General features: G+C 36.3%; 7 protein-coding genes across 10 annotated transcripts; 4 read left to right on the top strand and 3 right to left on the bottom strand.

Moving 5' to 3' along the window:
* Positions 1 to 514: 514 nt before the first annotated feature.
* Positions 515 to 8,621, bottom strand: LOC113764091 (probable sodium/metabolite cotransporter BASS4, chloroplastic). 2 transcript variants are annotated; one of them, XM_027308147.1, is made up of 14 exons: positions 8,211 to 8,620; positions 8,027 to 8,120; positions 7,584 to 7,691; positions 7,349 to 7,416; positions 6,914 to 6,992; positions 6,482 to 6,540; positions 6,258 to 6,326; positions 5,343 to 5,456; positions 4,490 to 4,511; positions 2,841 to 2,908; positions 2,079 to 2,164; positions 1,322 to 1,451; positions 1,029 to 1,130; positions 515 to 931 (listed from the first exon to the last, which is right to left on the bottom strand). In XM_027308147.1, exons 1-14 carry the CDS (start codon positions 8,421 to 8,423, stop codon positions 857 to 859), a joined length of 1,287 nt encoding a protein of 428 aa, XP_027163948.1. In that variant the 5' UTR covers positions 8,424 to 8,620; the 3' UTR covers positions 515 to 856. The 2 variants fall into 2 exon arrangements, with proteins under 2 accessions (XP_027163948.1, XP_027163949.1); XM_027308148.1 differs by lacking the exons at positions 2,841 to 2,908; positions 4,490 to 4,511 and having other exon boundaries at positions 8,211 to 8,621.
* Positions 8,622 to 11,480: 2,859 nt separating this feature from the next.
* Positions 11,481 to 13,048, bottom strand: LOC113761066 (protein YIPF5 homolog). Its single transcript, XM_027303884.1, has one exon. It carries the CDS (start codon positions 12,906 to 12,908, stop codon positions 12,153 to 12,155), a length of 756 nt encoding a protein of 251 aa, XP_027159685.1. The 5' UTR covers positions 12,909 to 13,048; the 3' UTR covers positions 11,481 to 12,152.
* Positions 13,049 to 14,225: 1,177 nt separating this feature from the next.
* Positions 14,226 to 23,404, top strand: LOC113762011 (probable aspartyl aminopeptidase). Its single transcript, XM_027305240.1, has 11 exons — positions 14,226 to 14,638; positions 14,722 to 14,809; positions 15,712 to 15,847; positions 16,437 to 16,709; positions 17,671 to 17,818; positions 18,156 to 18,395; positions 19,082 to 19,214; positions 20,307 to 20,488; positions 21,350 to 21,462; positions 21,910 to 22,571; positions 22,767 to 23,404. The coding sequence occupies exons 1-10, from the start codon at positions 14,420 to 14,422 to the stop codon at positions 22,016 to 22,018; spliced, it is 1,641 nt and encodes a 546-aa protein (XP_027161041.1). The 5' UTR covers positions 14,226 to 14,419; the 3' UTR covers positions 22,019 to 22,571; positions 22,767 to 23,404.
* A 4,100-nt stretch (positions 23,405 to 27,504) lies between these two features.
* Positions 27,505 to 32,235, bottom strand: LOC113761290 (R3H domain-containing protein 2-like). Its single transcript, XM_027304213.1, has 5 exons — positions 31,678 to 32,235; positions 30,049 to 30,763; positions 29,275 to 29,641; positions 27,913 to 28,312; positions 27,505 to 27,793 (listed from the first exon to the last, which is right to left on the bottom strand). Exons 1-4 carry the CDS (start codon positions 31,967 to 31,969, stop codon positions 28,262 to 28,264), a joined length of 1,425 nt encoding a protein of 474 aa, XP_027160014.1. The 5' UTR covers positions 31,970 to 32,235; the 3' UTR covers positions 27,505 to 27,793; positions 27,913 to 28,261.
* A 198-nt stretch (positions 32,236 to 32,433) lies between these two features.
* Positions 32,434 to 35,876, top strand: LOC113762980 (nifU-like protein 4, mitochondrial). 2 transcript variants are annotated; one of them, XM_027306650.1, is made up of 4 exons: positions 32,434 to 32,713; positions 33,172 to 33,333; positions 34,669 to 35,151; positions 35,642 to 35,876. In XM_027306650.1, the coding sequence occupies exons 1-3, from the start codon at positions 32,512 to 32,514 to the stop codon at positions 35,130 to 35,132; spliced, it is 828 nt and encodes a 275-aa protein (XP_027162451.1). In that variant the 5' UTR covers positions 32,434 to 32,511; the 3' UTR covers positions 35,133 to 35,151; positions 35,642 to 35,876. The 2 variants fall into 2 exon arrangements, with proteins under 2 accessions (XP_027162451.1, XP_027162450.1); XM_027306649.1 differs by lacking the exon at positions 35,642 to 35,876 and having other exon boundaries at positions 34,669 to 35,308.
* Positions 35,877 to 38,290: 2,414 nt separating this feature from the next.
* LOC113762630 (tetracycline resistance protein, class A-like) lies at positions 38,291 to 44,429 on the top strand. 2 transcript variants are annotated; one of them, XM_027306167.1, is made up of 14 exons: positions 38,291 to 38,680; positions 39,976 to 40,087; positions 40,258 to 40,370; positions 40,458 to 40,580; positions 40,674 to 40,846; positions 41,013 to 41,088; positions 42,269 to 42,355; positions 42,936 to 43,016; positions 43,119 to 43,151; positions 43,348 to 43,401; positions 43,502 to 43,543; positions 43,638 to 43,716; positions 43,798 to 43,868; positions 43,985 to 44,429. In XM_027306167.1, the coding sequence occupies exons 1-14, from the start codon at positions 38,489 to 38,491 to the stop codon at positions 44,081 to 44,083; spliced, it is 1,335 nt and encodes a 444-aa protein (XP_027161968.1). In that variant the 5' UTR covers positions 38,291 to 38,488; the 3' UTR covers positions 44,084 to 44,429. The 2 variants fall into 2 exon arrangements, with proteins under 2 accessions (XP_027161968.1, XP_027161969.1); XM_027306168.1 differs by lacking the exon at positions 38,291 to 38,680 and adding an exon at positions 38,697 to 38,756.
* Positions 44,430 to 46,076: 1,647 nt separating this feature from the next.
* On the top strand, positions 46,077 to 52,673 carry LOC113755888 (hippocampus abundant transcript-like protein 1). Its single transcript, XM_027299755.1, has 14 exons — positions 46,077 to 46,262; positions 49,663 to 49,774; positions 49,905 to 50,017; positions 50,104 to 50,226; positions 50,310 to 50,482; positions 50,664 to 50,739; positions 50,859 to 50,945; positions 51,468 to 51,548; positions 51,642 to 51,674; positions 51,945 to 51,998; positions 52,100 to 52,141; positions 52,248 to 52,326; positions 52,410 to 52,480; positions 52,575 to 52,673. Exons 1-14 carry the CDS (start codon positions 46,077 to 46,079, stop codon positions 52,671 to 52,673), a joined length of 1,329 nt encoding a protein of 442 aa, XP_027155556.1.
* The last annotated feature ends 17,240 nt before the right edge of the window (positions 52,674 to 69,913 follow it).

Raw genomic sequence — 69,913 nt, forward strand, 5'->3', positions numbered from 1 at the left:
TGGTTTGTACTTGGTACTGGGTGGTTGTGATGAGTTTCCCTCGTTTTTGAATGAGTTATTAATTTGGACTCTTTGCCTGCCATATATTTTCCTTTGCACAATTGATGAAAAACGTGTCGACGAAAAAGTTCCTCCCCTGCCTGCCTTCGCCTTAGTGGTAAAAGCAATTTGATTGTGTGATGTCACCTTCACCCTTTTTTCTCCCCTACAGCGGTAGATGATTACGTGTATTTTCTTTTTCAAGGGTTTTGGGTAGACGAAATTTAGGCATATGTTATTCATATTCCATTTTTTATTATTTATATTCCCCATAATTTGTTTTATCATTCAATTTAATAAATGAAAACTATATGAATAGAATAATAATGAGAGTTTGACTAACAAAAATGGAAGTACAAATAAAATATTTCCGAAAATTTATTGTGCCTGTATACGTGGAGATAATTTGTCGGGAAGCCAAATGCATTTACCTTACTCCATTCGATTTGACGAAAGAGAGAGATTTTTTTCCCCTTAAGAATAATCGATACAAGTGCCTCCTCTTTATTAGTTGGATAACTTCTTAACTAGTAGTACAATGAAAAAAAATAAATTAATTAATAACTACAAAGATGGATTCATATAGTTACATCATCAGACTGTAACTTCTGCATTGACTAGTTAAAGGCCATCCCAAGAAGAGGTGCCAATAAATCAGATTAGACCACAATGCTGTGGCCGGAGAAGAATGGGAGTTTTTCTTGCTAAACACAAAATCTGGGTCCATTGTACGATGCATCTGTGACAATTAATGTGATGCCCTTTTGCATGTCTGCAGCTTCGATTACACCCTTAATGCCTTTTCTTTATTGGGTTCTCAGGCAGCCTTGGCAGAGTCAAACGCGTGCTCTTTTTGAAGCCAGAAGCTCACTAAAAAGGAGTCGACAACAATCTACATATGGATGATGCTTCATCTCAGGTGACATAGGCATAAAAACAATAATATACATATATAACATATATACACATGAAAGAGCCACGTGTATGACCTGGTTCAGATGGGCTGCAACACAGGGCAGAACCAGCAAACCGGATTCGCCAAAAGCACCACCGAGCTGCTCTACAACGGCTACCATCACAGGCAAGGTTTTCTGCAAAACCACACAACAGGGTGAAATTGAATCAACTGTACTGCCATGTATTCTATGCACATTGTGTCCACAGTTGCATCCAGCCACCCCATAAGAATTGTACTGTAATCGAATTTTCTACATCTTTAGCTCTGCTAGTGTAATGCTTGACCTAAGAGTAAATATGCAGCATTAGTAGTCAAGCGCGTCACCTGACTTGCAACGAGTAGAAGAGCAGAGGTATTTTCTTTCTTTGCAAAAGCTGACTTGCTGCCACCACAAATTGTTGAGAGGATATGGATAGCAAGACCATTAAACACTAGCAGGAGAGCATGCAGAAGCCTACAATATAGAAGTTCAGTCACCTCAATAGGTAATTCGTAATCAAAGCCCAGTGAGCTACATGTTCCTCTAAGTATTACCATTAAAAGGTCCTTAAAACCTATCTAATTGGCTAGAAATTGATCTCATTGGCATAATTCAGACTAGAGGCAAGCTTAGTACTAATTGAGCCACATTGTATCATAAATATAATTGGACAATTATGAGCTGAATAACCTCGTTTTGAGCAGTTCCAATTGTTATCGAATTTTGGATTGACAAGCAAGAATTATAAACCCCTTAACCAAGTAGTCAATGCACAAAGCTTGTTGACTATAACAGTACAGAAGAAGTGATACTTGTTCAAAGGGTGCCTGTCCATCAACAGATTGAATTAAGGTATTGTGATCCAAAGACTGGTTGAACATATAAGAAGGTAAATAAGATGTGTTTAGATGATTCGTTAATGTATCTAAAATGAGAGAGAGAGATGGCACAAATTTGTCCCTAGGGAATCACAGCTAAGGTCGGTGATGTGTAGAAATTCGTTGCCACCATCCAAAATTAACCAATATATGAGAAATCAACTGTCAGCACCAACAAACTAAAGAAAAACAAATGAGGAAATTTTTAAAAGGAATATCATACACTCCCATCCAAACAGCTAGAAAAAATACTGCTGGTTTGACCATTAAAAGCAGTGTTCTTGATCTGCTAACTTGTATCCAAGGGACCTGAATAAAATGCAAACATTAGAGAAAAAACACCATTTTACTTGAGAGAAAGAAAATCCACCAAAGCCATCTTTCATAATTCAGTTAACACATCTACTTCTGAAAATTGCCTTGACCATTATCCATTATATCAATTAATTTAAAAACAGGGGAAGTCGGTCAGGGGTCTAAACGATTAAGAAAAATTGAAAAGCTCAAATTTTACAGACACACAGCACAAGCTGAAGAAATATGCAATGTAACTATGAAAGTTAGACCATGACCCATTTAAATTAGCTAAAAAGAGAAAGACCATGTTTTAAGAGTGGCACTCTTATAACAAAAAAGAAATCTACTAGAAAATAATATGATTGACACAGCAATTAACATTTAATGCCTGCAAGGGACCCCTAATTTCCTTCTTCATGGTAAAAGCTGCAAAAAATCTACACCTATTATGAGAAAAAATCTGGACTCCACCCACTTATTTTGAAGAGCAATAATTACTTAATAATGAAGCAAACTTGATCTTCACACCCCAATACCTCAAGGCTCAAATTCTATTCAGGCCATATAAGCTACAGAATATATTCCAAGATAGAAAAAATTGCACATTCATGCTTTTTATACACTAGCGCTATCTAATGCAAGCCCAGAAGCAACTCATTCAAAAAGTAAGTACTGATTCTGGTCTTACTAGACTGAGAAAAACTGCACTCATCACAGACAAAAGTTTACGATTTTGATCAGCAAAATTTGCCACACCTGCAATATGACAAAAGAAACCTTCATTAACAGATGAATATGGTATCCAACTGAAGCATATTTATCTTCACACATCACAAGAAGCATAATCCAGTAAGCAGCCCTAATGTCAGCTTCCAGATGATGTGAAAAACCAATGGCATGGAATTCATTACTGTAAATGATGGGCAACGAATTTCATTAGATGAGTCAACTGGAGTTTGTGCCAGATGTAGTACATTGACGTTGGAGACAAGTCTAATCCGCTTTATCTTTAAGTCATGACATCTAGTTGAAATTACACTGCCAAAAACATTTTGCCTAAACGCATACCTTAACGAAATAGATTATTAATTGTGAAACCCCTCAGTATAAGAAAATGCCTACTTTTTCCAGAGCATGTTTTTTAACATTATAAATAACATATAATCAAATGTATTCCCTCTGTCCCAAAAATTGGGACATTTTTTGGGGAGGCAGCACTTTTTGTGTACAGTAAAATTGTGGGCTGCCCGTTTCGAAATCTTCTGGTCTTACCCGTGTTTGAATACGGACACCAGCCAACTAAAGACAAAAAGTCATAGGCCTTGTGAAAGTGTGCACGTGTTGTGATGGGCCATATGCAATTGTTTATTGTTAATTGATAGAAACTTGTCATTATTAGTGAAGGGTATAAAAGGAAAGTAGCATTGAGAGTTGTTTGAATTTTGCAATGAGACTTATTTTGGGACAGCAAAAAGGTGGAAACATGAGATTAACAATGGGTAGGGGGGAGTAAAAGACACCAGGAACTTAGAAGCTCATTAATAATTTGATTTCCATTATTGATGGAGAAACAAGTTTTCCAACTATAAAACCAGAGAGAGGAAATTTGCCAGGCAGCCACATGTAGGAATATTGACACGAAAGGGATTTTTTTAAAATTCTAATAGACAGGTTTAGATAGTGTACAATGTCACATTTTATACTACACAATTCCTATAGTACAGCCCACAGCAATTACTAAATGCTGAAGGATATATTATGCCAGACCACAGCAAGAAATAACAAATTTATCCACCTTGATACAGTGTCAGATTGTCCACCTTAAATCCAGAGAGAAAAGGCACTGTTGTTTTGAAATATTTACGGGCTAATACAATTGGGTTTGTCCGGGTGGAAGAGTTGGACTCATCCTTTGCTTTAAGTAAAGATATGGAAACTCTGCAGAATCCTGATGGTGTTCCATCTCAAATGGAACTCAACTGTTTTTGCAACTAGATTAATTGGTTTTCCTTATAGTCACAAAAGATGTGTAAGGGACTAAATGCCTGGTGATAACACCTTTGAACTTCAATTTATACTTCTCAAAGAATCTCAAAAGTCTAACGCCTTTAAACTTCAATTTATAATTCTCATAGAATCTCAAAACTCTAAACCCAGGGCACCATTCATTTGTGTCACTCAAGCACAACATGCTTGCCAAGGCCAAACATAAACTCAATTTTCTACTGAAGCACCGCTATGTCCACCCCCTTCCCCCCCCCCCCCCCCTCTTTCCAAAAAAAAAACCCCCAAAAAAAAGATTTTCTTGTATTTAAGAAGTTTTACAAGAATACTCACCTTTACATGACTCTCGAAGGGCCTGTTGAATGAGAAAAATCAATAAATCATTCCTGAAAAAAGATTTAAACACCAAAAAGTAATAGCCGCAACACTAAGACCACACACATTAAATAATTCCAGTGCAGGACCTACATAATAAACTATAAAAATGCGAAAAAAAGGGTCAATTCTGAAGCAACCTGATGCCATTTGTATATGTCTAACAATTGACAATTCAACAGTAGCAAGTATCTAACAATCACAAAAGCCAAAGCCCAAAAGTAGAGGAGGGGGGAAAATAAATCTCACCCACTGGCTTGAATATTTGTGAGGAAAGATATTCTCTCCTCCCCCAACCCCTTCCAACCTCCTCCCCTCAAAGTAAGCCTCAAGTTATTTTATTTTTCTTAAAATGCATGAATATTAAGTGGCTGTTCAAGACGTTATCAAAATCCTACCACCGAGCTAGTTGTGACGATTCATCAGGCATAGAGAAGCACAAAAGCAAGATCACATAATCCGTCTTCTCTGAAAGGAAAAACAAGTGGTTTCCAAACATAATAGATAGCTGAATCTCACAAACATAATACGAAAGGAGCTTCATAATACACCTGTTAGACTATAAGCGCGTAGCAAAATCCTTCATGATCTCTCATGTTCAACCTTATATCAGAAAATAATCGATTCCAGTGGATCAACCAAGCTAAAAAATTATGCTAATATTTCAAAGTAAAATCCATGTCCAACTCCTCCAAAGGAAGAATGTATCAATCCCAAATTGAAGGAAAAATACTTCTGCAGAAATAGTATCACACGGGTATCTCTTGCTAAACATGAATCCATGCTGTGCAGTATCTGAAGATTTATTTACCTTTCCTAAAATGAGAGGAACAAGAAGTGTGAGAATCAGGCTTCTGAACAACTGCTCAGTCGGAACAGATACACCGACTCCAGAAGCTATGAATTTTGAGATGGAAAACGGAATCTGAAATATAATAAGCTAGAGTCGGTACATTTTAAGCTGATAAAACATAAGCATAGAACAAAGTTTATCCACAAGAAATCAAAACATACACGAAACGGTTCAGATGCACTACAAAGTGATGGCTCTTGTGAAAGACTACCCAGTATGTGAAAATTCATAATTTTGATAAAATTATAGCTTTTTATTTAAGAAATATGGAGACATAGCAAATTATAACAAAGTGAGAGACTCGGAAAATGTTGAAAGTCTCAAGAACATGAAAACTGTTAAAAGAAATTTATAAAAAAAATAATTTGTATAAGTGTCTACATTGAAACAGGAAACAACAAAAACCTGATGTTTCAACTTTTTGTCATTTTAATCAATGATGGAACATTATAAATAATTATATAGCTAAAATATACTCTACGTGTATTTTCTGTTAGCCTCTTTTAAATGCCAATGAAACCATGTAAAACCACAAGACAGAGGGATATAAGTAGAGCTGACTACATTTCCCTTGTGAATACAACATAGTTTTGTGCCATGGTGGCTTTTTGTTCATACTGCCACCATGAGTGAGAATACTCAAAGAGGGGAAGAGAAAACATCAAAATTGATTAAATATCAAGCTAGAAGATAATTATCTATGACTTATTAAGTCAACAAACTTCAAAAGGCATAATGTAGCTAAATTTCAGAAAAAAATTAGGATATACCTTGAAAATCAGTGACAATACCAATAAAATTCAAGATGATACTACTCTTTAAACATAAAGGAAAATTGTTTCAGGATCCCATGATCACAATGATAAAACTTACAATTAAAATTCCTAAAAGATTTGATATAACTGTCATTGCAAGAGCAAGGGCAGAATTCCCACCAGCCAGCTGCATTTAGCAATATAAACCTGAAGTCAGATTTTGCAAACATATTTTTATTTTTCTCTTCCTTTATTTATTTATTTATTTATTTGGGTTCCTTTATTATCCTGTATAATTACTAAGAGCAGACTGTACAAGGAGACTGATGACATTCAACACACCCGAGTCAGTGCTATTCCACTTGATAATGTTGTTGGCATACAGCAAAATATGGCCAGTCCTAAAAAAAAAAAAGAGAATAGTCATATTTTTACCAAAGAAATAACAGAACAGTTAAACAGAAAGGGATTTAATTTAAGATGCTTATAGCACGCCAATTAAATAAAAAAACTCAGTAGGTAGTACTGCTACCAATGGGAGAACAAGAAAAACAATTCAAGAGCATTACTTTTTTCTACTATAGCTATAGGTAACTGGGAATAAGGGACAAAAGACCAAGAAAATCAAGTTCACTTTACAGGACACAACTAAGGATTTAGGTGAAGAACTTTCATTTTGTCAACATACAAGAGATGTAAAGAAGCACATTGTGAATAACGACAAAAAACTGTGGAAGGAAAATAGAATCCTAAAAGCAAGGCAACTTATCAAACCTGTAACAAATTCCTGTGGTTGGAGCTTAAGTAGTAATATAACCTTTGAAAAAAATGGAGTGAAAAACAAAATTGAAGCCTGCAATGGGAAAAATTAAAAAAGGGAGTTCAATCCCATAGAAATACAAATGTTGAACAGAATTTGATCTGCCATATGAACCTTAAAACTGTGACATAAGAAGAGAACAGATCCAAAATAAGTGGATTAATAAGTAGTAACGTGAATCTTATTAATCGAGAAGAAGCAAAAGAAAAGAGCAATATATAAGTTCCAAATTCCTCCACATATAATGGATTGTTTCTTTTCCATTTCGGCAAGTTAACATCCTGTTCCCCGATAGAAATACAAGATGAAAGAATAAAGACAAATTGAATTATTTAAGAGAAATGAACCTACAAAAACAAAAAATGGCTCATAAGTATTCAGGGTCATACAAGCCCAAATAGTCCAACTTGCCAAGCTTCAGCAGCGGCACCAATTTCATCAGAACGCAGTGTCAATCCTGTTTTGGAAAAAACATAAGGAAATACATATTTTGAAGTTTTATAACGCAATGACCAGTGGGACTAGCAGAGCATTCAACCCCACTGGGCTGGGGGTTTTCATCCTGCTCTCTCCAGTTCCCCTTAGTCAAAAGAACATAAAAAGCGATAAACAAGCACAAAGTACCTGAAATTACAAATATCCCAAAACTGCTAAACCTTGATAGATATAGTCTATCAGCAATACAACCAGGTGTAGGATTTGCAAGTCCTAATGCTACTCCACCGATAAGAGCTGCAAATTACAAGAAAAACAGATATATTAGCTCCTCATTTTTTGAGCAACAAGTCAAGTAAGTAGATCATTTTTTGTCCAACTAGTAAATGCTGAACTAAAAATGGCAATGTTATCAAACACAGAATTGTTCGATCAGCCAATTAAGAAGAGTATTACTGAAACAACTTGGACTCACATGCAAGATGTCATTATCTGTTACAGATAAAAGCATCATAAGAACTAGAGGTGTGCAATTAGCAATTTTCATTTCAGAGAAGGGAAAATCATAAGCATTACCATATTCGCACCAGGCAAAGTCAATTACAAGCATAAAACTTAGTTCATAAACTTGCCTAATGGAAGAAAATTATTGGACGCGAATTTCAACAATGATTTTGTCCAATTGCCAGCTTTCACTTGTGGAAGTTGCTCTTTACTTCCATCTCCCTAAATCAAATTCAACAATTTACTCATTTTTTGTTATATAATGCAGAGGAAAAAGTACACATTACAAGAATTAGATAGTCGAAAGTAAACCTGATGGGAGAGACTACTACTACTTGCTCTGATAGATTTGCTTGAAATGGGGAGGTGGATAAAGTGAACATCACACGAATTGCCACCTCCACTTAAACTCCGGCTGCCAGAGGGTGAGAAGGAAGTAATCGGGGATTGCACGCGCCGACGATGGCCAGGTGGAGATGTGATGGCCGGCGATTTGAGGCTTAGAGTTTGAAGTGTTCCCGCCATCACGATTGAACGCAAACAACGGCACAGCAATTCCAGGTGAAATGGAATTGAGAGGGAGAGTATAAGAAGAAGCGGCGGACCTGGGTGTCAGTGGTTCCGACAGTGAGCCAGCGCGACAGCCAAGCGTTTTTTCGTTTGCGTATGTGAGAGAGATTATCCTGACCCACCCGATTGATATCTAAGCAGGTTCAGTCGAGTAGAGTCGGGTCTGTCCTCAACTACTAAACACAGAGTTGGACCAAGCAAGTCCCTATTTTCAATTGACTTTAGCCTTTAGGATGAAAATGACTTTGGACTAGAGTATCCAGCGAGCCATCTTCGATGAAATTTTTATGCACATCGAGTCTCCTCTCTCTCTCTCTCACATAAATTAGGTTATAGAAATTCTATCGTTGTAATAAAAAAAAAAAAAATTAGAGTATCCAGCGAGTCCCTTTTTATTTTTTCTTCGCATTCATCTTATCGAAAGGAAAATCAACTTTGGACCAAGCAGGTTTTTGTAGAAAATGACTTTACGATGAAAATGACTTTGGACCAAAACATGATGGCAATTTTTCACAAACTCGTTTTGTGAGATTCTGCTATCTATTTAATGTTTGGAAACCACTTTTTCCTTTCACAGGAGACGGAGTATGTGATCTTGCTTTTGTGCTACTTTATGCCTGATGAACCGTCACAGCTAGCTCGGCGGTACGATTTTGATAAGGTATTGAACAGCCGCTTAATATTCATGCTTTTTAAGAAAAACAGAGAATAATCTAAGACTTACTTTGAGTTGACAGCAGGAGGTTGGAGTGGGCTGGGGGGAGGAGAGAAATATCTTTCCTCACAAATATTCAAGGCAGTGGGTTTACTTGTGGGTGAGAATTATTTCCTTCTCTACTCCTCTCTTCTCCTGGGCTTTGACTCCTGTGATGGTAATTTTTCACTAAATTCAGTTCATACAAATTATTGTTCTCAACACTTGCAACTGACAAATTTCCACCCCCATTTGAGACAAAACCATTTTGTGTTGAGTCATCACTTGGGTTGGGGTGACGGCATTGGTCTAAAAGGAGTACCCTTGAGCAAATTAGACATCGCCTTTCAGAAACCATAACCAGGAGTTTCCTCGAAATACAACACGCGTAAATAGCAGTAACGCGGAAATTTGCTTCAGTATGACCTCGCTAGCGTATGCATATGCATATGATCATAAGTTCCGAGCTATGAAGTTTTCCAGTTGTATGCGTCATTATGTAATAATAGAACTCAGCACAAGATCCCGTTGCCAACGTAAATCCAGGTGAACAAACCCAGAGGGAAAAAAAATGCGCTCTTACTTTTAGAGAAAGAATCAAGTTCCTCTGCCTTCAAGAGAGTACCAAATCCACACCAGCAAAAAGAATTTAAGCACCAAAGGATAAATTAAAATTAGAGATTAACCGAATCCATCCAGAATATATGCAACACCAACACAATTTGTGCGCCTGTCAAAGCATAAGATTAACATTGTGATTCATAATACATGCAACACCATTACAACATGCACGCATGTCAAAGCATGAAAATAAGAGCATTCGTTACACTCGAGACAGAAAAGATGAAACCCACATGTTAATGCAACTCCACAACTTCAGATGCAAAGCATACAGAAGTCACTAGTTTGGCACTCAAGAAGTAAAGATAGAGACCACAGGAATTAAGAGCGCTAGTTTATGAATACGTAGGTAGCGGCCGTTCTAACTCAAATTAGATGGAAAAGAAGTAACAAAGTAGATGGAGGGAGAAGCATATCAAGGTAATTATTTCCTCACTGAAAACTTTCTAATCATGTTACTTATGACAACCTCCTTGCAGTAACTCCAGAGTGAAATGCTTAAAGTTGCTAACTGTCAAAGATCAACTCCAAGGTGCAAATATAAGAACTCTTTGTATATGACCTTAAACTGTTTCTGAATATCCTCCCAGTAGTTTACACAGCAAAGCATATCTAAAAAACCCCAAGTACTGGTTCCAAAAGTGAAGGAGAGGAAACCAAGAATGCTGATGTTTCTTCACACTACGCTAATCTTATGGCCATATAGTTTTTCTTAGAAATCCAATTAAACTATCAACATTTGTCAACCTGGAAGATAACTCATGAAGATTGGCACATTAAGATATTTCCATCCAATAAAAGAAAGGCAAACCTAAACATAAAACGTACCAAGGATGTGCAAGCAGGAAGCAAGGCATAACCATCAGTCTATTACTGATACTAATCATGTAATATCTAGACAGAAATCTACACCACAATCTGATACAGAACAGGAGGCAGAAGATTTAAGCCTTAAAATTTAGCACCGGATGTGAATGAGAAACATAAAAGCAAACTTCCGGTCAAAAAATTCAGAGAGTCAAAATTCAAAAACAAGAAAGTCCCACGAAAGCAACTTGGGTTGTTCATCAGACATTTCCTAGGACAGTCCTTAACCATCAAGCATTTGAAGCAATATACATACATGCAGATAGTAATTGGAAAAAAAGAGCATGAGAAGCAGGAGTGTGGCAAATTATTTCTTCTCCTTTTGAGGCACCTAATCCTAGAAAACTTCTTCATCCATTAGCCACAATCCCAAATTTTTTTTTTTTTTCAAAAGGATGATGGTGGAAACTGTCTACTCAGATTGAACAGAGATTCCCAAAATATACGACTTCAAAGAACAACTAAACAATAGCATTTCCCAGCAGAAGAAGAGAATTGTATTTACTCTAGACAATAGAACTACTGTCTATTCAGTATAATATCTGTCCATTCAGTAAACAACCAAGGTCTACCTAAATAGTGAAGAAAAGAACATCATGATAATAGCTTTGTCCAGCGCCAGACAAAAATTGAAACTGTCTTAAAGAAAATAAATAAAACAAATTCACTTAGACGTTTTTATGCATTCTTCCAAGCATGCCAAAACTCCCTCTTAGTATTTCTAGTTTTCAAGAGAGTACAGCAGTCAACTGTTGCTTTGGAAAATAAAAATGGGAATGATGAAAAGGAAAGAAAACCCCATAAAGAAAGGAACAATGGCTAAGCATCAGTAATGAATAAGTTCTCAGCATTTTATTCATCTAATCAAAGTTCAACACTTAAAATGGCTGATTATTTTAAAGAAGAAAAGAGAAGCAGAACCAGTGGTGTGTTGTCAAATGCATACTATATTCATCAAAGCCACTTGCTTTTCCTTTCTTCTTCTTGCTGGTACTGATCACCATCACGATAACCAATCTTTAATTGAAGCATCCATAGAACTGAAATATACAGCTTTATAAGCACATACCTAGGTTAGACAATATCCGAGGGAACAAAAAGAAACATAATCACTGTCTAAAATCCATCGTCCTTTGAAAATCATTAAGCCCCGCAAGCTATGAGCATCCATGTCAAGTATCCATTACCACATCAGAATCACCAAATTATAACTAGAAATAGGTACATTTGGAACAAAACCTCAGGAATCTGAAGAAACACTTCTAAAAGCGCAGCATTCTATAATATTTCCAACAGAAAAGAACAGTGCCCTTAACACTTCATATCAACCATCCACTACTCTATTCACCAGTCTACCCTCTTTATGTAAAGAACTCAGGTTTCTAAAAACATAAAGCAACCAAAAAATACCCCCGTACCTAAATGTTAACCAATCAGTAACAAAAAACTAATCTACAAGTAACACTAAACACGCCATCTGAGTTACAATTCATTTGAGCACTTCAAAACATCACCAGCAGAGAAAATAGAGCGTAAATCAAGAAACAAGCGTACGCAATCAATCCCCGATGCTCGTCCCCGTAAGAAGCCAGCTCCACCAGCAACCTAGTGCAAACCCTGGTCGACCATATAACAAAAAACCCAGATATTACCATAATCAACATCCCGCCCTGGGGCACAAACAGTGAAATTGCCGATGAAATCACAATCGGCAACATACAATATCCAATCAGGCTAAGACACCTGTACAAATCCAGATTCCCGTTTCGCCCAGCGAGCATATTGAACACCACGTAAAGAAACAAAGCCGCCACTGTAACCCACCCCAATATGATCCCGAAGTGGAGCTTTCCAGCTAGCAACTGAAATAGCCCGAACGCCATAAGGAACAAAAACGGACCGGAGAGATCCGCGTCGTCGTGGAGATCGGCTCTTACCCGGAAAGGATTGAGGATTGAGATGGTTTTTTGATAAATTTGTTTAGTGTTGATGCCGAGTTCTTCAAGGAGAGGTGCCTCGTCTTCGAATCCCGTTCCACCGCCTCCGATGGTGGTGGGAGCGAATTGAGGGGTAGAGAAGGCAGTGGAAGACGGGGCAGAGGACACGTCGAAAGACATGAAAGGGATGTTAGGGTTTGCAGATCTCGGAGGCTGAAACGGAGCCGATGGACGACGTTGCTGGGGGCCGGGGCCTATCACAGTACCGGGGTTTCCCCCGGAGGGAAATACTACCGGTGGCACGTTGAAGTCCTTCGCCATGGATCGGAGATCTGTTGATTCTTTCCTTTTTCGTCTTTTTCCAAAAAAATTGGATAAACAGAACTGATTGGTGTTACAAAATTTTGTTGAATAAAGTTATGCCCGGTTACAGTAGTAGTATTTGGGGATACTCGTCATTCGAGCACACTGACCTTCTCCATTAAGTCTTGCTGACTTCTACCGTTTGTTCGTGGGGATGATAATTTCAACGTAATCCTCCCAAATTTCTAAAATATTCACATGCACCTTTTAGATTTTCTAATATTGAACTTTCCTCCCCTGTACTGTATGTGCTCATGTACATAACACAGAGTCACATACATTTAAAAGTTTAAAATACATAAATGCCCCGTTTGCCAAGTGAGTTTTTTGAGTGTTTGTATAAAATTTTACTGTAATTTACTGTAGAAGTTTTAAAAAAAATTTTGAAGTATGTAAATTTTTGAAAATTTTGAAGTGTATAGTTTAAAAACTTTGAGAAATTTTTTGAAATTACTGTAACTAAAATTTTTAAAAAACTTGTAGCAGACGAACTTGAAAAAAAACTTGCCTGCCAAAAAACTTTGATTTGTAACTTTTAACATAACAAGAGAATTACAATGCAATTTCCAATAGAGACACTTTTTTTTCACTCATTACTTGATTTCAACTCTTTCTTCTTATTTATTCCATTTCCAAATATTTTAAGATTCTTTAGCTTTTTTTTATCGGAGATTGAAAGTTAATCTTATAATCCAATTAAAATTGATACTTTTGTCATAGAAAAATCCTCCAATTGAACAAAATTATTTTTTCTTGACCAATCTGCTAACTTTTGTTGATACATAAGACTCGCTTCTTTTGTTGATTTTACATACTAGTGTGATAGCACTAATTGTTGCTCATGCAATAAATACTGTTGCTATTCATGAACCTCTCTCGAACTCTTATATATATACACACTCTTTTAGCTATTACTATTATATATATATGATTAATTTTTTTCTACATTGATAATAAAGCAAATTGCGCCAAATATCACTAAACTATATGCTTGTGCTAGTGTAGGGTACTAAATTATTTTCTTAACCCAAAATATCACTGAACTAATCAAAATGCATTTCCTATCATTTTTTACATGTATATTATAAATCTAACGTACTATAGATGTATATATATGTGTATATATATATATATATATATATATTGTCAACCTCTTTTGAATTTCTACATCCATGCATAGTCTTTATAAGCTTTAACTATCATAAACATGCGGTGTTATATATGGAAAACTTGTATCACGCACATGGCCAGTATGGATCATTAGTTTGTACCTTCAGCAGAAGAGTGGAAAAAGGAACCTGGGCTAATCTGTAATATTCAGAAAGATGGGAATTCGAATGTGGTTTCTCCTAAACTGTCTCCTTCCACATCATCCCTGTCGTTGAGAAGGTATGGTGGAGAAAACCGACGTTAGTCCCATAGCTGTGTAGCAGCCCCGGCGGAGGTAAACCAAACGACTCTTCCCCCTCATGCCGACTGCAGCCGCAATTGCTCGTTTCCAAGTCCAAGTTCTCCATCCATCCCCTTTCTTCAAACCATCAACCCTCTTCTCAAAATTCCCTCGCTCTTCTCTGCCAATTCCCTCCACACTCAAGCGCAGCAACACTCGCTTCCGTCGACTGTCCTCTCTCACTCCACCTCTCTGCTCCAGCTCCTCCCACTCATCCTCCGCCGGCGGCTCCCTCGAGGTCACTTTTACCTGCCGTATTCTTTCTGATCCTTCTATCATTTGTTCAATTATTTATGTTGATTTACTCAATCCCAATGGCAGAGTCATTCCAGTAGCGAATCGGGTGGGTCAATAGTTGGTGATTTATTGGATTATCTCAACGAGTCCTGGACTCAATTTCATGCCACTGGTATATTCAATAAGCAACCTATTAACGAGCCTCCTGCAATTTGCTTATATTTAGTTACAGCTCAAGTTTTCAAATTTATTTTTAGTTACATCGAAGTAATTAACGTGCGTAGCATTGACTAGTCTTCAGAGTTCGAATCTTTGGGGACTTATGTTGATATTTAGTGCTTTTTCTAAAAAGTAAAGCATCAATACTGAACAAGTTTACTTGAATAACGTGCTAGTATTGTGTCTGGATACATAGAAATTATCTTTAGATAGAGGCTCGGCATTAAGTAGCAATTTTTAGGTCGGAGGAAAAACCATAGAGAATTATACTAGACCTCAATGACAAGTCCAATTAGCCTAGAAAATGTTATATGGTGGGAGAAAGAATGAACGTTGGAGAATTAGGCCATTGGAACACTACTGAACGATGGTTTGGTAAATGCTATGGCCAGTGAGGTTAGAACATGCAACCAAATTATACTAAAAAAGAAGTGATGAATGACTAGGCTTTCTCTTTTGATACAAGAATGAGAATATTTTCTTGGTGGGAAGGTTGCTGCTAGAGCATAAAACAGCGGCACCTTCGCTTGCTGCTGTTCTGGTTTTCCTTTTTGCCCTCATTGATTGGTGCATTGCAGTTGGACAAATAGATTTTTATCTACCTATCTGCCAAACAAATGTTGATTCAAAACTATATGAAGGAAAAGTTCTAAGAAAATTTCCCTAAGTGAATACAGATGAGGAATTCATTGTGAAGTTCTTTACCACACAACTGACATGCTTTTGACTCTATACCTACAAAGCATAAGTAAGAGCACATCGAGATTTGAATTCTTACATATGCTATATGCAACATATGATAGAAGACAGTCTGAAGCAAAACTTGTTTTAACTTGCTATTTACCCTTTTGGCAGCTGAAGCAAAACGGCAACTACTTGCTGCTGGATTTCATCTTCTAAATGAGAATGATGAGTGGGACTTGAAGCCTGGTGGGCGCTACTTTTTTACCCGGAATATGTCCTCTTTGGTTGCATTTGCCATTGGGGAAAAGTGAGTGAAAATTTGCTACAATTTGATGTGATGTGACATTACATAATAAATTTAAATAGATTTCAATCTTTTTCTTTATTGCAATAAATTAGTGGATTTCAACTTGTAAATGACAATGTGGGACTTGAACTTTTTTAGCTGGATTATGTTCTCTCTGGTTGCATTTGGCATTGGGGAAAGATAGTGAACACTCGCTACAATTTGAGATGATCATGCATTACTTAATATTTAAGTAATTTTTTTAACTTTTTCTTTATCACAATGAATGTTTCATATGATAAATGGGATAGTTTTAACATTCGATAAAGTAAGGATAACCGGTAATTTTAGTATATGTTGCATTTATTCAAAAAAAGGAGGTATGATGCATAGAATCTACCGTTTTTTTAAAATTTCTTTCTAGATAGTACATTTTCCGTTTGCCTTATTTAGATCCAACTAGCCATATTTATTTCTTTCCAGTGCAAAGAAGTACCTTTACTCACTTATCAGTGGTTCTTCTAAAGATTTAAACCAGCAGGATATGGCCTTGAAAATCTTTGCTTCCATTTCTTCGCTCAACAACGCAGTTTATAAAAATATGTTGCAGGTATTCCAATGGGAACGGTTTTCATATAATTGCTGCTCACACTGACAGTCCATGTCTCAAACTGAAGCCAAATTCTGCCTCAAGCAAATCCGGCTATCTTATGGTTAATGTGCAAACTTATGGCAGTGGTCTATGGCATACTTGGTTTGATAGAGACCTAAGTGTTGCTGGAAGGGTCATCGTTAGAGCCGACAATGGCTGTTTTCTGCATAAGCTTGTTAAAATTAAAAGACCTATTCTACGAGTGCCTACATTAGCCATTCATCTTGACCGGTTTGTCATAGTTCATAAAACTGTTAATGGATATTTTTTGTACACATACACACACGGTCTCTCTGTCTCTCTCTCATTTTAAATGAATGTTTACAAAAGTTTACTTTGGTTTCTGGGGATTGAGTAGCTATTTGAAATGTTTATGTGCTTTGCATAGTTATAAGATTTAGAATCACTCATTAAGTCTGGGATTAATTGAAGTTTAATATTCACCTCAGTATCAAATCATGCTTTGTGTATTTTATTACCTTTGGATTAGAGTGCGGAATGTGGTTTTAATGAGCTTTGGCATGTAAAACTTCTCTCTTTGTTATAGCAATAACTTTGGCATTCATTACTGGCTTTTGAGGACGATATATTCTCTATATATTCTCTAACCTGTAATTTACATGAAACTTATGGATATTAGTGTTTTATAACATTTGATTATGTCACATACATGAATTTCATCCTGCAATAGGAAGCATCCATAATAGCTCATGTAAACTAGTAAAACAATAAATGGATAAATCTATCAAAAATAAGAAAGAAATTCTCATAATTTATTCTAGTGATATCTTACTCTTTTGGCAAAACCAGTGACTAATTTTAATTTTGCTGTTGTACAAAGCTCTTGGTTCAATTTCACAGGTAATGGGCAATTTCACAAATTAGTTGGTGCACATTCCATGATGCATTGTTGTGTGCTGTGTACTTCATGGAAAAAGAAACTAGTTCCATATGTCATGTATCATAAATGCAAAGTCTTAGCTTTTTTGTGGAGCCTCTGTCTTAATTGTTTTGTAGGCTAGCATAAATGTATCCAGTTGAAGTTTGTAGGGGCCTTTTTCATAGTTCACTGTCTCATCATATGACAATCATATTACAAAGTCTTAGTCCTTTTGTGATGTTTTGCTTGCTCATTTTGAAGCATTTTGCTCATATTTGGTTTATTATGTTTTTGGATTTTATGGTTCATTAGTACAGTGAACAAGGATGGGTTTAAGCCCAACCTTGAGACACATCTCATTCCACTATTGGCAAAAAAAGTGGATAATGCATCTGCTGAGACCAAAGATAAAATTAATATGTCATCTTCAAAAGATGCTCACCATCAACAGCTACTGCAGGTAACTCTTTGTTTGCTGGCTATATTGAATATTTGCTTGGCTACTTTCAGCAGCAAGAGGCGCCTACACTGTTTAAAAGACTTTTAGGAGAAACCCTGGATTATGAAAAAAATGAAATTCTGTTGCAAGTCTTTTATTGTAAAACCTCATTTTTTTCCCCAAATGCTTACTGTCATTAGAACCAGCATGCAAATTTCCTTCTTATAACTCTTAGGCTTCCTCTAATGCAAATAAAATGTCCTGATTTAGGAGAAGGATGACTTAAATTCTAGGTAAGTTTGTGGTGCTTGTGGATGTTAAATTTTTATTGTTTCTTTTACGTTTCTGTCATTTACAGATCTTGTCAGATGAGCTGGCCTGTAACATTGATGACATCATTAGTATTGAGTTGAATGTTTGTGATACTCAACCTAGCTGTCTTGGAGGTGTGAACAATGAGTTCATATTTTCTGGAAGACTGGATAATCTTGCTTCAAGCTTTTGTGCACTGCGAGCTCTTGTTGATTCTTGTGCGTCACCCAAAGATTTGTCAGATGAGCGTGCGATTCGTATGGTTGCTCTTTTTGATAATGAAGAGGTATTGCCTTGTGTAGCAATAATGGGAGATGTAATTTCCCGAGTTTGTTCTTATATTTGGCTACTCTGAGGCATTATTCTGAAAGTTGAATTACTATCTTTGAGCACATTTATCTTTTGTGCACTATATACACAATTCATATGCCCTAGACTCGCAGGTAGATTGCATGATCTCTTCTTCTTCAAGTCTATGGATTTGTCTATTATGTACACGTTTGAGACTCTAAGCTTCTTGCAGTGTTCATGAAATTGGGTCAGACTTTATAACAGTTTGCTGACTACATATTTGCTTTAACTCACCTAATTTCACGTGGTCGCTGCTGTCATTTCTGATGTCATCACCTAACCACAAACTATGATATTACTGGTTTAGCGCAGGATGATACATTTTCTGTTTATCTTTCCTGCCTAATTAGAGAAATGAGTGATTGACTGCAACTGGTGTTACTTGCAATTAATATGTGAATGTATTTGTTGTTACCCAATCCCAATTTTCCTGTTACTCAGTTGTTCCATTTTGTTAATTAATTATCATGTTGCTTGTGTAATGCTTCAGTGCAACTCGTCATGTGCACTTCACTTGATCTTTGAATTTCATGGAAGGGCCCACATGTACAAATTCTTCATCTTTTTCCAGCTATTTTTTAAGACAGTGGATTTTAATGTTGACTAGTTTGTGCTCTGTAGGTGGGCTCAGATTCATATCAGGGAGCTGGTGCACCAACTATGTTTGAAGCCATGAGACGAATAACTGATTGTTTAGATCTCCACTATGTTAGAGAAAGCAGTTTTGCACGTGCAATTCGCTGTTCCTTTTTGGGTACATTTCCATTCGGTTTAGCTTATGCCTGTTTTGCTGCAGATGTCTCTTTCTTCGGCATATAATCTGATTTTACTCGAATCTTTCAGATTAATTTCTTGAATCAAGCTTTGAGCCTCTTGCCAATCCATTTCTGGCCAAAAATGTTGAAGCATTTTAGAAATTAAGAGAATGACTAACTGCTTGATGTCCCTGTGCAGCATCATAAATAGATATATACACAATGCAATAGTGGTACTGTAGATGTAGCATCAGAGGACTATAGGTGTTACTGTTTCCCTTTGGAGCTTCTGAAGGGATGTCCATCTATTACTGTTTCACTGATATGGTGCAGTGTACCTGTACCTGTACCGTTAGTGTCCATTTGGTTCATGGGATGACATAGGATAGAATTATTGATCCCATGCTGTACCTTGTTTGGTTGCTTTCTTACACAGGAACCAATCTTCCCATTTAACCAAATTACTCCCTAGCTCATGGGATAAAATAACCCTGTTGACATTTCGAATTCATTTGGTAACTATTGAATCAATTTATGTTTAGCGGACATAATGTTGCAATTTCCATTGGATGTCCCATGAATAATCTATTACTAACCAAACTTCAGAAAACGTTAGTTGAGGTGAAAAATCCAAGGATGAGTTATCTCGGTAAAATTTATCCTGGTATGACTTGGCCAATTCATTCCATCCGCGAACAAATTGGGCCCTGACAGAATGGTATGCTTCATTGACTAGTGTGCTAGCATACAATTGGTGTTTAATGTGCATGCTTTAACTTTACTTCCTTGCTTAGGAAGGGATACATTTAGCAGCTTAAACATGGACTTTTTTTGGGGGTTCTTTTTGTCAAGTCTTGTGAAAAATTAAAAATTGTGTAGCATTTAAACTGAAAATTTTTGAAATTAAAAGTAGCTAGCCGTAATTGGTGACTTGAAGAATGCTGTCTCATTTACTTGTCTTTGAAAATTAAAAAGGTAACGAGGAAATATATAAGCATTTTAAAATCTTTGAAGCTTTTGATACAATCAAATTTTCTCCCTGTTGATAATTAAATTTCGAACTCAGACAAGCCTTCTGTCTTTTGTGCTAGTGTCTGCTGACATGGCTCATGGAGTTCATCCAAATTTTATGGACAAGCATGAAGAGCACCACCGTCCAGAACTGCAAAAGGGACTAGTTATCAAGCATAACGCCAACCAACGCTATGCTACAAGTGGAGTTACAGCATTTCTTTTTAAAGAAGTTGCAAAAATGAATAACCTTCCAACTCAGGTGAACGCGGTCATCAATACTGAAGGAAGATTATGAGTACACACTGAAGTTTCTGATTTACTTCTGCCTTTTCAAAATTTGTTCTTTTTGTGATGGTACAAATAAATTTCCACCCTGTATCTGTTTTGGTACTGGAACGCAATTACATGCTGGACTAAATAGATGATGTCTCACTCTTTGGACATCTGCAACGCTAGTTGTGGTACAAGAGATGCAGAAAATGAATGGAAATGTATATGGCTAACAGAATGAAAAGAAATAGAGTGTGACTTGTTGATTTTCTTGGAGTTTTTTCAGAAAAGGTGTTATGGAAGGGTGCCTTTTTCAAGTTGCTAAGATATGATAGATAGCTTCATTTGGCAGATTTAACAGATCCTACTTTGAATTACGGTCTTATTTTAACTTTTATTTGATGGCCTTTGCTCATCAGATACCACTTGTTTTGTTAATGAAATTACAGACAATGAAGTGTTTTAAGTTGCTCAAACAAAAGTAATCTATACACTAGTAGCCCACAAACTCTACATTCTTATGTAATTGTCTGAATCTTTTTCTAATGTGCAAAACATGTTGCCCCGCCTTGACCATTGATGCAACTATCCGTTTTTCTCATTTTTATTTACCAAACAGGCTTTCTTTTCCTTGTCATTTTCCTTCCACCCCTTGATTTTGTTTGTCCCTGCTGTATGGAAATTATACCTTATATGTATCGTGTGGACTTGTTGGATAATTTTGCTGCAAATTATTGTTTTATTTGTAAAATTTACTATGTGATTCCAGTGATCAACCTTCTTCATTTCTTTCTGGACATTGATATCAGTGCTGAAACTAATTGAGTATCTCTGTTCCATCACTTCATAGGAATTTGTGGTGAGAAATGATATGGGCTGTGGATCCACTATTGGTCCTATACTTGCTTCCGGTGTTGGAATTCGCACTGTTGATTGTGGCATTGCTCAGTTATCCATGCACAGGTAGCAAAGCTAATTATTTAATTTGTGCAATAGCTTTAGACACGAAATGCAAGTCTTCATATAGTTTGCTTGAATGTGCAAAGGAAACGAAACTATTTGAGAAGTCTAAGAAGCGGAATTTCATTAACTCCGTACTGTATTCATTGTCAGTATCTAGAATTATCATGCCAAAAGCAAAGATGCATTATTTCATGCATTGGTGATGGGGATTGCACCATGTCCTACAAGATGACTTATATGATAGCTAGATGATTAATTTCAATCTCATTGCATGGAACTGAGTGCACTCTTTGGTAGTATCCTATAATGTGACGATTCCAACCCTTTTCATCTTATGAGCTTCATGAAAATCTTGGTATAATTGATTTGGCCTCATGCATATCCATTAGGTGGAAAAGTGGTTTCTAATAGTTGTTTGTGATTTTTGTCTCCCTGTAATTCATGCAGTGTTAGAGAGATATGTGGGAAGGAAGATGTGGACTTTGCATACAAGCACTTTAGGGCGTTTTACCAGACATTCTCTAGCATTGACAGGAAGCTGAATGTCGATAAGTAGCCTGGTGGGGGTTGCTGCACTTTTTCCTTAGTTGTCTCTTACCAGAGAGAGAGAGAGAGTGTGTGTGTGTGTGTGTGTGTGTGTGTGATTGAATTTTCTTGAAAAGTAAATGCTTTCTGAAAAGAGATTATAGCTACATAAACTTCTAGTTCCGCATGAAAGGAAACTGCTATTGTAAGAAAGATGGACAGATGACTCCAATTGACAAAGTAGGTAATGTGTGGGGTAGTAAATACTACTCCCAAGCAGGCAGAACGGGTGAAAGACATCACTAAACTCTTCTGGAAAGGAACGGACCCATTCAAATTTTCTTCTGTTCAGAGTTCTTGGAGTTCCTTTTATTTGCGGAAGAACTTGTCCCAGCATTATTTTCAGCCCCAGTTTGGGGACTGGGATGATCAGCTTCACGGCATAGCTTCATCTCCTCATGTAAAAGCTCGTTCTCCTGCCTGAGCTCTTTGGCTTTCTTCCTCAGCTTCTCATTCTCAAGCATGATGCGGCAGTTCTCCCAGAAGAGATTAGCATTTTCTTTTTCCATGATGAACTGATAAAGGTATGTGCAGAACAATAATAGTTAAAGAGCGAATTAGATAGAAGGGCCGAAAAAAAGAAAAAGGTAAAAGGAAAATTCTTGTAATAGGGGAAGAAAGCAGAGAAGTGAAAGTTTTTATTGCTAATCAGATGCATATGATCTTTATTTCTGTCAAATTTTTACGTGTAGAAAATATTGAAAATCTATGTTTCACAGGTTGAAGACTACAGTGAGATAAGGGCGGCACAATTTGATTCAGTCTCTATCAGAGAACATGGTGAGTAATGCAATGAAACAGTCAAGTATGTGCAAGAAAATCCTATGGGAATAAAATGGATAGAATGAATGTGTCGCATCCTTTGCTCTTTTTGTTATCAACAAAATGCTGAAGTAAGAGGAGGAGGCAATGATTCCGACTCTTTATCAGCACGTATGATAAAATAACAAGGCAAGAAATATACAATGATGACATTTGCTGGGAAGTTGGGTTCCAAGGGGAACAACTTCTTACCCTGTATTTGAGCTAGATTGCAGTGGATGAGGTGGTGTTAAAGGTACTTATGCTTTATATGATTTTGGAGATCGTAATGAGGAGGCTTGGTATAAATTTGCATTGGTAGCTCATCATATCCCTCTATTTATACCAAACGGAATGCAAAAAAACTTCAAGAAGATCATCTCTCGCAAAACAACAGTCACCTATCTGTAAAGCCCCAGTTTTGCACTTTTGATGCAAGGGGAATGTGTTAGGATGGACATTAGTCGTGACACCAAATTGAGAAATAATCATTATGTTTTTTCATATCTGGAAGATATTCTGCTTTAAATAGCATCACACGTGAGACTTGCATTTAGGCAATGATTGTGAACTCCTGAGAAGAGCAAATTCGGGGAAAGAAACAAAAAGACACTTGGGATGTAGTTGGGCAGGCAGGAAATTATTATTGTTAGAATGAATGATGGAAAACGGCAAATTCTGCTGTTTCTGGGCGGAAGAAAAACATGTTGAAGCAAGGAGTTGAGGGCAGGGGACAGCTGAAGAGAGCATCTTTTTGGGGGTAATTCATGAAATAAAGCTGAGGGCAAAGTGGGCTGGAGTTAATGAGAATTATGTCCACAAGCGACCAAATGAGTCACGCTTTCTCGGCCATTATCACGCCATTTTTGCCAAGGTGCCGCTGAGTTTGGTTTTTATTTGGTAGTAAGAATTAAGAAAGAAGCCAAAACGGGTAAATTCAGATCCCATGGGCTGAATTATCTTTAATGCGAATGGATTTAAAAATCTTATGACCGACCCATAGCAATTACGCACATATTTAGAATCTACGTTGAAGTTATCAAAAGTTAATATGAGTATGTTTGGTTAGCAAGATTTGCCCAAAAAAAAAAAATTAAAATTTTGTTTTGCTTACATCATAAACACAATTTTCAATCATTTTTTTTTTAGTTTTATTTCACATACATTACAACACAAAAAGTAATGTAGTAATGATTTCAAATAACCGCCTATCCAAACATAATTCCTTTTTTTTTTTTGGCGCAAAAGGGTCTCACTTTATGTATATGGTTAGAAAAATTCTAGAATCTTTATTTAAGTTAGGGTTAATTGTACTTTGCACCCCTGAAATATTTTGGGATTGCACTTTGCACCCTGAAGTTTTGTGAGTTCTAGCACTTAACTACTTTAAACTACTCATTTTTTTGCAGTACACTACAATTTACCAGCAATCAAGCAATTGAAAACAGACTACACTCGGCCATGGTGATGGAGCTATTAAAAGACGATTTCATCCCTTCATTTTTTGTGTCCCCAAAATGCCCTTGTCATCAGGTCAGAGGGAAACGTGATTTATGGCCGGTGAAAGTCATTACATTTTTTTTTTTGAATCAGAAAGTCGTCGTCGCATGGTTCTTTCTTGTCTCTCAAGCACACGCACGAGAAAGTAGAAATCCAAGCAAAGTTAATCCCTTTCTCCAAACTAACTATAAAACTGTATGCTTGACTATTATGGCTTCAAGCAAATAGTAGGAACTCACAATGATTGACAAATTGAATATTGGGTGGAACAAATTAATAATAATGACTTCAACACGCAAACGAATAAAGTTACAAAACCAGAAAACCCAAAAGTGCGGCTACCAAGCCACCATTCTAAGGCAAAATCTATGAAAATTTTTGTCGCCAAATTGGAGGCATCCTATCATATTTCAACCAACAAATACCACAGTAGGATTGTCGATTACTAAGCTCCTTGACTAAAAATTTAAGAATTCCCAACACTGATAGCGGAGGTGAATAGAACTTAGAAGAAGTAGGATCAAATCCTACTACTAAGTACTAACTAGACATTACGGTTGCGAATGCGGCTTAATTCATCCAGGAACGAGAGCAAACCTGCGTTAGAAGGCCTTAATTCATCCAGGCACAGATTCTCGAAAATTCTACAAGCACCATGGCTGGGTGCAAATAACAGCCAAAAACTTTCAGATATGAGGCCGCTTTGGACCAAGGACTCGTACTGTCCAAGAGTTCAGAAGAGGAGTGATGTTGATGAAGCCTTGGCGAACGGAGGAGAAGAGGCGATCGATGAAGTGATTGAAGGTAGAATCCTACTTTCGAGGGAGAAGGAGAGTCCTAATGAAAAAGTGTGAAATGGAAAGTGAATTCCAGGACGCCTACAGGATGGATATATTTGGAAGTTCACTTCAACAGGGAAGATGTATTGGGCACGTCGCTATTTTTTCCACCGGAGTCGATTCGCTTAAAAATTTTACTACAAATTAATAGTTCAAGGTAGCTAAATGCTAAATTCTTTAAAGTTTAGAGCGCGAAGTACAATTCAAAAATAGTTCAGCAGTACAAAGTGTAATTAACCTGTTAGAACTTTTTTTTTTTTCAACCTTCCATCTATTTTAACACATTTCCTATCTCCAATTATCAGGCCCAAAATTCAAACCCCCTACATTCTCCCTATCCTTTTCCCATCTCCAATTGTTAGACCAAAAATTTGAACTCTGAATTTGAAAACAAGAAGAACTCTAAGAATCGATTTAAAATTTGAATCCTAAAACTAATAACAAAAAGGACTCCAAAAACCCTTCTCTAACCTTTGAGTTGTTTGGCACCCTAGTTTTTTACCAAGTTTTTTAACTACTAGTTTTTTAACAACTTTTGCTACAGGAACCCCAAAAAATTTTCAAAGTTTTTTACCTACACACTTCAAAAATCTATACACAAAAAATTTCTCAAAAACTTTTCTTCCTCCCTCACCCAACCTATCACACCAGACACCGCCTCCACCACCTCTCTCGGCGCCGGTCACTTATTCCGGTGCCGCCGGTAACCTCAAAAAAAAATTTTGAATTTTTGAGTCCCTCACCCTCAAAAATTTATTATATATATTATATATTTATATATTTATTTAAACATATTATAAATATTTTATTTTATTTAAAATATATTTTTATATATTTATATAAATATAATATACCATATAAATTAATATTAATATAAATATGTAATTATACATTTATATAAATATAAATATTATATATTTAATATATATAATACATATTATATATATTACACATTTATGTATATATATTTATGTATATTTATATACAATTATATTATGTATTATGTATAATATAATACATTTATACATAATATTAACACACAATATTAATTATACATTTATACATAATACTAATACATTTATATTAATTATATTAATACATTAATACATAATATTATATATTTATATATTTATAATATATTCATTTATAATAATATACAATTATTACATTTGTAAATATATTTATATTATGTATTATATATAATATAATACATTTATATATTTTTATATACCTATATAAATATATTTATTTATAAATGTATTATAAATGCATAAATATATATAAATATTTAAACAATAAAAATTAAAAATTATAAACAATATTAATTATACATTTATATTAATTATATTAATACATTTATACATAATCATCATATACATTTATAACTTATAATTTATACATTTATATAATATTCATTTATAATTTATACATTTATATTAATTATATATTTATACATTTATAAATATATGTATATTACGTATTATATATAATATAATACATTTATATATTTTTATATAAATATATAAATATATTTATTTCTAAATATTTATAAATGTATTATAAATGCATAAATGTTTAAAAATATAAAAATTATAAATTATAAAATACTCAAAAATATGTTTTAAAAATACCTCTAAAAATAATCCAAAAAACGTCTACAGTAACATTTCAAAAACTTCTACAAAAAAGTTTTTCACCTTACAAAAACTTCTACAAAATTTTTTCAAAAACTTCTACAGTGCACTACAGTAAAGTTTTAGACAAACTCCCAAAAAACTCAGGTTCCAAACAGGCCCCTTATTTCACAAAATGGTATAATCAATTTTTTTTTTTTTTGCCTCCCACCCTTTCCCATAATCTTCCCACTCCCAATTGTCAGTTCAAGATTCGAGCCTTGAAACTGGCAAGGGTGAGAATTCTGGAACCCTTTCCTAACAATTGGACCAACCTCACTAATTACAAAAGGGTCAACTTTATGTACATGGTAAGAAAAATTCTCCTCAACGGAACACAAGTTAGTCATTATCTTAAAATACATCAAGATTTGCTGATGCAGGAGGGATTTTTATCGTCAGGCTCATCACTTCGTATACAAGTTGGCGTAGTGTAGCGCTTTATAAATTGTACAAGCTTTATAATAGCTAGCCATTATTCATGAAATGCTGCGGGTTTATAGCACTTGCATTCTGCAATGTCGTGGCCTGGGAAAGGAAAAATACGATGCGGGCACGTAAGCTAATAAGCCCCGTATACCGTACAATCCATAATTAGAATCATAAAAAATGGACTCAAAGCAAACCACCATGAAAACAGACAATAAGAACAATAATAGCCCACATGGTATTTCGAGACATAATAAACATGCAAGTATAGGTTAGAATAATCATAAAAATTAGTAAATCATGGTTACAAAAGGAAATATCTGTACAACACATGCCACCAATGTTTCATGTGAACATTTTACAGGAAAAAACTTTTAAGTGACCAGAGCTTTGAACAAATCCAGTTGGCCAGCACCTACAGCTTCCAAAGGCCACCGCAAGTGGCGAGGTACTCAGTCAGCCCTCCTTTTTCCACTTCTAGATCACCTCCAGGGTTCAATGGTGCTGAAACACAACCAGGAAAAATAAATATCTTAATACGTGAGAGAAGCATCAAGTCCACCCGTGAAGCACGACCTATTATAACTCATAGGCCGTACGAGGAACAATTATTCTGACAATACCTTCTCCCGACCAAGCAGAAGTTTTGACAGCTCCGACAGTTCTTTTCCTATATTCATTCTTCATCATCATCATTGGCAAAGCAGAGCTCAAGAGCAGATTGAAATGACGCATTTGCCAAACCCAAACCACTGAGCCTCATTAATCATGAATGAAGCTCCATAAAACCGAGACTCCTGCAATGGATCAAACAGGGGAAACTCGAGGGTTGACCTGTCCAATCCATTGTGCCTCGGTTGCTTATGCCTGCATCCTTGTCAGAAGCACTAAAAAGGTACTGCTCCAGCAGCCTCCTTGAACTGCTCCACACTCGAAATACTTCTGACAAGGTGCAGGCATGGCCCATGCCCCTTAACGGGGCCGGGCTAATCCAAAAGAAGCATCAGGTTGCTGTTGATGAGACTGCAAGGAGCCGCAAAAATGATTAAGTGAATCAAACTTTTTGCAACAAAAAACCAAAAACACTGGATAAAACTTGTCCAAAGAAGAATTGGGTAACATAAGACTCTTCTACATTGAGCATCATTATAAAAGCAAGCAGATAAGCAGAATACACCAGGCAGATGCTGATTATAAAATGAATACAGCAGTCTTTCAATACACAAATACAATAATACAGGAAAAAGGATCTGCAAGTTTTGTATGGAATGGCATAAGATATCACAACCACCAAAACATACAATTTCATGTGCATAAAGTCCTGTCCAACATGTTGAGCAAGTCACAAGAAGACAAAAAAATTTTCATAACTACTTTTGGCAAAAAGCCTTTTCCAAAGAAGTGAAGCTGCAACTTTTATTTATAATGCAAGCCAAAACAGCAAATTACTTGATGCAGCTAAATAACCATAAGCTACATCACAAATTTAACTAGCGAGTTAATGATATGAACCACCCAAACACAATGTGCACCCAAACGTATCCACTGATCAACCTTCAGCACTTTACTATAAAATAAATGGAGTTGAAAATTAGCATTTACTAGTCCAAAAAGAAATGAAAATGGAATAGCACCATACCTATATCCATCTAACATGGATCTGTTTTAGGTAACACCCCTGTATCCATTTACAAAGATTCTTGATAGCTGAGAATCTACACTTACACTCACCAGCAGACCAACACAAGGGGTAAAAGCAAAACTGAGCATGAATAAGCTAAAAATCCAGCTCACATCATTTTCACTCTCAGTAACACAAACATAACCCAGAATAAAAATTCTCCAACACCCACAGATCGTTCAGACCAAACTTTCTGTCAACTTATTTTTTGAGTTACAACAACTCCTAGAAGCAACTACTACATTAAAGGACTTCTCAAGGCCCCTATCTACTTGGGAAGGTTGGAAAAGACAGGCAGCTATACCTGAGCAAAGGATTGGTGAACCTGTTCGTGAGGATGAATGAATGGCATCCCAGGATGCTGGCAAGGATATTGTGCAGTGTGTAAGTATAGACCTGAATTAGAACGCGCACCAACATGATTTGGGCTGAAGGGAGGAATCAATGTCTCCGGAGGACCATAAGTAATAGCAGGAGTTGATGGTGCAGTCCACGGTCCAGGTAGGTGTTGGGGAAGTGGCCGTGGTTGGTGTTCACTCGATATTGATGGCCTAGGAGCTGAGCCAAGTTGTGGGAATTCGGTATTGTAATTTAGTGCAGGTGTGTACAAAGGCTGAATGGTGTATCCTCCTCCACTAAATCCAAACCCAGGATCAAACCTTTGCATGTACCTAACAGAAAAAAAATGATTTCATTATAATTACTTTAAACCCATTTGAAGATAAGCCATAGCTGCCAAGACAACACATAATCGGCACATCAACTCTTTATCATTTTTAGTCTGAAGGACCACGCATATCGAAAACCATGATTACAATTGAGCACACTTATTGTATTTCAGAACAGAAACTAGGGAACAAAATCATAAGGTAAAACTTATTTCAAATGCTGCCTACTCTAGCACGCTCATAAGGACACGTTAACTGGAAGAACTAAGATAACTGAAACCACTGCTCATACAGTGTGCAAATAATTATCGCTGCTTATAATTTCCAACAACAAACTCGACATGGAAAAATCCATTACTAATGGCAGAAAAGAATAGAGCTGCAAACAAAAGTGGAGAATGAATATATACCTATCGTAACTCCTATCATAGTCAGGATCCTTGCGATCAACTTCACGATCCCGAAAGATGGCCACCCTATTAGTAGTTTTAGATCTACCAGCTGGCTCCTTTTCAGTCCTACTTCTAGCTGATCTATTACTTCCAGTCATAGAATCAATCAAACCCCTACTGACATTTAGATCAGGCTGCCCGTCTCCTGGAACAGATTTCTCTTCTGTCTTCGATACTCCACGTAAAACATGCTGAGAAAAATCTTGTGTCCTAGGTTCACTTTCTCCTCTACCACTAGCACCTGCGCTCAAGCTATTCAAGTTGAATATCCGTGCTCGAGCCCTGTTATATTCTTCTTTTCTTTCCTCTACACTCTTCAAACTATTGCTCTTTGACATATGAGAATTTGAACCACTCGCAATTTGGGACCCTTTCTGTGGCCTCTGTTTGATTGCAACCTTAACGACCCCAGTATCTTCTGAAGGCAGATTTACAGGAATGTCAGCTAAACGAATCAAAGGTATCCGACATTCAGAAGTCTTGCGTACAATGATTCTCGAGCCAGATCCATCTGGTAAATTATTGTCCAACAGAACCATTGACTGCAAAGAGTAATGTTGTGCAACACGATGGGCTGCCAAGCGTAAATATGATGTAGGGAGCTGATAGAACTCCATCTGTTGTCTGGTAGGATCGCGTATGAACTTCTCAACATCCTGCTCCATTCGAAGAACTGAAAAAAAAGAAGAAGACAAAACCAGCTTTGAAAAACCAAAACAGAAAGGATAACGGAAACTCATAAACACCTTTCGAAGAACCATTTCTAATCTCTCTCATATCAGATACAGGATGCGAGATAATTAGCGACTCAAAATTCACATTTCTGAATGTAATCAGAGTCATTAAACTGTTCACAACAAAAAGTAGAATTAGAAAATCCCTTTCCTTACAAGCAAAGCAACCAGTCAGCACAAAGAACCCATAGCAGAGAAGAAGAGCACCTGGTGAATAGGGGCCCTAGAACACATCTACCCATGTATATTCCAAATTCTCCTGAATTTTCTAAGCACAAACAGATACAAAACCTGAATTTTCTAGACACAACACCTCTACACATCCATTATGCAATTGGTGAATACTCTAAAGGATGTAGACCACCTATTCCAAATTGTTGCTTTCTTTCTATCTATTTCATTGGTATTTTGCATTCTTTCCCTTTCAATGCTTCCAATGTCAAACAAGAGATAATTTTCAAAAAGTTGTCTCCCTTTCTTCATTCAGGACCCAACTAATAGCAATGACTCGTTTCTCCCTTTTTTTCCCATCTTTCCTTTCTCCTTCATACTTAACAACCCTAACTTACGGACATTTGATGTGAGTTACCTAAAAGACTATCTACGAATAGCCACACCTCTAGAAAATCAAACTCTCGGCAATGCAAGTAACGTTAAAGAGTTAAGCTGTATCAATATTCCAATACCGACCAGGACGAGCTAATTACTACATCAAATTAGCAGAAACTTGCAAACATCCACTTGAACTTAAAAATCAAATCCAACTAAACAAATTAAACACAAAATTGCAAATTTAAAAGCATAAATAGCACTAATAAATCCATGAACAGAATAAAAAGCTAAAGAACCTCACCCGAAAGACGCTCCCGAGGGTTTTGCAAAGCCTCCCGAAGAAACTGATCCACAGAATTTATCAAATCCTCAGACACTCCCCCACCCAAGTTCGCCGAAGACGCAGCTGAATCCGGCGCCAACGCATCACCGAGCTCAGATTGATTGTTACCATTACCGTTATTATTCACAGAACTATTGGACTCCTTTTTAGCTGACGAAAGCATGAGCCGGCGCATGGTGGCGTCTAAGTCGGCAACTTCCCATGACTCAGGCGGGACACCGAGATCGGAATCCACCACAGAGCCATCCATGATGGTTTCGATGATTGAAAAGAAGATGGTAAAAACTTAGGGATCTTTTTTTTGAGAAATCATCAAAGTGAGCTGGAAATTAGGTTGCTTTCAGCCCTCAACTGAAAAAATCTGTTCAATTTCATGAGAAAAACCATAAAAGATTCGAAGATTAATGGGGAAGTTTAGGGTTTCGAAGGGAATAATAGAAAGGGGGAGGAGGAAAGAGTACAGATAGGGTTTGACGGTTGTTTTGGAAGTTTTGGTAATAGCGAAAAGATGCTTCGAAAAGCGTTTAAGAGGTGGCACGTGCCATGCACGCGCCAGTCGAATATTCATGCAATGTTTTGTACTTTAAAAAAAAAAAAAAAATCTTAACAGGGAAGCAAAGAATAGACGCGTGGGAGGACTGAAAAGGGAGGAGGGTGTTTTGGTAAAAAGACAAAACAGAGGAGGCAAAGGCTTATAAACTGCCACAGGAAAGGTTCAGCTCAGCTTCAGCTCCAGCTCCATCTGCAACATAAATTTTTTCTGCCGGGCCGAAATTTTATCGCAGAGCTTCGATGAAGAATTTGGCAAGGTTAATGTGGCGAGCCGCTAATTATGGGAAGAGATCATTATCATCGCAAAAAGTAGCCGGAATCAATGGGCTTCGATGCTTACCCAAGCGATTCATCTATTGTTATGCTGCGGCGACGTCCAACTCCATCTTGGATTTCAATTCGTTGAAATCATCACTTTTACCTTCGACGACCCATTTCGCAGGTCAGTCCAAATTTTGAACTAAGCTCATGTATATCGGTTGAATATTTCTTGATTATGTATTTGTTGGGAGGAATTTGAGGTTTTGGGAGATTATATGTGCTGAGTGGATTGATTGTGAGTCTTACTTATCTGGGTTTGCTAGGTTTTAGGTCTTATGGTTACAGTCGACGGAGAGAGTATTTACACAAAAAGACTTCTGTTTTTTTTGGTCCGTGAAAAATTCTACTGATGTTACATGGCGCTAAGTTTTCAATCCAAAAGTTGTTGTTGTACTGCTTACTGTAAAATACAACCGAATTTTTTTAATTCTTCATAAACTTTAGTTTAATCCCGAAGTTAGTAATTTTTTATCAGAAAGACAAGTGAGAGAATGAAATGCGGAACTGAATTAATTCATTTGAATGTTTCGTTGGTACAAGTGCACCTTTATTTTCTTGATCTAACACTGCCTCGGACAGGACAGAGGAGGACCATGTTTATTCAAACACAAGCAACCCCTAATCCATTGTCACTGATGTTCTTTCCTGGGAAGCCTGTCATGGAAGGTGGCAGTGCTGATTTTCCTAATGCTCGTGCAGCCATGAATTCTCCTCTCGCAAAGGCTTTATTTGGAATTGATGGTGAGCTTTTCATACATACCTTTTATGATGTATCGCATGAATGCCATGTACAAGTGCATTGGAATGCTTCTGCTGCTATGCTTGATATCTGTAGTTCATGGTTCTTGTCTAAACTTGACTAATGGTAGTTTTAGCCATAATTAGGTCAGGAACAATCGATCTTTCATTAAGATTAGATCTGCGATACTGTTTGATGGCATAACTTTGTCAAGGGTCCTTATCTGTTCATAGAAATTCAACCCTTTGAAATCTTTTAAAGTTCACTTCACCTAGGAGATAAATATGTCATGCACTTTGATGTTCTTCCTTCTGTTGTTTTGTGTTCTTCACCTTTAACCTGGCTGCACTTGGTACATCATAGTTGAATGTAGTTGATATTCTGCTAGTATTTGCTTGATTTAACACTATCCGGGTAATGGTTTCTATTCATCTACCAGACTCATGGACTGTGATGTGATAATGTTATGTTCTGCACATGTGGTTTTGTCCTCTAGCAGATTGCTTGTCATCTCTGCACTTGTCTTCTACATAGATGAAAGACTATTGACATCTGCCTGAGTCTCAACCTGTGGTTGTATAGCTATTATAACATAAGACAAATTTTACAATTTAGTAAAGCAAATTTTGTCTTTGTTTGGACACTAGCCTTTGACTAGTAATTTTTGCACTACGAAATGCAATCTGATTTGATCAAGTCAACAGAATAAGCAAGCTGATGGAGACTAAAGAACTGAATGTAACAGTAGCAAAATAATAAACAATAAACTTTGTATTAATGATCTTTTCATGGAAGCCAGTCTTTTTCAGATCCTCAGGCCCAAGATGGAAGCCTGGAATTTCTAAATGGGCTGTATGTTCTATTCCTGGCCTGTGGTGATTCCTTACATTTGATAGCCTTGAGTAGCCCTTGGATTTTGTCTGAATAATGGATGCTTTATTTCTAAGTAATCTGCAGAGCAAGTTGCTATTAGCTAAAGGTTGGGGTGGAAAAAACCAGATTATGCTTTATGCCTTATATGTCTTATGACTTCAGTTTATGTATATGTCTCAATACAATTGGTTCATGTGATATGTCTTAAAGGCAAAAGTTTTGGTGCAAGAATAACAAAAACAAACTCTTTTTTTAACCACCCCAAGATTCAGTTTTCTGTATATGTTCTGTGCTTTCTGTAGCTAGTTGCAATCAATACTTGTCTTCTGTTCTTTTGAACTTGCTATATTTTATAGGCCCAATCACTGTTTGATTTTCTGTTCACTTTGGTTGGGATTTCTGTCCCAATTTATCTGTAGGCTGTTGGCCAGCCACCAGCATAATTATGTCTGTTGCTGATACAGGGATTACACGAGTCTTCTTCGGTTCTGACTTTGTAACTGTGACAAAGTCGGAGGATGCTTCTTGGGAATTTTTAAAGCCTGAAATATTTGCAGCAATCATGGACTTTTCTACGTCTGGGAAGCCACTAATCATGGATTCAAATAGTTTGGATTCCACGGACACAGCTATCCATGAAGATGATTCAGAAACTGTAGCGATGATCAAAGAACTTTTGGAGACCCGTATTCGACCAGCAGTACAAGACGATGGTGGTGATATTGAGTACAGAGGATTTGTTCCAGAAACTGGAATAGTCAGACTAAAAATGCAAGGTGCATGCAGTGGTTGCCCTAGCTCATCTGTCACTCTGAAGTCTGGCATCGAAAACATGCTGATGCACTATGTTCCAGAAGTCAAAGGTGTGGAACAGGAACTTGATACTGAAGATGAAGATCCTGCACTGACTGGAGCAGCTTATGAGTAGTTGAAGTGCTAGAAATTAGGTAACAAGTGCAGAAGATTTCTTGTATCTAGCAGTTGTATGTGCCAATTTTTGCCTAGATAGTGTGAGGATTAAAGTCATTTTCTTGATTTCCCATCAACATGACTTTTATATCTTCTTCTTGGAAATATCACCATTGCTTTATCTTGCTTGTCTGATCTTGACACCGTATTTAGAAGTCCAGACTTTATTAACCGCCTAAACTTGTCTGATCTTGATAGTAGCCACTCATGGTCGTCAATCCCTTCCCTGCAGCTAGGACGTAATTCTGCTTAGTGACATTTTTTATTTGTTTAAATTCAATGTGGTACCGTAGTACTGTGTCCAAGGTTCTCCCAGTAATGAAAACATGGGAACCAAGACAACTTACTGGGTACCTTTTATATTGCATTTCTGATATGTTGGTTATTTCGAGAAGGATAGGAATAGGGTTTGCGAACAAGCAATAGCAAAACGTGTGTCAGGTTGATTATGGTCTTCTTCTCGTGCAGGTTTTGTTAGGGTAAACATAGAGTGGGCAGGCAGCAAAAGCAAAACTGGATTAGGTAACGCACCAGAGATGGATCAAAGGTCCAGACAATAGCTTTGGAAACCTAGTAGTGGATTCGGCTTCAATTGTGTCCTTGAAGTTTTAGCAAATTCTTCCATTTTTCTTGTTCCTCTAGGAGTTTGTATTCTAATCTGAAGTAGGGCAAACAGATGAAGACGTCCTAGGTTGTGCATTCATTCTTCCATATACAAAGGCAAGTCCAGTAAATCAATAATACTTCTTTGGTCAATGATTCATTTCATCCATTAAATTTCACGAACTACGTTTATGCTGTTTTCAAAGACCTCTGCTCAAAATCCTAAACCCAAAAAAAGTCGTGTCAATTTATTAATCATGCCTTGGGTTCTTGGCAACAATACGTGTAACCTCAAAACCCAACGCATACACCGTTCTTTTTGGTATCTACTTCAGCAGGTTGCATGCGTTTTACATGCTTCAGCCAAAAAGATAACTGAATAAACAAGTGAATGGATGGAAAGTAACATTAGGCTGTTCTCGTGATCTATAATTGTATGAAAATGTCTATGACCATTTCTGATAACGTATATGGTAATTAATTGGTTAATGTGAAAAATTTTGTGCACCATTTTAAGCAAATGGAGTTTAAAAATCGAAATTTGAATTTTTGGATGCAACTGCATAAACCAAGACAAAGGAGAAAAATGTCTTGTATCGTTAACTCTTCACAATGTGCAACTTAACAAGCTTTTAGTGCTAAATAGTGGGATTTGCCTCACTTTCAACCAAACCCATGCTTCATTGGTAAATGCAAAGAACGTACCCGCGTCAGTTTTCAATGTAACTTCAATTGCTGCAACGATTTATCACCTCCCCTTGCCTTATTAAAAGCTAGCAAAAGAATGAAAAAGTGAAAATAATATATAAAGCAAAGAAGAGAGAGCGTCTTTTCTGATGTTCTTGAGTGTGGGGTGATCAGTCCAGAGAAGAGTTCAGGAGAGTGCTTACAAGAGGAAAAAAATGGTGGGGTGGTGGAGAAACAAGAGAGAAGCTAGACTATCGGTCCAACTGCTGCTGCCACTGTGTGTTCGCTGGATAGCTGAAGAAATGACTGATTCAGTTCTTGCAGATGCCACCACTAATGCTCTTTGTCCTGGCCATTTTTTAGAAAGGCATTGAAGATGGTTCAAGAGCAATATAACTCATTGAGACATCCTGCACGTCCTGTTATTAGCATGTAATGCTACAAGCTTTATTCCTTCGTCTTTGATGATTTAAGCGTCCGATTCATATTGTCATTTCGCTATATTTTTATAGTGCTTTAATGTAGCTTTTCCTACCCTTTATGGTTTGTGAATGGATACATCAGCATATTATCTTTTTCACTTTTCTGAATAACTCTGTTTGCTCCTCAGCCCATTGCTGAAGTGCATGTCTCTTGTTTCTGTTTCCATTCTTCCCCTGTTAACGAATGGTCGACTTGAAGACCTGGAAAAGGTTAAATGTATTAGATATGGTAGGTCTAAAGTGGGATGGCTGGCTTCATATCTCATGACAGGGTAAATTGCAAGGATCTATTGCCGGTGTGACTCTAGTCACCAGTAGACGGCTCCATTGACCTCACCTGTGAGGTAGCGCGCAATTTCGCAATTTTGTCCAGACATTATAGGATTCTTCCTCAATTTTTGCTTTGCTGCCTTTTTCATGTCCAGTAAAGTACGCCATTGTCGTGTCCAATTCCTTCTCATGCATGGTATATGCTGAGATACTTCATTGTCTATTCCGCATGGAACAAATAGAGAAACTTCGTTGATAGTGTCATAATTTAACTTTTATTATTTGGTCTCTTTGGACGGACAGGAATAATTACACAAGAAACAATAAGAGTGCGTTTGATAAAACTGAAGGTTGGAATCTGAAATCTAAAGTCTGAGGTTTGAATTCATTAAGTTATTGAATTGTTAAATGTTAAATCAAATATATTTGAGTGTATATCACATTCAGTGATAAGTGAATAGTTTATCACTTATTTTTTAAAATCAATTTTACCTAGAAAATTCAGTGCTACTTAATTAATTCAGATGTTCAATTTTGATTATTAATCACATTTGAACATATTAGCATCTGAATCTATTAAGTTTAAGTGTTGAATTGGATTATCAAACATGACTTAAGTGTGTTTGGATACTCATTATTTAGAAAAATTATTTATTTTGACACTGTTATACTTTTTTATAATGTGATATATATATATATATGAGAGAAAAAGATTAAAAATATATTTATTATATAATTCAAATAATTATTTCATATAATGATATATCCAAACACACATAATATTTTTCCTAGCCAAACAAAAAGAGTTTCGTTGGTTGCATTTTCATCCTTTTATTCATGTAGTCAAGTCCTTTAAAAAAAAGGACTTCCAAATACCAAATGCATGATTGTAATTGAGATTTTTTTTTAGACCAACAACTCAGGAAACTTACAGTAATGTAATGAAGAATATCTGTCTAATGTTCATAATGACATGTTTTAATTGTACATGCTAAAAAGAAAATTATTTTAGAAGTTTATGGAAAAATTTAACCTTGACTACCATTCCATGTCCATAAAAATTAAATGGCAAACGCGAACATGTTCTTCACCTGTAGACGAAAAGTGGCAAATTAACATGATGCTCCAATAGGCTTATTCTGAGTTGACAGCAACAAGCCATCATCCGCAGTTGGCCGGCGGAGCGTATTAATGTTCTTGTTTGTGTGTGTGTGCGTGTGTGTGCGTGAGAGTCATAAGAGCAAGACGAGAGTGTTGAGGAGAGGTGAAAGAAATGGTTGGAATGTGGTGGTGGAAAAACAAGAGAGAGGTGCGACTACTGGTGCACCTACTGCTGCCACTGAGTGTTCACTTTGTAGCCGAAGAGATGACTAAATCAGTTCTTGTGGACGTCACCACTAATGTTCTTTGTCCAGGCCAGTCCACATGCCCGGAGGCCATCGACCTCAATGGTCTTCAACAAACCGTAAGAGATTCTCAAGCTGCATGGATAATCTCCCAACCCCTTCTCTGCCAATGCATGTTTTTACTGGTTATGTAAGGTGGGATTTGCGTGTTTTTTAATTCAAGAAGATGGATAAAGTAAATTCTCGTTTTTTGGTGGGCTGCATTATGCTTTCAATCTGACCAATTGGCACTTTAATCAACTCCATTTACTGCTTTAATGACCTGACATTCTTGATATTTTTGAACTTCATTCATACCAAACTCTTTAGATGGACTCCACCAATGAGAGGCTACGGACTAATTAATCGTGATCAGTTGTTGCTAAGATGGGTCTTTTTGGCGTTAATTCTGCAGTATTCTTGTCTGTTGGAAGTTAAGGCCTGCAAAAGAGTAACAACCCACGAGCTTTTGCAGCTAGTTGGGCGGTTTATGGAAGTTCTGATTTTGACAACAGTCCAGAGGCATTGCATGATGTTGTCCTTTCCATCCTCTAATAACTTCGCAAAGCTAAAAATGTGTTACTGGGCACATTTTTCTTAGTAATAATAAAATTTTTCTATGAAATTCTGGTTCTTACGTGTTTCAATCATGCCAAAATTGGTCAAAGCTTCCTTATGTAATTTTGCTTTAATTAAATTAAAAATTTATTTTTATTGAAGTTCATACTTACAGAAATTCATAATGAGGCGAAATAAATGATCCTTTAAATGGAGGGTTTTTTTTTCGGGTAATTTTAAATGAAGGGTATGTTAATGTCACGGGAAATTTTGGTGGAATCTGAAGGTACGATTAAAATCATGTAGGATTTTTGCAATTTCTAGCATAACTTTTCCCATAGGAAAATTCATCCTCTTTCACAGTTTCTTTGAGTGAAGTTTGAACAATATGATCTCCATTAGTATAGAGGAATTCCACTATGTAATAAATTTCAGGTCTACAATTAGGTTTAGATGAAATGAGGAATTGAATTCTTGATAGTTGATTTTCGTAGACTAACCAACCCCAACAGGGGATAATAACTTAGCTTAATTGGTAAATAACTGGCGACATGTATGAATATTGGCAATCATTGGCTGGTATGAACCAGAAGAGTTATTTATTTGCTAGGATGGATACTGAAAACAGTGCCGGAAGTAATCTTGACCTAGTCAAACAGAACTGATAGAATGGTGTTTATGTGAATGTGGGGAGATCATCACTTTGCACAGATTTGGTATACTGTGTTTACTGTTTGGTTTTCCTTTCTTCACCTTCTTCTTTTTGTTCTTGGATGGGATAAGTTTCCTCTCATGTACTATGTGCTGTCACAAGTAGACTGTTGGAATCTTCAAGATGGTGGTTCTTCCAGTTCTAGGTCAACTTTCAGATGATTATGGTCGAAAGCCACTCCTCCTTGCAACATTTTCTGCTGATATTCTTCCTTTCGGTACGCACTTCATAAACATTTCTTTCTTTTTTTAGGTGAAGTTAATAACTTTGACATCAACATTTTGTATTCCCTCAAAAGTTTCGTGAATTCGTGGAAATGATAAGGCTTTACTCCAATGTTAATTTTTTATCTTGATTCCTACATAAATGTGTCTTGTATTTCTTCAGCTGTGCTCGCAATCAATAAATCAAAGGGGTTTGTGTATGCGTTCTACGTTTTGCGGTTTGTTTCTCTGATCTTCAGTCAAGGAAGTATTTACTGCATTGCTGCTGCTTACCTGGTAACAACTTCATTCAATACCTTTTGGGCACAGATCCTTCTTGCAATTATAATAAAAGTAAAAAGGGCATTTTCTGTTTTCTGACAGGCGGATGTTGTTGATGACAACAAGAAGGCTACAGGTTTTAGCTGGATGATGGGCCTAATTTCTGCATCCCGTGTCCTGGGAAATGTTCTTGCTCGTTTTCTTCCTGGGACTTGTTTTTTTGAGGCATGTTACTGCAATTATCTGAGAGCTATGCGACAATTAATGCTTGCCTAATTTTTAAAGCTACTGTTTCGCAAGTCAATTTTTCCATTTCAGGTTGCAATAGCCCTCCTGATCTTTTGTCCTGTATATATGACACTCTTTCTGGCTGAGACTATAACTCCAGCTCCAAAGGTTGACCAGTGTCTGCCATACTTCAAGAAGGCGTTTAAGCTTATTCAAGAACAATATGACAATATCAGATATGCTGCGGGTGTGGTTATTAGCAGGTAGATAATCATTTTCTTCTGTAGTTTAACCCCTCAAATGTCCAATACATGGTTTGGTTTATCTTGTGCCTTAGATTGTAGTATTCTTCCTCTTCATGATTTATAGGTGACTGACAGCTGCATACTACAGTTTACGCTTTCTGAACAATTTTCATTTTCTCCTCAGCCCTACACTGAAGTCCGTTTCACTTGCTTTATTCTTCTATGAATTGGGGATGTCTGGCGCCACTAGCACTCTACTGGTATGTTATCTATAATATAAAAGATGAACTCAACTGCTTGAAGTTCTATTAGATATAGGTGATTCAGTTGGTGTCCAATACTATTCATTTGAAACTTTTTTGCAGCAAAATATCAAACAGTAGGTTTAATATTCAGTTAGCAGGACGAAATTTTGATAATGAAGCAAAAGAAATTTGATGGCTTTGCTACGGAATCGCGTATCTTTGCCAATCATAAACTTATGGATGCATCATGGGAAATTTGAACAAAATTCATTGAGTTTACCTCAGTTTCCTGCTAGTTGGTTGAGATTCTTTTTGATTCCATCTTCTGTCCTATTCTAGGCTTGGTTTTGCATTTTACTTTTGGAAAAACCTCTGGCTAAGAGCCTCTTGAACTAGGAAATACCATATATTGCGGAATGTTTGTGCTTAGATTGAAGTCCTCAAGCATCTATTTCGTACTCATGTTTGGAGCATATTGATGAACACGAAAAAGGCAAAACACAAAGGAAACATGAGAAGGCAGTATTAATTGTTCTTGTATATTTATTTCCCATCAACATGGATTATCATTAGCTTAGGGAGATCTCCTTGGTCATCTTTTCTTTCCTGGCAGAGAAGTTCAACAAAGAAGTTATGAAAAGCTTTGATAAATGAAAAGGACAATTCGTTGCAGAACTTCAGTTTCAATGACAGGCATCTTTTTAAGTGATTGTATACTCGCATAGATACATCAATGTGGTAAAGTTTAAGTCGGTTGCTCAAACATAGCAATCAATTGCTTAATTTTGCAATCATATTTAAGTGTATCCTTCATTTGTTAAATTGGTCAATTAATCCTTGATTTCACAACCCCAACTTCATTATTCCCTTGATAGAGGAATTAGACTTATTGATGATCCTTAGAAGTTCAGTACAGGTTTTTGCTATTTATTTGCAAATTTTTGTTTTTTCACTTCTGTGGGTTGAACTTCTCTCTTTTGTGTGGGTTCCTTTTTGTCATCAAGCTACACATAATGACTCTACAGTTATTCTTCCAACCAAGAAATTTTCCCCTTTTTTCGTGACATTTATCTCAAAAGTCAAAACTACTTGAGAGTCATTTTCCATCTAAAATGTTCCTGCTGCGCTGTGTTTAGGTCTGCCTAGCTCCTTTTGGCTTTCCTATCAGTGTATTTAGTTTCTGCTACTTTTGCAGTATTATCTGAAGGCGGCTTTTGGTTTTGACAAAAATCAATTTTCAGAAATTTTGATGGTGGTTGATATTGGTGCAGTCATTTCTCAGGTAATTTACAACCCATTGCTTTCGTTCTATGACATTAACTCCTGAAGCAGTTTTTACTTGGTGACCTGATCAACCTAGAAATGGATCTGTGTAGCTCAGTAGAATGACAAGCTGAAAATAGCAAGATCCGTAGGCACATTAGCTTTTCACTAATTCAACACGTTTAAAAGGGATCTTCTAGAGTTTATTTTTCTTCTTTCGAATCTTATGGATGATTAAATTGTCCATGCAGCTAAAAAAAAGTGCATGTACAGTAGATACTTAAGATAACCAAACAGGTCTAAGAAGCAGAAAAAGATATTACCGTGTGGGACATTTAGGTCAACCCTCTCTTTCTCCCTCCTATTCTTGGTCATTCCATCATAGACAGATCTGCATACAAGATATATGCACACGGTATATTGCTTTTTATTCAACATTACTCAGATTCAGTTGTAGCCACGTAAAGTTCATTACTGATTGAGGCTTGAATAGTTTACTTAACCACCCTCATGATTTTTGCCTTTCAAGTGCCTTGAGTCCTCCACAACTTCTTTAACTTCTTTACTCACTATTTGCTAAAATTGTATTTCTTCTGTAGTTGCTGGTGCTTCCGATCATCACCCCTTTGGTTGGAGAGAAACTTATCCTTTGTGCAGCATTACTCTCGAATGCAGTATATGTAAGCTGCCTAGTTAATGTAGCACCTGGTTTGTCAAACTTTGTTTTTGTTATAGTGCTTATACCATGAAATTTGATCGATAGAGATACTCTCTGTTTACAGGCCTTGCTTTTTGGCTTAGCCTGGGCACCATGGGTAAGAGCAACTCTTCCATACAAAATAAATTGGTAAAAAAATGTACCATTAACGGAGAGAGAGGAGAGTAAAGAAGCACGACTGTTTCATGTTTACTCTGCATTGGTACCAAATTAGCACTACAAACATGACGGCCAAAACTTGAAACTACAATGTCAATGAAAAGTTCTTTACCAGCCATCCATTCGTAATACAGGTAACCTACTCCATTGCTGCTTTTGGAGTTGTTAACGTCCTTGTGAGACCTTCTGTAAGTGACTTTTCCGGTAATATGCAAACGTGTGCAATTGTGCTCTTCAAAATTCGTCATTTCATATGTGCTCCATTTTAACATGTTTGGTCGATTGCAGAGCTTTGCTCTCATATCCAAAGCAGCAAGTTCAACTGATCAGGTGGCTATCTTATTTGAAACATGAAGGAAAGCTTTCAAGTTATTGGAATTGGTAGCTATCTAATTGAATTATTGACTTCGTGTCTTAATCACAGGGAAAGGCACAAGGAATTATTTTAGGCGTCCAGTCATTTTCGAGTTTGTTGTCGCCACTAGCAATGACACCACTAACCAGTAAGTAAGCTACTTTTGCAATCTTTTTCAGATTTTAGAAGATTTTGGCTTAGTTGTTTAAGAAATTTTTTGATGCTCTAGACTTGTTCCTGTCAAGAGATGCACCATTCAACTGCAAAGGCTTCAGCTTTGTGTGTGCATCTTTATCTGTGGTATGCCTCTCCACCTCCTTGCTTTCACCTGTCGTCTCTCCTTATGAATTTTAAATCTCCAAATATGAGTGTCAGCGCTTCGGGTCCTAACTCCGGTGCTTGCTTCCTTTTCATAGGCTATTGCACTTTGTTTCGCTTTTATGTTGAAGCCAGATACTTCGAAGAAACCCTTGGAGGTTGATGCAGAACACAATAAAGCACCACTTTTGTCATAGCGTATATATGGTGCCAAGGAGGAGTCGGCATCCTCTGAAGCTGTAGAAGCATCACTCTCGTCATATTGTCTGGTGCTAGTAACTCCATTTAAACCGGTCGGCAAGTCCTTCAATGCTGTGGTCTTTTTCCAACCTAGAGTTGTATCTATGATTTGGTCTCATTCTCATGTAATATGGCCATTGGCCTATTTCTGAATAATTTGTGTGTGTGTGTGTGTGTGTTTCAATCTATAGTTCTGTTATGCTTAATTTGCATTCCTTTCTGAGCGTGATGCCTGATTTGTACTCCATTCATTGACTGTTTTTCAAGTGATTTCCTGGTCATAATTCACACTGGATTCCTGAAGTGGAAAGGGGGCTTTCTTGATCCTCTTTTTTTTTTTTCACTTTGCACTTCCTGCCATTTCGTACACAATTCTATGCATGTTTTGCAACATAAAAAAGATAGATTATGCAAAAACATGTTCTTTTTAATAATAATATGGGTTAATTACATTTACCTCCCCTGAGGTTTGACCAAATAACGAATCGATCCCTGAGATTTGACCAAATAACAAAAAGGTCCCTCAACCGTTAGTCTTTGCCGTTGACTGTTAGGGTTAATTACATTTACCCCCCTGAGATTTGACCAAATAATGAATCGATCCCTAAAATTTGTCCAAATAACAGATTCCTCCCCCACACTAACTTCTGTCACTTATATGTAACGGAAATAGCCAAAAGTCTGAATAACCCTTATTGATTTCCATCAAATTTTTGACCTATCGATTTTTGTGTTTTCAGAAAAAAATTTTGGTTAACAGATAAAATTTTGAATCCAACAAATTATTAATTTATTTAACAGATAAAAGCAGAGTAAATTTTGATAGACCTTGTAATGCAAAATTTGCCATACACGTATTTTGTAATTTGGTGAAATAGTGTGACAAAATTTGGATTACATGGGGTAATATCCATTATCCCATAAAATACCAGTGCTTTACGACTTTTCCCAATTATATGAACAAAGTACCTATTTTTTCAAAAAATAATTTATTTAAAAGATAAAGTAAAATTAAAATTTCTAGCAAATAAGGGGTTGAAAATGTAGTATGCATTTTTTCTTTCCATAATGTACCAGCTCCTTATACTTTTCCTATATTATATAAATGAAGTGACAGAAGTTAGTGTGGGGGAGGAATCTGTTATTTGATCAAATTTTAGGGATCGATTCGTTATTTGGTCAAATCTCAAGGGGGTAAATGTAATTAACCCTAACAGTCAACGGCAAAGACTAACGGTTGAGGGACCTTTTTGTTATTTGGTCAAATCTCAGGGATCGATTCGTTATTTGGTCAAACCTCAGGGGAGGTAAATGTAATTAACCCTAATAATAATCTCTTACCAAATTCAGTTACCATTGTTCGCATGTACTACAAAACAAAGTCAGCATTAAATTGCTAAAAGGTAAACGGGTCTGTATCTTTTGTGACTACCACAGAGTTCGTATAATCAAGAACTGCAATTGCGGAGTTTCTGTTTTTAAGTGGTCCACATATGTATGCCGATTTATCTCTGAATCATGTCAAAGAAATTAAGACCTTAATATAAAACTAGGATTATTATCCAAGCCTTTGATTTAAAGTTGGGCAGGAGTAATTAAGACTTCAATTGCCCACGAAAGCCACTTGATGGCACGCACGTGACACGCCCATCAAGGGTGCGCCTCACCCAATGCTGCATGCCTGTTTTCCTTCCATGGGAAGGATTCTGTTGACTGGTTCAAACTTCAAAACCAAAGGCACAACCTGGGAAACTCCTACTACTATGAATTAGTATATTAGTAGGGAATATATTAGTAGGGAAGTTCAGCCAAAGCCATTGCTTCTTTTACGTCAGTATCCTTATATTCAACTGCCGGCAGCCCCAGCACCACCACATAGAACCTTCATCCCTCTGGTTATCTGTTTTAAGGGTCTTTTTTTTTTGTGTCAGAGGAAAAACCGAAAAAGAAATGGTGGGGTGGTGGAAAAACAACAGAGAAGTGAGACTACTGGTGCACCTACTGCTCCCACTCTGTCTTCATTGGACAGCTGAAGAGATGACTCATTCAGTTCTTGTAGATGTAACTACTAATGCTCTTTGTCCAGCCCAATCCACCTGCCCTCAAGCCATCTATCTCAATGGTCTTCAGCAAACCGTAAGAGAATTTTATTCTGCGTGAATGGATGAACGAAAGAATGATGATTTCCCCACTCCCCTTTTTATTTCCGTGTGATTTTTTCGTGTGTATCTGTTTCATATACATATATTCTTCATCCATCAGTGGAGGTGTTCATAGGAATTGAAGTGGGATTCTCTCTGTTTTGGAGAAGTCTTTCTTTAATGGGATAATGGTTTGAAATTTACCAGTTTTTCTGAAGTTGAAACTGTTGCTACCAACAGTTAACTTAGATGGTTTAATCACGTCAGATTCTTGACCTTGAATTGTTCAGTAATTCTTTGTAGACTTTCATCTAGAAATTTGAACTATGTTGATAATGGTTACCTATCTGTTTGACATAATGGTAGGTAGCATAAGTGCATAACAACGTCTTCGTTGGACTATCCTATGCTATGCTTGACATATGCTTATTTTTTTTCCATTTCTCACCTTAAAGAACTTTGTTAGTGTACTAACAATTTTCTTTTGTATCGTTAAGCCATTGCCCTCTTGATAATGTTGCCTAATAAAGTTATGGGATAATTGCAGAAACCTCCCCTGAAGTTTTTAATACTAACACTCACCTCCCTTATGGTTTAGAAAATAGCACTTACCACTCTTGAATTTAAGGTTTGTGTTGCAGATTCAGTCCATGCCAGAAAAGTTACCATTAAAAATTTTGAGATGAGGATTTGCACCAAATTTGCCCTTAATGCTACTTGCCAAGTTGTATTAACAAAGGAATGACAAAATATGAAAAGCTATAAAGAAGGGTAAAAAACAAAAAAGCCCCCTGTGATAAACCTAATACACAGAAAAGCCCCCCATGGTTTCAAAATATACAACACGACCCCTCATGCTTTGAACTAAATTGTAAAGGTGACGGAATCCGTTAAACTTAACGGAAATGGTCAAAATGACCAAAATACCCTGATATAATTCAACAAAAAAACAGCTCAAAAAATCATTTATTTTATTTTCTAAGTAGAGAGAATTGAGAGTTAAGGGGTAGAATAGGTATATTTGATAAAAATTAGGTATAAAAATTTTTTTTTAGGTTCCAATATGTCATTTCCGTTAAGTTTAACGGATTCCGTCACCTTTACAATTTAGTTCAAAGCATGAGGGGTCGTGTTGTATATTTTGAAACCATGGGGGGCTTTTCTGTGTATTAGGTTTATCACATGGGGTTTTTTTGTTTTTAACCCTATAAAGAATTAGCAAAATTCAAGGAGTGTAAGTACAATTGAATGAATTTTACCAACGAAACAACGGTGAATACTAACGGCTAGTTAAATGACTATATATCCAGGTTATTGCAACAAAGTTTATAAAGAATACACGTCACTTTTAAAACTCTCTATTAGTAATATGAATAGCTATTTATAGGGGTAACACAACTGTTTATGTTGTCAACTCTAATCATATACCTAAAAAAAAATATCGCTGAGCAATCAGCTAATTAATAGCATACTTAAACATCATTAAAAGTTACTGAGCATGAGATAAGTCTAGTTACAAGTAATTAGAAATACATACTAATAAGATAAAGTTGTCTTTAGTAAATGAAAACTGCAGTAAGTGCATTAGAATTACGTACTAAAATTGCTACTGCTGTTGATATTTTCAGATTACAGGGTTATAACTGTATTAATGGAAAGAGATGTAGCAACTTGAGAAGTAGTTGTGGGCTGAACTAGAGGAGATTTTGAAATAAAAATGACTTGAGCAGATATATTTATGCAAGTTCTCTTTATACTTACTTTAGTAGAAACTCCATAATTGCTTACTGATTTTCCTCCCTGCAATTTTATAAAATTAGACTTAAATTGACTGGTTCGAAGAACATAATATAGAAACATGTACGCTGTTTTCTCCCCTCAGTTGGCACCATTCCTTAGTTTTGCTTACAATGGCTAATGATACTAAAATTCACAGGTAATCTAATTTAATTAGTCACTCAATTTGTTGACAAAAAATAAATTTTCTTTTCTAAGATTATTTCATTAAGTTTCCGCAATTAGTTAGGGTATAAAAGTAAAATTATACAATTTATTGTTAGTAATAGGTCCAATTTCCTCTTAGGGGAGGTTAGTACAATTTTAGAAATTATAAGGGCGGTGAGTGCTAGTGTTAAAAACCTTAGGAGAGGTTTCTGCAATTATCCCTAAAGTTATTAGATTCAAGAAAGAGGGTACAGATTATTGGAGAAGTTTTAATACTAATAAACTCACACATGGACCCACCAAGGACAGTGCCACATTTGACAAATTCCATGATAGTAGTAAAATTTGACCTTTTGTGACCAATCGACTGGATGGGTGTTTCTTGTAGATCCCTTCTTAGATTGCTTTCGGGGCGATTTAACTGTTTACTCTCATGCTTAGTCCAACTTAACTGTGTGAGTTTCTTTCAGTTTCTGAAAAAAAAAAAGAAGTAAAATTTGACCTTTTGTAGGTTATTTCTTTAGGATTCCTTTTTGTTGGAATTGTATAACACGAGTAATTCAAAACAATGAGCTTTTGCGGCTACTTGGTAGATTCAAAGGTTGTGATTTCAAGAAGAGTTGCATTTGGTCCATTTTCAAAGGCAGATGTAGTCCCTCCATCCCAACAAACCTCCAAATTTCCATTGTTCCAAAGTAATGAGAGTTAAATATTTATCTGTCATTTCAAATGGGATCTCTGTTTAAGTCTTGCCAAAATTGGTCGTAGCATTCTGTGAAGTTTATCATTTTAGATTTTCACACACCGGTACATCTTACAGTCAGAGCAGGATAAACTTAATGACACTGGTGAATGAGCCTATATAGATGATAATTTCAATGAAGGGCATATTTGCGTCGTTTGAAATTTGGTGGGAATATGCAAGATTAGTGCAACTCCTGAATGATTCAGTTCTCATTTATTTTAGGATTTTGCAATTTTTGGGCATAGCTTTTTCAGTAGGAAAATAGTTTTCTTTCACATTTTCCATAAGTGAAATTTGGACTTCGGAATTTTTTGACTTTCCATCAACAGATAGGATAGGAGTAGATTTAGAGTTCAATAAAAGAGAAAAAATAAATTCTCAAACACTGGATTTCCCAAGTCTAGTTTAGCACAATCGACGAGTAAGAGGTAAACATGCATGAATATCAGCAAAGGCTGGCTAGTATGAAACCAAATGGTTATTTTCTTTCTATGATGAAAATGAAGAATGAAAGTAAAATTGACATGGTCAGCGGCAATATTAGAAATTTAGAATGGTTTTGATGGCATGCGAAAAAAAAGTTCATCACTTGCACAATTTTGATACACTTTATTTAGCTTCTGTTTTTCTTTTGATCACCTTCTCCTTTCTTTACTTGAATGGGATAGATTTGCTTGTTAAACTAATTATGTCTTTTCACATATAGACTGTTGGAATCTTCAAAATGGTGGTTCTTCCAGTTTTAGGTCAACTTTCAGATGATCATGGTCGAAAGCCATTTCTTCTTTTTACAGTATCTACTAGCATTTTTCCTTTCAGTAAGTATTGCAAAGTCTGTGTATGGTAATTTCATGTCCTACACTTTTGCACATTCACAATTTTTTACACAAGCACTTGGAATTTACTACCTCTTTCGTACGTAAAGGTTATTATGTTTCGTATTGGCAGCTTTGATCGTCATCAATAAGTCAAAGGGCTTTGTGTATGCTTATTATGTTCTTCGCACAATTAATTTGATCTTTACTCAAGGAAGTATCTACTGCATTACTGCTGCTTACATTGTAAGATCTTTCTTCAACACCTTATTGGGTACAACTTTTTTAGGGGCTGTGAAGACCTGTAAGTGGCATTTTCTGTTTGCTTGCAGGCAGATGTTGTTGACGACAACACGAAGGCTGCAAGTTTTAGCTGGATGATGGGCCTCTTTTCTACCTCCCATGTCCTGGGAAATGCTCTTGCTCGTTTTCTTCCCGGGGCTTATATTTTTCTGGCATGTCACTACCGCAAAAAGAAACAAGTATTGTTTGCCTAATTTTTCAAAGTGATATTTGTAAATCAATCTTCCCATTTCAGGTTTCTGTAGTCCTGTTGATCTTTTCTCCTGTTTATATGGCAATCTATCTGTCTGAGACTGTAACACCAGCTCCAAAAGCAGACCAGCGTTTGCCATATTTTAAGGCGGCGTATAAGATTGTTCAAGAGCAATACAACTCAATGAGATATGCAGCTAATGTTGTCATTAGCAGGTAATACAACACATTCAATTTTTGGCTGTGTTTTTTAAGTGTTAAATTCATAATCTTATGTCTCCTAGATTTCTTTAGCACCTATAATTATGGCTTTGCTTGAAAGTTATAATTTCCAGATGGCTTCCATCAGCATATTATTTCCTATACTTTCTGAAATAAGTTCTTGTTTTATCCTTAGCCCAACACTGAAGTGCATTTCACTTGCTTTGTTCTGCTACGAATTGGGGATGTCTGGCGTCAACAGCACCCTACTGGTATGTTATCTGGAATTTAACAGAGGATGTTAGTTGAGATTCAGTTGCTTGTCCAGTTACTCAATTTGAGGCTTTCAAGTGTATTTTTACTCCCAAATTACTTTCTGCTACTTTTGCAGTATTATCTGAAGGCGGCTTTTGGTTTTGACAAAAATCAATTTTCAGAAATTCTGATGGTGGTTGGAGTAGGTTCGATCATTTCCCAGGTACTGTATGATACCTGTTTCTTCCATTCTTTGGCATAAATCCCTAAAGGCGGTTCTTACTTTGTGCCCTGGTCAATATGGAAAGTAATCTGTGCAGCTTAGTAGAAAGATGGGCACAAAACAATAATACTGCTGCTCCCTATAACTAGCCACATATAGCTTTTGCACTGATGGAATACGTTCATAAGGGATCTTTAAGGGTTCATTTTTCTTCTTTCAAATTCTACCGATGATTAAATTGCCAAGGCACACTACCAAGAGAGACGATCAAATGTATCAAGAAGCACATGAAGCATCTTGACTTGAGTAACATCTAAGTGAATCTTTCAAATCCCTTCAGAAAGATCTGCACAAAATAACTCAATATCCACTGGTTCAGTCACTTCAGTAGTGGCCATATAAACTTCATCTTTGGTTGATGTGCAAATGATTTGCATAACTAAGCACACAACGTTTGCTTTTAAAGGGGGTTGAATCCTCCACAATTTCTTTACCTTACCATTGGCTTTGTTTTTGCTTCAGTTGTTGGTGCTTCCCATCATAACTCCTTTGGTTGGAGAGCACGTTGTCCTCTGTGCAGCTTGCATTTCGTCTGCAGTATATGTAAGTTGGCTAGTTAAAATATTCACACCTAGTCCTGTTATAGTACTCGCACCATGGATCTTTTTTCTCAGAGAGGTACTTTCTGTTTTACAGGCGTTGCTTTATGGCTTAGCATGGGCTCCATGGGTATGAAACTAATTCTTTACATTCAAATTAGATTGGAAACAGTCTCTTCTGAGAAGAGATAAGAGTGAGAGAGTAAGCATTCTTCTTCCATGTTTACTCTCTATTGGTGCTAAATCAGCACTCCATACGCGAAAGATCCATAATTCCATATGTTAAAGCATCTGTTGTTGTTTGTTTACAACTTACATCACATTGCGGCAGCAGTGTATAGCTGATATTTTGAAAGTAGAATGTCCTTGAAACGTTCATCACCAGCCGTTCCAAATACAGGTACCGTACTTCACTGCTTCTTTAGGAGTTGTTAACGTCCTTGTGAAGCCTTCTGTAAGTTTCTGGACTAATAAAATGCAATGCATGCTATTATGCTTTCAAAAACTTCACGATTGTGTCTGTCCTCCAGTTTGATCAGTTTTTGCCTATAACAGAGTTTTGCTCTCATATCAAAAGCGGCAAGTTCAACTGATCAGGTTTGTGAACTAAGTTCTTTATACATATATCTGTTGTTATTATTTCTCTTAACCAGAACTTCGATTAATTAAAAACCTGGAGACTGGCTTCATGCTCTAATCACAGGGAAAGGCACAAGGATTTATTTTAGCCGTGCAGTCTATTGCAATTTTGTTGTCGCCACTAGCGATGACACCACTGACCAGTGAGTTGGCAACTTGGCCGTTTCTTTATGATTGCAAAGGATTCTTTTCTTGATTTTGCTTAACAAATGATTTCATGCTCCAGATTTATTTCTGTCAAAAAATGCACCATTTGACTGCAAGGGTTTCAGCTTCGTATGTGCATCATTTGCTGTGGTAATGCCTCTACACATTCTTGCTTTCTCACCCACCTTATGAAATTCGATGATATATCGAACAACTATGTTAATCTGGTGCTTCATTTTGTTAGGCTATTTCACTTTGTTTTGCTTCGATGCTAAAGCCAAATACTTCAAATCAACCCTCCGAGGTTGATGCAGAAAATGTTGAAGCGCCTTTCTTGTCCTAGTGTGTGGTGCCAATAAACCTACGAGGCTGGATCAGGATGGCCTCTGAAACTGTGGAAACACCACTCTCGCCAAAATTGGATGGTGCCAGTAACCATATTTAGATTGGGTCAGCACGTTTTCTGAAGCTGTGGCATTTCTCTTATCCTGTATGGTAAATATGATGATTAGGCTATTGCCATGTATTAGCCAATTAGCCATTTCCCAGAAATGCATTGTTTCTTCTCCTGGCAGATACATAGTTAAATTTTGTTCTTAGTTATATACTTTACCGAACAGAAAATTTGGGTTTTCGTTGGAAAATTGCTGTATATTGCTGCCATATTTTCGACAGCAATTCTGCATCCAGGTTAGAATATGTAGAATGATGGTCACAAGTCTTTCAAGATTGCTGAAAACGTGTGGTTTTTGTAATTGGTAAGGCTGTTACTGAACTTTATGCCATAATAAGAAAACTTTAACTAGCCGAGGAAAAGAAAAAGGAATACTTGCATTCTAACTTTCTCAGAGTACAACTTACTCGAATTTTACTGCCGACGTGAGGAGGACCTGTCAATGGATAATCTGCAAGAATTCGTATAAAGAATTTATAGTCTCGAAACTTGTCTTGTCTTATGGTGATAATCGAAATTACATCTATCCAAACTTGGATATTACTAACAAAAAAAATTTGGAAGCCTTATTGGCAACATTCAGTATTCATGATATAGGCTGTTCAGTCTAAGGATGTGATTGAGTCGAGTCGAGTCGAGTGCGAGTATAGCTCAACTCAATAGTAGAGAGGTACTGCTCGAACTCAAGCGAGTAGGAGAAATGGAGTTTGAACTCAAATTCGAAGAATGATTCAAAAACTCAGGATCAACTCGATTATGCTAGATTTTTTGCAATTATGATCGAAATCAAGTACTTGACTCTACTAAAAAAGTAATTCTGATAATTTATACAACTCACAAGCATAAAAGAGTAAAATTATAATAACTAAATATATAATTTTTAATTAATTACTTTGCACTCGATAAGGTTCAACGAGCCATCAAACTTGAAAAACCCATACTTGAACTCGGCTTGAATAATTATCAAGTTACTCGCGCTTGACTAGCATTCGATCTTGACCAAGTGACATGTGCCGAACCTGTGTAATAATAATAATAAAACCTAACTACCACCAAAAATTGTCAATAGTCAATTCTAGGTACTGGAGCAGGAACCCTAGGTGTGCAATGGATTATTTGATTCATCTTGTTCCGGAAGACTTTGTTTAATCCGATATACCAAAATTAATTGACTGACAGAATTTACTAACTAATAGACAGTGACAAACATGGTCGTTTCCTCAGGAATTGGGGAGAAATTTGTTTCCTTTCGAGTCAAGATAAACTGGGGGGTTTTAGGATTGACTGCTAATGAACTAAATAAATCAAATGCGAAAAATAATAATTAATTGACAGAAATAATTGAAAAAACTCTAACCAAGGGTACACTTCAGAAATGGTTCATACACTGATCATTGATTCAAATATAATTCCAATATTTATTAATAGATTGGTTATAGTTGTCATGCACGCGATAAATAACCAATCTTTTCTTAATTTCTCGATAGTTAAGGTACGATCATTAACTATTTTTCTAATCCGGAAACAACCCTAGATACGACCGTAGGATTTAATTTTTGTGACGCCCCCACTTCTCCCTAAGGCGAACCAAACAGTATCAGCGGGACGCCTGCCCAACTCTCGCTAGGATTCGGTACAATCCACAATTCAAAAATTGAAATATTTCAAATAATTTCAATACATAATTAAAGTACTCCAAAATATTTCACACTTACAATTATTTAGCTTTCAAACTTAAGTACAACCTAACGGAATATGTACTATAACCATCCGCTATAATACAATTTAAAATTTTCAAAAAAAGGTTATTTAGTACTATTCACGAGCACGTTTGGTCTCGAACCCTGTTAAAGAAAACAAAAATGTGGGATGAGTTACACAGTCCAGTGAGGTTCCAACACACTCTAGCAGTTCTAATAAATCAAGTAATTGAGCATACCACATGTATGGATCGGGTTGCACGTTGGCTCATGAACATGAGACAATTATCATTATACGAGTACTTTGACCATATCACAGGTATAATACATTAACATGAGACAATTATCATGGTACGAGTAATTTGAGCATGTCACAGGTATGAGTCAAGATTTGCACGTTGGCACATTTGCACGAAATAGTTATCTCTATGCAAAATAAACACACATTGAAGGATACGGTGTTCCAGTGGAACCATGTCGGTCATCTGCACCTTATAACTTTCGAATCCCCTCGGTTTGTCTGTCCATCACCTTATCCCTCCAGTAATAGTACTCGAATATACCGAAACGGTGGCCCAAGATTCCAACCTACTCGACCGAATTCAGTTCTGGCTCGAGTAGGTCAGTAACAAAGGGTAGGACCCAAATTCAGTTTAGAACTTACAATATGCACAAGTAATCAAATAACTTGGCGAACGGTAAAAATTTATTCTTTTGGTAGGTCGAGTGAGATAAAATACACACTCGCCTTAAAATTGTGAAAATTTCATATGAGAAATTACTAGCAACAATTAACACATAAACACGTAAACAATATTTGATAATTTCATGTGAACATGTAATTTATGGTAATCAAATAATCAAGTAGATAGGAAAACGGTAACTAATTATGGTAAACGGTTGACGGTTGACGGTTAACGGTAGTAATCACGGTTAATTGATAGACATTAGTCATTTTAATAGGCCGTCATTGGCCGTTTCTCACTTTACCACTTAAGAGTCAAGGAGATTCATTCCACCCAACTTATGCAGCCATAGCGTAATTAATCATTTAAACACATCACATGAATATGCAATTCAAGTATTTCATGTCGAGTAATTCAAGTAGTTACGTAAATATGCTCTTCAAGCATTTCATATCAAGTAGTTCAAGTAGTCACGTAAATATGTTTTTCAAGCATTTCATATCTAGTAATTCAAGTATACCTTACTTACATATGCATGAGTGTGGTAAATACTTAACATGTAGCACTTAACACTTAATGACTATGGGATAAGCATGTCATAGACTTATTCAAATTATATACTCCTATATGGAACACTCACCTATTCAAAACAAGTGAGTAAGTACCCAAACAAGTGTTTAGGCGTCCACTTCGAGTTCCTCTTGAATGTCTCCTTGAGCGCCTGAGCAAATAACCATCAATTATTATACACTATCACTTAGAACCCCTACTTATCAAAGAAAGTTGTACTAGTGTACAATCTAAGGAAAATTCATGAATTGACCCTTAATTATTTATAATCGAGACTCGGAAGTGAGTTTCAAAAATACAAGAGAAATCTGATTTCGCCTTTGAAATCAAGTGTAAAACGGTCTAGCAATATCGGAGGAAAATGGAGAGTTTGAAACCCTCAATATCCTTTAAGTTCAGAAATTTCAGATTCGGCAAGCAAATTTTGAAAAATCAGATCTCACTCGCTATAAGTCCAAAATTGGAAAATTTGATACCGTTAGAAACTACTTCCAAAGTACTAAAAGTTTCTAGAATACACTTTTTCATGATTCCAAACGGAAAATACTCAAAATTTAGCTCAAAATTGCTGTTTTGGGGCACTTGAGGCAGGTTTAGGTCGATTTTTGGCCAATTTTGAAAATTCGGCAAAATTCATACAATGTGAACTAACTTTTGAAATTTGAAACTCAATTAGAGTCATAAACAAAGTTTAAAACACAATAAGAGGAACAATAATCGGAGTTTTGAGCACCAAGATATAGTAACTCAAAGTTGCTGAAAATTTGAGACAATTATGAAATTTTCAGGTTTAAAGTACCAACTTTGAGATTTTGTTCGAGTATCGAAATGGACTCGGAATGGCACCAAATTAGCAGTATTACACTACCATATAGGAGCCATTTCTCTACCAAATTTCATAGGAAAAGTCATTCGAGAAGTTGGTTAACGAAACCACTAAAGTCCCAAGAAGTTCCAAGGCAAATCTGCCTCGGACTTCCGTTTTTCCGTTTTCAAGCATTTGGCCGAGGAAATTTCCTCAAACATGATTCATTGGTGTAGACAAGGTCTAATAAACATTTCAAGATAGGTTTGGTAGGTGATTAACACCAAAAATCTCGAATTAACAAGTCTCAATCAAGTTTAGTAACAATTCTGCCTAAAAGGAGAGTTTTCCTTCAAGAAGTCAGTTTCGAAATACGACCACAATCACTCAATTCAACTCGGAATTGGAGGTGGTTAGTGGTGTTGGAAAACACATTCATAAAGCTATAATTTCTCAGAAGAAACCATTTTCAAAATCTATCCACAACTAGTCCACATTGGAGCCTTAAGTTGTAGTTCATGTTCTGCCTTTCAGGGAACTAACGAAACAGGGCAGCCAAGTTCAAACGATTGGTATGGATTACTCATGTAGAATCAGGACGTGCATTTTATACCGTTGGAAAGCTGGGAATGTCTAGTTTCTAGTGCCATAAACGGCACTATATTTTGATATCGGAGTAAAAAGTTATGGCTGAAAGAAAAGGACTGCCTGGGCAATCCCGAAAAATTTTCCAGTTTTGCTAAACCTTTGAAATCACTACAATTGATCAACCAAATCATGTTATTTTTCAATGAAACTTTCTATACCATTCATATAACATGTATACATCACAAACAAATCATTAGAATCTCAAAATTTTGCACCAAAGTGCACGAACATGGCAGGGGTAAAATGGTCACTTTTGTTCATTGCACCTTCCTTGAATTTCTACCAACAACCCAACATTAATCCACTAATTTAAACACTAAATCAACATTAATAGTATCATCATTCATCAAATCAGTCCATCCAATCCAAGTGGGAGTTCATAGAGCCCACACATTTTATACCGTTGGAAAGTTGGGAATGTCTAGTTTCCAGTGCCATAAACGGCACTATATTTTGACATCGGAGTAAAAAGTTATGGCTGAAAGAAAAGGACTGTCTGGGCAATCCCGAAAAATTTTCCAGTTTTGCTAAACCTTTGAAATCACTACAATTGATCAACCAAATCATGTTATTTTTCAATGAAACTTTCTATACCATTCATATAACATGTATACATCACAAACAAATCATTAGAACCTCAAAATTTTGCACCAAAGTGCACGAACATGGAAGGGGTAAAATGGTCACTTTTGTTCATTGCACCTTCCTTGAATTTCTACCAACAACCCAACATTAATCCACTAATTTAAACACTAAACCAACATTAATAGCATCATCATTCATCAAATCAGTCCATCCAATCCAAGTGGGAGTTCATAGAGCCCACACACCAAAATTCAACATAAATAAAGCTACCCACATGGAAATACAAACTTATAAGTGCAATACTATTTCCATAAACCAAGAATTTCAAGGTTGATCGTCTATTACCTCTCTTGATGAACTAAGCAAAAATTTTCGGTCCTCCTTAGCCAAAGTAAAACCGTGAGAGCAGCCTCCTTTCTTAGCTTGATGTGGTCTTCAAGTGGTTAGTTAGGTGTGGTTAAAATTTGAGGTGAAATGGTGAAGGATTGATGAAGATTTAGAGAAGAAATTTGATGAGCAAGTTTGGTTCTTTTCCCTTGTTGTTGCACGCTGAAATGGGAGCAAAAGAGGCGCCAATTGAGGTAAGCATGTGGAGGGTTTTAATCTAGTGTGATGCTCTCATGAGAAACTAAAATGTGTGGCTCTCATTGATTCAAATGTCAACTCTTTTTCCCGCGCGCATGTGCGCGTTTCGTGCTCGTTTCCTCTCGAGTTTATTTCACTTATGCACTAAATCTCTAATGTACTTTCATTCATACTATTATTATTCACTCTTAATAGTCTAAAAATAAAAGTCTAAAGTCCCTTAATTAATCGCGCGGGTGAAAACGCGTACTTCCGATTTGTGCGCGATAAAATGAATTTTTCAAGAAATTCTTATAATGATAGTATAACTAACTATCACTTGAGTATTTAAACATAAAAATACCTATTTCAAGGCTAATGTACAAGTCTCCAATTTTCCAAATTTATTGTACTCTCAAATCGGTCATTATCTCCAAACGTGTATTCGTCATTCTCACTAATCTAGCTTTCCAAAAATTAATTTTCGAAACAAGTCATTTTAAAAATACATGTAAGCCATAATTTCATGTAATTGGGTCTAAAAAGGTTGGAATAAAATATTTAGAAAGAACGGGTCCTCACAATTTCTAGATTGCATTAAGGTTTAGAAAGACCCAATCCTAACTAACAAATACGCTACGAGGGTTTATTTAAATTAGATCGTATGTTTTCCTAACATAAGTTCAATTACGCCAGTTGCTACCGGGACAGAGGTAATCGAACAATTACGGATCCAACTACCCCTAATTAGCAAAATAGCCTATGTGAATAATTAAATATTGCGCACTATTCAATCATATATAATAGCTATAACAATTAAATGCCGGAAACATATAAATACCAATAGATAAAGGAAACAGTTAAAATAATTTAGATCTCACAGTAATCACCGAACCAAATCTTCAGTTGTCCCCTTGACTAGAATTAGGGAGTTAGTTCTCCATTAATGGAAAACAAGCTATGCGTAGAGAATTTGGGAAAAGTTATCAATTTCTGCCCTTTCAATTGCGGTCAACCGAGGAAGAAAAGAATAAGAAATTTTTGTTGCTTTTAATTGTCTCCAACCCAAGGCATACGAGAGTGTCTGATTGCTCTCTTCAATTTTGTCAAACAAAAGTAAAAAACAAGAACCACAAGTCAACAATGGCGACTTGCCTTGTTGGTTTCTTCCTAATTATTTACAAAAGCCACAACAAAGTCAAAAACAAGTCTTAGGAAAAGTACAATCTCTTTCCCCGTTGGTAGCCACCAAAAAGATGAAGGAATTCCTCCCCAATTTCGGCCAGACCCTACCAGAGAGAGAAAACGTATATTTCATCCTAGTTTTTCTCCTAAGAAGTCGGTAACCGACTACCAAAAGCTTCCTAATTAACAAATCCTATTACAGATAACTTTCTTTAACTTGGGAGTGGCCCCACTGCTTTCCAAAGTTGTAGTCTGCTGCCTCGCTCAATATATATTCTGGAGCTTCCCACGTGCGACTGAGTATGGCTTTTTTGGGTTGGGGTTTGGCGTGGGCACGCCTAAATGTCAAGAAGTCCTCTGAAATTTGATTTTCAGCACTTTTCAGCATTACTTCCTGCAATTAACACAAACCACCAATCCTGAGTAGAATCCATTCAATAGAGCGACATTTAGTCCAAACAACTACGAAATAGCAGTGAAATAACCCACTAAAATGCATCATATCACCAAGTACAAGTCAAATTTTTTATTGAGCTACTCACAAGCTGTTCACGAATAGTTAGATTCGATTACTTCCTAGTTCAATCTATCCAAATGAGAATGAAAAGGCATGATAAAATCTTCTAACAACATTCGGGTAATACACGTTACCTAAGATGTCATTTTGTCAATCAAGTTGAAAAACCAACCGTCGGTTTCAAACGACTAGTTTATTCAAGTCGTGAAAACTTTAGGTTTGCATTTATTATGCTAGAGGAAAAATCTTGAGAAACTTTCATTCTGTAGCTACAGTGACGGAGTCAGGATTTTTTCCTTAGGGGGGAGCCAAAATTTTTTCGGACAAAATTATCTTAATATGTTATGTTCAAACTAATTTTTATTTATTTAAATATATGACATCTTAAAATATCAAATATTAATTTCAATTATATCTGTTTCATAAATATGCAGCATAGTCATAACCAAAATTAAGATAAGAAATAATATTTGATTAAATATCTCATAACATCACAAACTACTTAAGTTGCACATTATGAGAAGATGCTCCAATATGTCACCTGTGCAAAAACAAAAATATAACTATGTAATATAAATATAATTATTTTTAATTAAAAAAAAGATAAAAGTTATGTTAATATATTTTGAAATTTCATCCTCTTTTATTAAAAGTAAATTGAGTTTTGCGTTCTTTCATAGAATTAAATTCATCTCTAATTGAATCAATGCTAAATTTTCGAATAACTTCTTTTTTTTATGTACATTGTTAGGCAATTATTCAAGAAATGAACTTTTATCTTGTTTTGGAGCTTTATTTTGATTATTTTCATAATTGAAAATGTCCATTCTATAGAATATAAAACGGAGCCAGGATTTTTTCCTTGGGAGTGGGGCCAAAATTTTTCTGAACAAAATTATTTTAATATATTATGTTCAAAATAATTTTCATCATTTTAAATATATGACATCTTAAAATATCAAATTTTAATTTTAATTATAAAGGTATGCTTATTTCATAAATATGCAGCATAGTCATAACAAAAATTAGAACAAAAAATAACCTTTGATTAAATATCTTATAACATAACAAACTGCTCAAATTGTACATTATGCGAAGATGCTTCAATATGTCATTTGTACAAAAATAAAATATAACTATACAATATAATATAACTATTTTCAATTAATAAAAGATAAAAGTTATGTTAGCATACCTTGAAATTTCAACATCTTTTCTTAAAAGTAAATTGAGTTTTATGTTCTTTCATATAACTAAATTCATCTATAATTGAATCAGTGCTAAATTTTGATCATCCTTTTTTTTATGTATATTGTTAGACAATTATTCAAGAAATTATCTTTTATCTTGTTTTGAAGTTTTATTTTGATTATATTCACAATTGAAAATGTACGTTTCATAGTTGCAGTTGATACAGAAAGAGTGAGAACAAATATAATCAATCTGCCAATAACACGATATATCTCTCAATTTCTTGTTTTCACCAAACCTTCAAGTAATTATTTGTATATTTGTATATGAGTCAACAAGAGAATAGATCACTAATTTAAATTTTTTATCAATTAGGCTAAGGTGTATATTTGTATATGGACCAATAAAGTAATTATTTTTATGTTAGCCCATTGATAATTATGAATTGAGTCTTTTATTATAATACACCAAATTGGGTCAATTTACTATGGATCATCAAATTATATGTTTAATTTTTTGAATGTTAAATAATTAGTACAATAAAAAATAAATAATTTTTTTGAAGAAAAAATTAAATCAAAAGGTGGTTAATTCATACACACACAGAGATACATATATATATATATAAACTCTCATAATATAAATTAAAATTATAAAAAATTAGGAAGGGCCAACTTTGACTTATATATATATATATTTACATATTATGAATTAAAATTTTCAAAACTTAGGGGGCCTCATGTGAGGACTCGTAAAAACTATTATTTTTTTTAAGCCTAATTTGTGGCTTAATAAATTATTTAATTGGATATTTGCCTCGAGGAATATTTTCTAGTCTTATTAGACCTAAATACATGGTAATATAACTTCGTTATATTTTTAAAGTAACTCATTTCACGAATTAATTTCCTGGAGCGCGTTTAGTAAAAACAGTGAATAGTGCTTGGAGATTTTATCCGCTTGAGAGTACAATAAGTTTGGAATATTGGAGACATGTACAATGGACCTAAATTCGGTATTTTAATGTTTAAATACTCAAGTGATGGTTAGTAGTACGGACGTTATAAGAATTTCTCGGAGGTTTCGCGTTATAGCGATAAAATTGACGGTACACGTTTCCACACGCGTGACTTTATTTGAGGGACCTTAGACCCTTATTTCGGGATAATTAAGAGTGAATATTATCTACATGAATATAAGTGCATTAGAGGTTTAGTGCACTAGTGAACCAAACGCGCGAGAAATCGAGCCGAAACGCGCCCAAACGCACCCTAGTGAGAGTTGACTTTGGGGATGATTTTTGCACCACACATTGTGTCTTCCTTAAGAAGCTAAATTTAGACCAAACACTCTCTCTCTTAGTCTCTCTCTTGGTCGAATTCTCTGCAGCAAAAACACAACACAAAGTTGCCATTTTCATCTTCAATTCTTGCACAAAAACTTCATGGATTCACACCAAATTTGAACTACACTTAGCTTGTCACGTGGAGAGATCATCTAGCTAGAAAAAGGAGGAGTTTCTCACGGTTTCTTGGAGCATCTTGAGGACCGAAATTTCTGGTTTAAAGCAACAAGGAGGTATAACCTCATCCTACACCTTAAGCTTGGTTTATGATGGTAGAAATGCATCCTTAAGCTATTGCATGTGTATGGGTATCTTGATATTGTTGGAAAAATGTGAAAGTGGGCTCTATGGATTCCCACACTTGGGTTGTTGCTGATTTGATGATTGATGGTGGATATATTGTTGGTTTAGTGGTTAAAATGATGGATTAATGGTGTGTAATTGATAGAAATTTCATTGGGTGCAAGAGGCAAAAGTTTCCGATTTTACCCCTGCCTTGTCCGACCACTTTTGTGCAAAATTTTGAGGTTCTAATGACTTGATTATGTTGTTTACATGTTATTGTGAGTGTGTACAAAATTTCATTGAAAAATAACATGATTTGGTTGGTCAAATGAATTGATTTCGAAAGTTAGCAAATCTGGAAAATGATTCCCGTATTGCCCAGGCAGTCATTTTGTATCGGCTATAACTCTTTACTCCGATGTCGAAATCAAGTGCCGTTTGCGGCATTGGAAACTAGACATTCTCAGCTTTCCATTGGTACCAAATTCACGTTCTGGTTCCACTTGAGTGAGCCACACCATTCGTTTGAAAATCACTGCCCTGTTTCGTTGCTCTCCAGGAGACAGGACAGAAATTGCTTCTTGATGCTCAAAAACGAGCTGTTTGTAGATAGAATTTGAAAATGGTTTCTTCTGAGAAAATTCAGCTTTATAAGAGAGCTTTCCAACGCCATCAACCACGTCCAATTCCAAGTTGAATTGAGTGAGTTGTGGCCAAAGTTTGAAACTGCTACAGTGATAGAATTTTCCACTTGGACAGATTTGTAACTAACAATGATTTGGGACTTGTTGTTTTGGAAAATTTGATGTCCAACACCTACCAAACTTTAGATTAGATGTTCCTTGGACTTTGTTTTACAAATAAACCAGATTTGGGTTGGTTGCTTTGGACAAAATATTTAAAAAGGAAAGAAGAGCTAGAAGACAGTTTTACCTTGGGAAATTTCCTGAACTTTGATGGTTTAGTTAACTACCTTCCCGTGTGAATTTTCAAATGAAATTTGATAGAAGAGTAATCCTCATATGGAGGTTTAATTGTACAAAATTTGGTAATATTCTAAGACCATTTTGATATGCAAATGATGTCACAAAATTCGCTCATCGAATCTGGAAAACTTTTCGTTTTCTCTTAGCCAAATGGTCAAATCTGATTTGGAGAGTTTTATTTCTAGAATTTGGATGTCAATGGTCTTTAAATTGCTCAGTGGATGTTTATGAACTCTTGGTTTCAATAATGGAGAGATTTGAAACTGATTTCATGGTACAAAAGTTTGTAAACAAAAGAAAAAGTGAGAAGGTAGTTTAGCCTTGAAACTCTTCATAAACTTTGGTTGTTTTAATGACTACCTTACCGTGTGAGTTTTCGTATGAAACTTGGTAGAAACGTTGTTCACATATGGAAGATTTAGTGTACCAAGTTTTATGTAATTCCACTGCCAACTCGGTGACCAAATGATGCTTCGAATTTAGTTTTTAAACCTGGAAAATAGCCCAACCGTCTTAACTTTTTCAGCAACTTGGAGCTACTATATCTTGGTGCTCGAAACTCCGTTTCTCATTCCGCTTGTTTTGTTATACTCATGGATTGCAACACTAATTGATTTCCAAATTTCAAAGGTTAGTTCAAAACAAGTGAATTTTGCCGAATTTCCAAAATTGGCCAAAAACCAACCTTGAAACTGTCTTAGTATTCTACAGCAGTAACTTTGATCCAACTTTTGAATACCTTCCATTTGGGATCATGGAAAAGTGTCTTCTAGAAACTTGTAGTACTCGGAATGTAGTTTCCAATGGTATCAAGCGTTCCAATTTTGGACCTACGTAGTGCAAGATACGATTTTTTCTAAAATTGACACCCAAAGCTGAAATTTGGCAATTTCTTAGAAAATGAGATTTTGGAAACTTGCCTTCTTTTCTCGATACCGATTGAACATTTTGAACTCGATTTCATGAAAAATGTTAGTCTCTCTCTTTAGACTTTCAAACTCTACTCTTGAGCCTCGATTATTAATAATTAAGGCCCAATTTATGAATTCCCCTTAGATTGTACAACCTTCTTTGATAAGTAGGAGTTCTAAGTGATAGTGCATAATAGTTAATGGTTATTTGCTCAGGCGCTCAAGGGGACCTTCAAGAGGAACTCGAAGTGGACGCCTAGACACTTGTTTGAGTATTTACTCTCTTGTTGCAATAGGTGAGTGTTCCATATAGGAATACGTAATTGGAATAAGTCTATGACATGCTTAACTCCTGGTCATTAGGTGTTAAGTGCTATATGTTAAGTATTTACCACACTCATGCATATTTGAATAGTGTATACTTGAATTACTCGACATGAAACACCTGAAGTATGTATATTTGAACTATTCGATATGAAACCCTTGAAGAGCATATTTACGTGACTACTTGAACTATTCGATATGAAATGCTTAAAGAGCATACTTATGTGATTACTTGAAATACTAGATATGAAATGTTTGGAGAGCATATTTACATGATGTGTTTAAATGATTAATTATGCTATGGAAGCATAAGTCGGTTGGAGTGAATCTCCTCGACTCTTACGTGGTGAAAGTGAAAAACGGCCAATGGCGGCCTATTGAAATGACATATGTCTACCAATTAACCGTAATTACTACCGTTAACCGTTTACCGTTTACCGTTAACCGTGTTTACTTACCGTTTTCTAATCTATTTGGTTACTTGCTTACTTGGTTATCTGCTTACGTGATCACCAACTTACTTGGTTACTTGACCACCTGATTACTTGATTATCATGAATCACATGTTATATGAAGCTGTCCATCATTATTAGGCGAGTGTGTACTTTACCTCACTCGACCTACTCAAATGATGAATTTTACCTTTTGTCGAATTACTTGGTTACTTGTGCATGTTGTAAGCTCTAAGCTGAACTTGGGCCCTGCCCTTGGTTACTGACCTACTCGAGCCAGGACTGGGCTCGGTCGGGTAGGTTGGAACCCTGGGCCACCGTTTCGGTATACTCGAGTATTACCACTGGAGGGATAAGGCGATGGCCAGACCGTACCGTGGGGATCAGAAGTCATAAGGTGCAGATGACCGACAGAGTTCCACTGGAACACCGTATCCTACCGTATATGTTTACCTTGTATCATGATAATTGTTTCATGCTAAAATGTCAACATGAAATCCTGAACTATGCCTGTGATATGCTCCATACCTGTTACCTGACCAATGTACTTATATCATGATACCTGTCTCATGATAAATGTCTCATACCATGATAAATATCTCAAATTACTCGTACAATGATTATCACCTCATGATAACATGCCAGTGTGTGACCTTGAATCATGCATATGATATGCCCAACTTACTTGATTTATTTGAACTGTTAGAGTGTCTTGGAACCTCACTGGGCTGTGTAGCTCATCCCACGTTGTGGTTTTCTTTTACAGGGTTCGAGACCAAGGGTGCTCGTGAGTAGTACTAGATTGTTTTCTTTTGAAAACTTTAAGTTATATTATAACGGATGGCTATTGTACCCTTTTCCGTTGGGTTGTATTTAAGCTTGGAAGCTGCATAATTGTAAGTGTGAGATATTTGGAGTACTTTAATTATGTATTGAAGTTACTTAAAGTATTTCGAGCTTTTGAATGATGGATTGTAGTGAGTCCTGGCGAGAGCTGGGCAGGCGTCCCGCGGATACCCTTTGGTTCGCCTTAGGGAGAAGTGGGGGCGCTACAATTGGTATCAGAGCTTAGGCTTCAGATTTTGTAGTGTATCCTAGGCTTAAATGTTTAGGATGCCGGACTGTGGGACTATTCTGAAAGTTAAATGATTGCTTGTAATGATGAATTTAGAGCCACTTCACGTGGTCTCTACAAAGGAGCAAGATAGGGCCAAGTAGTGTTATGGTCCTTACTATGTGATTGAGTAAAGACTTAAGTGCCCTTCTAGAAATGTAAGTTGTGAATCATGAATGTTATAGGTTGTAAAACCTTTATCTTGATGATTGGAGGGAATTTGATATGTATGTTGGGTAGGAATCTCGAATGTGGTGATTTACTCTTGGGACCGGCCGGCTCGAGATGTGAATTATCCTATTTTGGATTCTTGAACCCGAGTACTTGGGAGTGGAAAGCAACCATAGGGACTTTATATCTCCATTTGTGGGGAATAAGAATGAATCGATATTTCATGTGAATGGTTACAGGAAACCAATAATTGTTTGGTTAAGATGGTACAATAATTAAGAGTGGAAGATGGAAAATATCGTAACCCAAAAGATCCTTGTGTTGGGATTGAAATCGAGCATGTTAGGGAACGAGAATCGTCTAATTCCAATTAATCTAGTGAATCTCTACTGGTGATCTTTCATAGTGAGACGATGGGAGTAGAACTTAAGAGTTTGCGCGTTGGAGATGAATGTACTTGTGATAATCACTTGTTTATTTTTGTTATTGACTTTGACTTGGTATGAACTTTACCTGGCCATAATTTGTGTTATGATTTAATGAACTCTAGTTTGTGTTTACTTGCATAGTGATAATGTTATTTGTGAAAGTATCTTCATCCTCTTTAAATGTTGCTACTGGTATATGAGTGTAGTTCAATTTTAACTAAGTGTAAGGGTTATGCATGTGCGTATAGATTAGTTGTGGACATGGAAACTAGAGGACAACGAAAGGGACGTCAACCTAGACAACCCCGAAATGAAAGAGTAGCTAATGGGTCCGATATCGATCAAAACGTTGAGCTAAGTGCTGGGAGAGGAAATGACCAGATAGGACAAGTTTTAACTCGCATGACGGATATCCTAGAGCTCTTGGTAGCTCAACAAGGTCAAGGTGTTGGACAAGGGAACCAACGTGGAAACCAAGAGATAGGGGAGGATCGAGCTTTAGAGCGGTTTCAGAAATTTTCCCCACCTAAGTTTGCTGGAGGACCTGATCCAGAGGTGGCTGAAAATTGGTTAGAGAATATAAGAAATATATTCGATGCCTTGGATTACACAGAGGAGAGACAAGTCACCTTTGCTGTATTTCAACTTGAAGGAGCAGCCCGAGCCTGGTGGAATGTTATAAGAAACAAGTGGGAAAGAGATCAAACTCCGAGAATTTGGATAAACTTCGTGCGTGAATTTAATGAGAAATTTCTTCCTCCACTTGTCCAAGAAAAGAGAGAAGATGATTTTATAAAGCTTCGTCAAGGAACTTTAAGCGTAGCTGAGTATGAAACACGCTTTACGAAGTTATCTACATATGCCCCAGAATTGGTGGCTACTGAACGGAAGAGAATAAGACGGTTTATCCAAGGATTAGATTTGGAAATCCAAGATGCCTTTGCTGCAGCACAGGTTGAAACATTTAGTGACGCTCTTGAAAAAGCGCAAAGGGTAGAAAGCACAAAATCTCAACTGAGAGCTTTTCAAAAAAGGAAAAGAGATACATCTGACAGTACACTAGGAAAAAATGGACCACCGCCCAAAGTTAGAAAAGAAGTGGATGAAGTAGGACTGTCACTTCCTGCACCACTCATGATAAAGGAACCAAAAGGAACTATGTCACGAGGGACTTCAGTAGGACAAACACGATCAAAGAAAACCTCGCAAGCAAGTCAGGTCACAACACCTCGTCCGACTTGTGGATATTGTGGAAGGACGAATCACACTGAAGAAAACTGTTGGCTAAAGGGACGAAAGTGTATGGGATGTGGGAGTACCAATCATAAAGTTCATGACTGTCCAAGGAGGTATCCACGAGAAACTACTGCTCAACAAGGAAATGGAACTGCCCCTCGACAAGTCAATGGAAGGAGAAACCGACTAGTGACATCTGAAAGAACGCTTGACATGAACACATCACACGGTTCAGAATTGTCTGAGATTACAGAAGGTATGAATTTCGAGGACGAAATTCTTTTAAGGAGGGGAGGTTGTGAGGACTCGCAAAATTTACTTATTTAATCTCCTATTTCTAGCTTATTTAATTATTTATTTGGTCTTTTACTCCGAATATTATTTTCTAAGCTCTTGAGACCTAATTACATGGAAATATAGTTTCATTATATTTTTAAAATGACTTGTTTCAAAAATTAATTTCCGAAAGCCCGATAAGTGAAATAGTGCACGTTCATTTGGAACGATAGCCGATTTGAGGATACACTGAGCTCAGAAAAATTGGAGATACGTGCCTTAGTCTTAAAATAGGAATTTTAATGTTTAAATACTCAAGTGATGGTTAGTAGTACGGACGTTATAAGAATTTCTCGGAGGTTTCGCGTTATAGCGATAAAATTGACGGTACACGTTTCCACACGCGTGACTTTATTTGAGGGACCTTAGACCCTTATTTCGGGATAATTAAGAGTGAATATTATCTACATGAATATAAGTGCATTAGAGGTTTAGTGCACTAGTGAACCAAACGCGCGAGAAATCGAGCCGAAACGCGCCCAAACGCACCCTAGTGAGAGTTGACTTTGGGGATGATTTTTGCACCACACATTGTGTCTTCCTTAAGAAGCTAAATTTAGACCAAACACTCTCTCTCTTAGTCTCTCTCTTGGCCGAATTCTCTGCAGCAAAAACACAACACAAAGTTGCCATTTTCATCTTCAATTCTTGCACAAAAACTTCATGGATTCACACCAAATTTGAACTACACTTAGCTTGTCACGTGGAGAGATCATCTAGCTAGAAAAAGGAGGAGTTTCTCACGGTTTCTTGGAGCATCTTGAGGACCGAAATTTCTGGTTTAAAGCAACAAGGAGGTATAACCTCATCCTACACCTTAAGCTTGGTTTATGATGGTAGAAATGCATCCTTAAGCTATTGCATGTGTATGGGTATCTTGATATTGTTGGAAAAATGTGAAAGTGGGCTCTATGGATTCCCACACTTGGGTTGTTGCTGATTTGATGATTGATGGTGGATATATTGTTGGTTTAGTGGTTAAAATGATGGATTAATGGTGTGTAATTGATAGAAATTTCATTGGGTGCAAGAGGCAAAAGTTTCCGATTTTACCCCTGCCTTGTCCGACCACTTTTGTGCAAAATTTTGA

This window comes from Coffea eugenioides, chromosome 2 (genome assembly GCF_003713205.1).
Source record: "Coffea eugenioides isolate CCC68of chromosome 2, Ceug_1.0, whole genome shotgun sequence".
Classification (NCBI taxonomy): Eukaryota; Viridiplantae; Streptophyta; class Magnoliopsida; order Gentianales; family Rubiaceae; genus Coffea; species Coffea eugenioides.

Excerpts from the sequence above, each read along its gene's own strand:
- LOC113764091 (XM_027308147.1), bottom strand. The coding sequence starts at position 8,423 with ATGGCGGGAACACTTCAAACTCTAAGCCTCAAATCGCCGGCCATCACA. Across the intron at positions 8,121-8,210 it reads GTAGTAGTCTCTCCCATCAG|GGAGATGGAAGTAAAGAGCA; the intron begins GTTTACTTTCGA and ends AATTTGATTTAG. Across the intron at positions 932-1,028 it reads TTGCAGCCCATCTGAACCAG|ATTGTTGTCGACTCCTTTTT; the intron begins GTCATACACGTG and ends ATCCATATGTAG.
- LOC113761066 (XM_027303884.1), bottom strand. The coding sequence starts at position 12,908 with ATGGCGAAGGACTTCAACGTGCCACCGGTAGTATTTCCCTCCGGGGGA.
- LOC113762011 (XM_027305240.1), top strand. The coding sequence starts at position 14,420 with ATGCCGACTGCAGCCGCAATTGCTCGTTTCCAAGTCCAAGTTCTCCAT. Across the intron at positions 17,819-18,155 it reads ACCATCAACAGCTACTGCAG|ATCTTGTCAGATGAGCTGGC; the intron begins GTAACTCTTTGT and ends TGTCATTTACAG. Across the intron at positions 19,215-20,306 it reads AATTCGCTGTTCCTTTTTGG|TGTCTGCTGACATGGCTCAT; the intron begins GTACATTTCCAT and ends CTTTTGTGCTAG.
- LOC113761290 (XM_027304213.1), bottom strand. The coding sequence starts at position 31,969 with ATGGATGGCTCTGTGGTGGATTCCGATCTCGGTGTCCCGCCTGAGTCA. Across the intron at positions 30,764-31,677 it reads CCCTCGGGAGCGTCTTTCGG|TTCTTCGAATGGAGCAGGAT; the intron begins GTGAGGTTCTTT and ends CTTTTTTTTCAG. Across the intron at positions 29,642-30,048 it reads TATGATAGGAGTTACGATAG|GTACATGCAAAGGTTTGATC; the intron begins GTATATATTCAT and ends TTTTTCTGTTAG.
- LOC113762980 (XM_027306650.1), top strand. The coding sequence starts at position 32,512 with ATGAAGAATTTGGCAAGGTTAATGTGGCGAGCCGCTAATTATGGGAAG. Across the intron at positions 32,714-33,171 it reads TTCGACGACCCATTTCGCAG|GACAGAGGAGGACCATGTTT; the intron begins GTCAGTCCAAAT and ends TGCCTCGGACAG. Across the intron at positions 33,334-34,668 it reads GGCTTTATTTGGAATTGATG|GGATTACACGAGTCTTCTTC; the intron begins GTGAGCTTTTCA and ends TTGCTGATACAG.
- LOC113762630 (XM_027306167.1), top strand. The coding sequence starts at position 38,489 with ATGGTTGGAATGTGGTGGTGGAAAAACAAGAGAGAGGTGCGACTACTG. Across the intron at positions 40,581-40,673 it reads CTGGGACTTGTTTTTTTGAG|GTTGCAATAGCCCTCCTGAT; the intron begins GCATGTTACTGC and ends TTTCCATTTCAG. Across the intron at positions 41,089-42,268 it reads GCGCCACTAGCACTCTACTG|TATTATCTGAAGGCGGCTTT; the intron begins GTATGTTATCTA and ends CTACTTTTGCAG.
- LOC113755888 (XM_027299755.1), top strand. The coding sequence starts at position 46,077 with ATGGTGGGGTGGTGGAAAAACAACAGAGAAGTGAGACTACTGGTGCAC. Across the intron at positions 49,775-49,904 it reads TACTAGCATTTTTCCTTTCA|CTTTGATCGTCATCAATAAG; the intron begins GTAAGTATTGCA and ends TCGTATTGGCAG. Across the intron at positions 52,327-52,409 it reads AGCGATGACACCACTGACCA|ATTTATTTCTGTCAAAAAAT; the intron begins GTGAGTTGGCAA and ends TTCATGCTCCAG.